Raw genomic sequence first — 72,089 nt, 5'->3', positions numbered from 1 at the left:
ATGCAGCACTGCGCGAGAGTCATTTAACGTTAATGTGTTTCACATTTGATTCACGTTTCCTTAGAGGTTTCATTATGATGTAACGCCATTTGATGTTTTATTTGTTTAAAAGTGAATGTTTATGTGTGCAGCTCGCCGCGTGTCGCCATGTTCGCGTGACGTCACAATACATCTTCAAATGGCGTTTTGCTGCACTTTTCTTTTTGTAAAAGTGGTAAATTATGACTTTCCGAGGTACGCAAATAGTGTTCAGTGCATGTGCTGTTCATTTACAAATATATCAGATGTAGTTGAAAACATCCCAGAACTTTCAGAAGAGGTTGTGGGTTGAGCTCTTTTGACTAGCTCATCTAAACAGCCACCTACTGTAACAACCAGAACACCATAGTTACCGCACAGCAAATCCCAGAAAACAGCTAAAATCTTCACATTCCCTCGAGTCTGTGTCCTTGACGCTTCAGGTGAGATTTTCGTGTGAGATTGTCTGTTGTCAAGTGTTGTAAACGGGACTCACGCTCATGGGCTACTCTATCACAGCTTTAGACTTAACATTAGATCATTATTTAGATTTCCTAACATTTCACCAATCATGTCATTTACCCGATATACTCTGTCGGCTGTTTCGAATCAGAACCAGCGATTAAAGAATGAATCACTCTTTTGAATCGGCTCTTTTCAGTGAATTGGCCAAGCAGATTAGCAGAAGGCTTTAAAACGAGTCGCGAATCAGTCTGAGTGAATCATTTAGCTCTTTAGCTCTGAATCATTTAGCTCATTTAGTCGTTTGGAGCAGCTCTCGATGAAGTGAATCTTTACTTACAGTCATTTTTAAATCAAACCAACAAATGTATCCTCAGCAATGAAGATAGTTAACTTTATAATCAAGCAGGGCATTAAGGTTAATATAGTTGACTTTAAGCTAACTTTTTTTTATTTAACTTGTTTATGAACGAATCTGCACTGCAAATAAAACAATTTTTAGAACTGAATACTTTCAAAACAGGTCAGTATTGAACGAATCTGTGACTAATCGTATTTTTAAAGCTTTTAGTTATTTTAAAGGATTTGGTTTCTCATCAAGTAGATCTATTTATTCTTGGAGATGAAAATTCTAGTTGTGAACACTAGAGAGCGATAGACTAACAGTTTGGCACATGTTTTTTTTTTATATATATATTTTTTGTTAGCATTTATTGTTATTATTATTATTACTCAAATTTATTGTTAACAACAGGGCAACAAGGCATCTTTATAATTGTTATGTATTGAGATTAAAGAACCATAATCTTTAAATCAGTTTAAAACCGTCTACCATTGGGTACAGTTGGCGTGTGATTTGCTTTGTTCATGTGGTATATACCAAATAAAAAAAATAAAAAAAACTCCATTAAAGCAGTATCACAGCCCATAAAAAAAAAAAAATTTAATTCAAAGATAAACGATGAAACTTGGGTCCAAAATAATTTTGTAAAAGTAGTACAGTAGTCCAAAAGAAAGTGTAAGATTGACTGCTGTTTAGAAAAAACAAATACCAAAAACAAATAAGGCAAATACCCTTCTTTATACTTAATAATAAAATAGGTGCATGGATAATATCAAACAAATTTCTTTGACTTTTTTTTAGGAATTACCCTGACACATATTATGAACAAAAAGAAATTGATAATCATGTTTGCACTAATTTGCACAGCATTAGGTTTTTTTTTTTTTAATAAAAGCTTTTTTATTTTATTTTATCCCTGATGAAAAAGCCAAAGATGTAATTGTAAAAAAACAACAACACACACACACATATAATATATAATAATATATACACACACACTTATCTCTAAGCATAATAATCACTTCTGCAATTTGTAGCATGCAGCATAAATACTACAACTTGTATTAAATTACGCATTAAAATTTTTACTGCATTGCATTTATTCTTAAAACAAATGACTTTATTTGTCTTCGATGGTGACAGACGATCATGACACATTCTTCACAAAACAGATAAGTGTGATATCAAGAATAGTGGAAACTTCTAGAGCTGGAAAAAATTTCTGCTGAAACTAACACGTCTTATCTGCAGGATCACTGCATTAGTATGCAAATTAACGACTGATAGAAATCAGCTATAGACAGATGCATACATCTTATATTTCACATACACATATAATATTTCATATTATTTCACATTCAGACAATAATCTTTTTTGTCAAACATCAGCATTCAAATATTATGCACTTTATTAAACAGTAAAACATTTTCACATAAAGAGGAATGCAAATTGTGGATGCACATGCTATTCTCCGAAAGTATTGACACCTGACATGTGCACTCTAACATACATTAAACACAGACGTCTGGTATAGACACATCTTCATGCACATGCTGTCTCTTTCCAGATATTAAACGAGGCCTTCTGTGAAATGACTGTGTTTTCATTACTATAAAAAGATAGCGATATCATACGTTTACTGCTAATATAAAAAATAGATTTTTTTGCTAAAATTTTCTCGGTGGTTTTAATTTGACTCTCAGTATGGCTTTTTAAATATGACTTTTGATATGAATGCACTGAGAGAATTGAGAATATAAGCTGCTGGAACAAATGAAGTGGCTTTGTACAATACATGTCCGTGTAAGATAAATGTCTATTACATGTAGATGAGTTATTTTTTATCTATTTCTAATACTTTCTCTCTGTGTGATTATGTTTTACCCTTTGACCTCTAGTTTAATTGAAACACACATTTACATGTAGGATCACAATAAGCATATAATTAAAAATGATCTAAATGACATTAATAGACATCTAAATTGCATACAATACAAATAAAAACATTTGAATAAAGTGGTTATATTGCTGTTCAGAGCTTACATGCACTTAAACGAACAGTTCACTCAAAAATTACATTTGCTTTTAATTTACTCACCCCCAGTCCATCCAAGATGTAGGTGACTTTTTGTATTCTTCAGTAGAACAGCAAAAGTTTTTAGCTGAAAATGTGCTCCTTGTTGATTCATAAAAGGAGCAGAAAATAAATACCTTTGGCTCCTGACGATATTTTGTGGTCTTATGAAGTGAAACGATCAGTGCGAGCAAGAAACTGAACATTATTTGCAGCATAACTACCTTTGTTATCCATAGATTGATGTAAATGGGGAAATCTGATCATTTTTCTGCAAACTGGTTCTCTCTGACGGTTCATTTCAATAAACTGGTTCACTATAGTTTGTTTACATAATCATGCATTGACACAACATACATGCAATTATATTATTAAAACCCAATAATGATGATGTCTAAAGCATATTAAGTGAATAAATTAGTCTTCATCAGCTCACATTGTTTTCATAAACCATATGAAACCATAAAAACTTTTATTAGGTTTCAGATGATTCAGTCTGACTTGGTGAACTGGTTCATGATTCAGTTCACTAAAAAGAACCGGTTCAAAAGAATGATTCACTCGCGAACCGGACATCACTCTGGACTGTTTGTTTCAAGTTCAGGTAATAATATTGTAATAATGTTCAGTTTTTTTGCACACACCGATCGTTTCACTTCATATGAGCTCTCAATATTGGTTATTTCTTTTGTCTAACCTGCATATGGTTTTTTTTTTAGACTTGCAATTGCTGGTAGCTGCTGACTTGCATTATATGAATCACCGAAGACAACAGTATCAGCTTAAAATCTTCTTTACCATTCTACTGAAGGAAAAAATGTCACCTTCATCTTGAATGATATCTGGGTGAGTAACTTAACAGCAAACATTTGTTTTTGGGTGAACCATCCCTTTAAAAGAAGACAAACCTAATTTTTTTAACCGAGCAGTAAGGGTTCTATATAATATTTTTATTATAATGTCACTATTAATATATTTATTAATAGTGACCCTGTTTACATGCACTTAAAAAGCAGTTTTTTTGCGGAAAGCACTTCTCTGAAACATCATATAAACCCAACCACACTTTTGCATGTTTAACAGCTTTGTTGCTATAGTTATCTTTCTAGCATTCGTGTAAAATCACTGTAATCACCGCCTCATTAAAGAGTTTAATCAGCTTTTCGTGCGACACGTGCATACATCGCCTCATCCTCTTGTTTGACTTCCTGAAAGAAGACACAAAGAGATACAAAAAGACAAATGCCCAGGAAATAATGAAAGAGTTTAACACAGTCAGTGAGCTTGATTCTTCAGAATCAGTTTGAGATGTCTGCAAGCATATCTAATGTTTCATATGGTAGTCTTCAGCATCCTAAGTTCAAAAAGAAACTTGTTTTATGAATTATGATGATTGCATATACATTTTCAGGGTCCTTTCCTGTCAGTGTTATACATGGGGTGTTTAATTCAGTTTTTATAGATTGTTTTATTAATACTATCCTGTAAAAATGTAAGCAGTTTTAGTCTCTGTTTCCTTATACAAGACAGCAGTGACAGCTCTGTCTTTTAGACTAAATGCACGTTTCAGGAAAACAGACTGAACTTTAGCATGGTGACTGTTAGAAGTGTTTTTACACTTATCTGAGATCTTGCACGCTATATGCATTTCTCTCAGTTTTTTTTCTTTTTTTCTTTTCTGTTTTGTCTTCAGATCTTATTCATAAATGTATCAGTCTTATTTATTTCTTAACTATATAAGCTCAATTCCACCTCCAAGGAAAAAATACAAAAAAATATATATATATAAAAAAAACTATATAAATAAAACAGTTTTGACCTTAGTTTTTTGTCATTGTAACATCTCATATTTGCATTTTATTTATTTATTTATTTTTATTTTACAAGTTTTTTTGTGGGTGTGTTTGTTATCTGAATTATAGTATGAAAAAGAAAGTGCTAATTTGCTAATGCTTTTATAAATATATATGTGTGAATCACAGGTGACTATAAATGATCTTACTGCTTTCTGTGCGCTGCTTTTGAAGAACTTTGGAACAGCGTAAGTGATCTCCTCTGTACGAGTCTGAACTGTTTAAAACAATAATAACAGAGGTATTAGTTCAACAAAACGTCTTGTTTTTCTTCATAAAAATGCTTTATTGTGTTGATATAATCTATGTTCACAGAAGTTGCATCAGTAGATGACACTTGCCTTCTTGATCAGTTTTTCTGTATTTCTTGCAGATGTAGAAGATCCCGACTGCAGCTAAAATCAACAGAGACCCAACAGAAGTCAGGACTGTCAGAGAGACCAAGTGTGAAGGATGACAAGAAGAGGATGAGACTGTTCCTGGAACCAAAGGAAGACATCAGTGTGAGTGAATGAGTCTGATGTATAACAAACACTATAAACATTATCAGCACAGTTGATAGACTGTTTCTGTTAGCTCCAAATACTGTGTGAACATGCATTAGCAATAAATCCTGTACTACAATTATGCCTTCCTAGCCACTAGTGTCACAGGCAGTTCTGATGCTGCTTTTGTTTTTTTTGTTTTTTGCCTGTAAAGTCCAGCATCAGAGCGGTCTTAAAAGTGGCCTATTATGAAGCTGCAAAAGACACAAGACGTGAGCACAAAGGTCAACGATGTCTGTGTAGTGCATGATTACATAGAAAAACATTAAAAAGTAGTGGAGTGGAGCACAAAAACGTGTCTGATCTGTAACAAACACTATATAAACCTCAGCACTATCACGAGAAGACGCTGAAGTAATTTAGTTATAGGGATTCATATTTCGAATGGAATTAGAGTGTTAGAAATGTCAAAGATGCTGAAAACATTAGAATCCTTTTTTTATTTTGCAGAATTAAGAATAATTCTCACTGTAAATACTAGGACAAGTTTGTAAGATATACAGTAACAGAGGGAGAGTAACACTACTCACCATTACAGACAGTAACATTGAATCTGTTTTTATCCTCTGATCTGCTGTTTTTGATGGTCACTTCATAAAGTCCAGAGTCTGTGGTTCTGGTGTTTGTGATGGTCAGAGATCCAGTCTGATGATCCAGCTGTAGTCTGTTTCTGAATCTCCCATCAGCACCATCAGATGGGTATGAGATTCCAGCATCTCGACTGATTTTAGCTATGAGTGACCTGTTCTGTCCAAACTGCCACAGAATCTGATCATCTTTCTGTATTTTACTGAGTCTAGTGTTTAGAGTGACAGATTCTCCTTCAGTCACTGACACTGACTTCACTTCATCTGGATTAGCAAACACACCTGAAGAACAAACACAAACAGATTCTCAGTCACACATAATATAATTCATATTTAATTCAATCAAGGTTTTAGTTTGTAGTAGTTTTTTTTTTAATGCTAATTTGGAACAAGAATCAAACATAGAATCAAAATATACAATCAGCAGCATGGCAAATAAATGGCCATGTGGAAAAACCAGACATCTGACTTCACTCATCTTAATATATTGTACATGTTAGGGGTTACAAAGGTAAATAGAACAGTGAGGAAAAAAACTGATCTGTACCAATGTCTGCCAAAAAACCCAAAAATGTTTCTTCCAAAAAACTTACCAACTAGATTGCAAAAGCAGAGCCACGAAAAAACAACAGTTTTTGTTTTAAACATCTGCAGGGTTTGAAATGGTATCACTCAGGGTGCTTAAAAAGATGATCTGCGAGCGTCGTGGACTGAAGTAAAGTCAGGAAGAAGAAAAAACTACTTCTGTCTTTGTGTCTCGGCTTGAGTTGAGCATGTAGAGTGTTGAACTGTAGTCCGGTTTCACAACAAAACTCTTTCATCACTGTGATTCACTACACAGACAGTATCATTATATATAGACTCAAACAGCTGGAAAGATACAATTTCAAAGGGATATTAAATGTAACAACTCAATATGTAAACATTTGTGTTTACGCACTAAATTCAGGAGAACTCTTCATAGTCTGCATATTTTTAATCTCTGATGACAGAGTCACTACCGGAACCTCTTGGCTGTTTATTTGCATAAAGTTAAGTATTTCTGAATTTTTCAGTGCTCTCAGACACTCACAACACTAGGCTCATTTGAGATGAGCAAAATCTGTGCATAAGTGATCACTGGAGATCCCCACAAAATGCATGTAAGAAATGCTGTGTTGACATATGTTGTGACATTTGACAAGGTTGAACTTGTCTGTTGCCCAAACTATTGGGCCAAAATTCTTTGTTTAGTTATCTTTTTAACTTTCTCTTTAATCTACTGACTGAAGTTTAGTTTGGGCCTGCCACTGCTACAGTAGGGATGTCCCTGATCCCAGTCATTGAATAATGTGGATCCGCTGATACCGAGACCCAATCTGATAGTTTTACTTTCCTAGTGCTTGGTGCACACTGCAAGTGCACGTTTAGAGGCGTGGTCTAATTCAATCTGGGGGAAGTTAGTGAATAGTTCACATTGTGACCAGCTTGCAGGTGCTCACAGTTTTTCAGACTTGAGTGAAACTCAGACCACTGAACTGCTGAAGAAAATGTTTCAAACTTTTGCTTTTTGCTGTTTGTGTTATTGCTGTCTGGTTGGTGAGTTATAGACAGGTTTCATGATTTATATTTACATGTTATTTTTGTGTGGATCTCTGATGAACTTCAGTTCCAACATCAGTAGATTAAAAAATTAGTTTGTTCCCCACACTGTTTTATTTTTATTTTCGTAACTCTTCTTAACACTAAACCAACCAAATTTTTTGTGTGACTGAAAAACTGTTTGTCTCTGTTCATCAGGTGTGTTTGCTAATCCAGATGAAGTGAAGTCAGTGTCAGTGACTGAAGGAGAATCTGTCACTCTAAACACTAGTCTCAGTAAAATACAGAAAGATGATCAGATTCTGTGGCAGTTTGGACAGAACAGGTCACTCATAGCTAAAATCAGTCGAGAGGCTGGAATCTCATACCCATCTGATGGTGCTGATGGGAGATTCAGAAACAGACTGCAGCTGGATCATCAGACTGGATCTCTGACCATCACAAACACCAGAACCACAGACTCTGGACTTTATGAAGTGACCATCAAAAACAGCAGAACAGAGGATAAAAACAGATTCAATGTTACTGTCTGTAAGGGTGAGTAGAGAGTTACAGCTCTATTATAGTGTTTCAATTGTGACGTGAAAAAAGTTAAACAGGATCTGGAAGGAATAGATAATACTTCCTGCTCATGAAGTAAAAATGCATTTTTACCTCTTGTAGTTTTGTTCTTTTTCTTCCACCACTTGGGGTCTCAAAGGGGTGGCAAATTTCCCGAAATTTTTCAAAACTTTGCCAAATGCCTTGGTATTTTCCAGAAGTTTCCAAAAACTGGAATGTTTCCAAAATTTCTGGAAGGTTTCAGAAATGTTTCACATTTTGCAAGCGTGAAACAGTTTCTAAATATAGCTACAAGCAGCAATTAAGGGGCCAAGAGCAATAGGGACAAAATGAGGAGCAAGCATGGCAGCGAGCATCAGACCAACTGCAATGAGTAATTAGAGACATTTTCATATCATTGTTGTCAAAATGGCTGAGAAAAATTCATAAATACAAAATATGAATTAACAGTTGATCACTTTTGACCAATAGGTGCTGGCAGTTTTACCATATTGATGTGGTGAGGTCAGTCAGTGTGAAGTGACGAAGACACACAAAGTTTGGTGTCAATATGTCAAAGCTTTGCAGAGATAAGTCTCAGATGCAGTTTAGCACCATGCCATCAAATTTGTGCAGTAAATGCAAATGGTTTTGATCTGAGCTAAATTTGATGAAAATTGTACCAACGGTCTTGGAAGAGTTTGAAAAAGTAAGATTTCAACCAATCAAAATGGTGGACAGACAGTTTGGCCGATTATGGCATATAGTAGCATTTTTTTTTTCTTATACTTCATAATAATTTTTGCAAATGCATTGGTGTATCATTACACAAGATTTTTACCGATACACTGATGCATTTGTAAAATATTAAATATAATAAAATATAGACTCAGTGTTAAGACAGCGTTTTAGTGCCACGTAAAAAAAAAAAAAAAGATTACGACATTAAAGTCTTAATATTTTGAGAATCAAGTTGAAATACTTTGAGAATATATTCTAAATATTACAAGAATAATGTCGAAATACTTCCCGAATAAAGTCGAAATACTTCGGGATTAGAGTCGAAATTACGAGAATAGAGTCAAAATACTTTGAGAATAAAGTCGAAATACTTTGAGAATAAAGCTGAAATATTTCAAGAATAAAGTCGAAATGTTTCAAGAATTTTAATTATAGAAATTCATGTTATGTAAATATAAATGTCCCCGATTGAGAACACCGGGAGAAGTTGCAGGCCTCCGGGATTGATTTGAATATTATTGCGTCCGAGCAGCCTGACATCTTACTGGGATGAGGAAGAGTCAATTTTAAAGACTCGCAGAAATGGATTTATATCAAGAATATGATATTTATTAACAGACTGAACAGGAACAACTTTTTTTTTAACATCAGCTCACACACCCAATCGACATTCCCTTCAGGGGGCGCTGTAGCTCTCTTATTTAATACACTACAGATATATGATATGTGGGACTATTAGCAGAAATCATACAATGTGTCATACTCACAGGGACAGTATGCTTGGGAATAATATTTCATATCTTCCATTGCAGTGGTTCCCAACATTTTTCAACTCATGGCCCACACAACCAAACACATATGTTTGCGCGGCCCACTGAAAACAAATTAACTGACCCCGCTATTGTTGGGTTAATAACTTAGAACTCAGAAGCTAGATTGTTAACTGTCTTTATTGAATGAACTGGCAATGGACTGAGAAAATAACTCGGGCTGGCACCGCTTGGCACAACTGCTGTTGTTCTGTAGCATACGCAGCAAAAATATCTAAGATAAATTGACGGTTTATTCTTAAACCAATCAGCGAGCTCGAATTGTGGAAGCATAGTTACAGTTTAATATTTATTTTTTGTTATTTAATTATATATCTATGAAGTGATGTTAGTTTGTTATGACTTAGACATTTTTAACAATATATTAACAATATAATTGTTTCTTTTAATAGTAATTGGCTGCCCACCTGCAATACCATTGCGGCCCACTAGTTGAAAACCACTGATCCATTGCATTCGTTAATTGTAGTGCACCAGCCATCCAATAGCAATAAGATTTGTGCCTTTGATAGACCTACTTTTAGTGTCAGCTTTCAAAATCCATTTTTTAGCGAAACACAATGTTTTTCAACCTCTTTAATGATCAGATCGCTGTATTTATTTGAAACAATTCATTAAATTAGTTTTCTTTGTAAAAATTCCAAATATGTGAAAATTTATTCTCGTAATATTTCGATTTTAATCTCATAATATTTAAACTTTATTCTCGAAATGTTTTGACTTTATTCTCGTAATATTTCAACTTTATTCTCAAAACATTTTGAGTTTATTCTCATAATATTTTGATTTTATTCTCGTAATATTTTGATTTTATTTTCAAAATATTACGGCTTTAATCTCGTAATTTTAGAGAGTTACATTTTTTTAACGTTGCACTAAAACGCTGTCATACTCAGCAACCTGCTCCGAATGTAGAGACCAATCTTGTGGTTTTTGACCAAACCATTCAAAAGTTAAACAAAAATAGCTATTTTCCATATCTCCTGACCACCGAATAAATGCATTTAATCAACACTGTTGTTTTAATAGAGAAATAGGCTATTGCGATTTGACATTTAAATTGGAATTACTTAGAATTTCACTGTTATAATATATATATATATATATATATTTTTTTTTTTTCATTTGTATAAGCAGTTTTCATAGTGTAGACAGATTGCATAAGTACTTGGTATTAATTTATATAATAAAAAGCCTATAATAAATCAGTACACTAGAAGAGGTAAAATACACCATGAGTCCACATTCTATTAATTTGTGATTACTGGTGAAAATGAAATACCTGAAATGCAAAAGTTAATTTCTCAATTGACAACCATCATTACGATTATAAATTTGAGCAAAAATCATTTTTCATTGACTAAAACTAGACTAAAATACTTCAGGTTGACTAAGACTAAACTAAAATTTTGAGAATTTTAGTCGAAAACTAAAAAGGATAAGGTTGAATAAATATAATAAAAGCTAACAAGGACATTTAACACATTAGTGTGCCACTAATGGTACAGATATTACACACATCTCCCCCTATAATAAATTAATGTACCATTCTGTTTCATTCTGTTATTCCCTTAGATTGCACATGCTGTTGCCATGATACTGAAGCTTTGACTCGATTGGTCATCTCTGCTGTGGTGGGCGTGGCTTCTGTTTTTATTGTGGTGTATGACATCACATCCAGAGAAGGTGAAAAGCAGAGAGGAAAGAACAAACATCATCATCATCATCATCAGGCCCCTGCAGATAAATCATATATTCTCACTTGAGTCCAACATTTGCCAGAATATTTTTTCATGTAAACAAAAACATTGATACTGAATGACCTTATAGATTACAGTTTAGTTATTTTATAACTGATAATAACAGTTTTCTCTCACCACTAAGTGTGTTTTTTTTTTTTTATACTAATTTCTTTAGATCAATAGCGCCACTCACTGGGTCAGTCTTTAATCAATGTTATAAATGTTAAGAGGCTTCTTAACTAAATGCATGTAAATAAGAAAGCTGTTTGATTACATTTAATAGCATGGGGGTACATTCGCCCTTTTGAATAATGTAGCTTTTCATTATGCACTATTTTGTTAAGTAGTGCATTATTGTTGTGTAGTAAGGTTTTCTTTCTCTGTGCTCCATTCAGCTTTCAAGCAGCTGCTGAAATTATCATGATTTCTATAAAGATTAAAAGCATTTGACCAGCCTTTCTGTGTATTTCTGTGTGTTTTGCTATGGTCACTGATAGAACAACTTAGGACTTGGCCAATGCATGTGATTACATTGGGTGGAAAGCATTTTCTTCCTTTTTTTTTCTTTTTTTTTTTTATTGGTACTGTTCATTAACGTGTTCAGCGTTATATTTGATTTTTATATTTGCGTTTACAATGTGAAACCCCACACCTGCACTGATCTGTACTTCACACAACTACCCCTAAAGGCCCTGTAAAAAAAAAAAATTATAATAAAAAGAACGCCACACTATAAAACACCATGCAAAATAACACAAACAATATTTCATATGATCAAGTTAAACCTAAATATCTAATCAACTAAAAAAAGAAACCTGTACAGTTTAGTTGGTCTAACTGTGTAAAACACTGGCTAAGTGTGTGATGCAGTCGTTCCTGACACAGTCTGACACTGATCCTGACACAAACAGAGCATTCACCACTGTAGAGAGCTCAGGCTACTGGATGGAGATTTGCTGTTGTTCAAAATAAAAATAAAGAAAGAAAACAACTTTGGACGTGTCTCCTTCAGCGTAATATAAATAATAAAGATAAATCAGCAGTAAATTTCCATCAGTGTAAATAAGTCTTTTTTCCTCTTCTTTTTTTCGGTCTAGCGCTGAGAAAAACGTGTCGATTAGAGGACTGTAATAACTCTACGGATCACAATTCAGTTCACCATATCATGAAGAGAGCAATTTTACTCTTTCTGTTCCCGGTATTCGTTATCGGTAAGTGTTTTTTTTTATTTTATTTTTTTTTGTATGGCTGCAGCCAGTGGCGCAACTTAAAAAGTGGATGGGACAATAGTGAGTGTTAATGAATGTTAGTGTAGCAGTTATGTATCGACATAGAACTGACTTTAACGTGGTAGTTTTATTTTTACATGTACTAGTATAAAATGTATCATAAGGCCTGGTATTATTCATGTTAGTGAATAAATACATGGACACACAATTATCCAAATTCGCACTCCTAAACAGTCTAGTGGAAGAATATACAGTAGCTCTCACATATTTGTCCCCTAATTAAAATCAGTGTTCATCGGTGATCATATCTTTCATTTGTGTGTATTTTATTTTGTGATTTAACTGCGATGGATTGAAGCGCTAGTGTTTGAAGAGACACAGAACGTTCTGTCACTTAACATTCAACAGGACTTAAAACAAAAAAACTTAGAATCCATTGACAAGCATATTTTATTATAAACTGTTTATAGTTATTTTCGATGCTTAAATGACATCTGGCCACTTCTCAAAACACATAAATAAAGTATGCCTTTCCCAGAATTCCACCAGCCCTGCATCTGTAACCAGCAGAATCCCAAACTCATCATTTTTATTGCGGAATGATAAGGTTTTTGCAAACATGTTGTTTGGCAAAATAAAAACAAGTGGTTTGCAATGCCGATGCATAGAGGTAATCAATAAAACTAAATAATAATAATTGGTAAGGAAACCTCCATTGGATCACTTGGGATGGACCAACCCCTGTATATGTTCCAATAACAATGACTGCATTACATTACATTCAAAATAAATGTTCCTTTTTTCCCCCATGTTTATGAATCTGGGCATAAAGAGACATTCATTCATGTCTTCATTAATGTAGACTGTAGTAATTCACAAGACATTTATTAGTGCCACTGATCAGTAGACAAGACACATAATTGAAATTGATTGATTGTTTTATAAGTTTTGTTTCTCTCTGACTGTTTCTGATTGTTTTTCAGGTGTGTTTGGTGAGTCAGTGTCAGTGAAGGAGGGAGATTCAATCACACTTCACACTGATGCTACTAAAATAAAGACAGACGATGAAGTTGAATGGAGGTTTAACTCCACTCGCATAGCTAGAGTGACTGGGAACAAAGCTATATATGATAATGATGTGAAGTTCAAGGACAGACTACAGCTGGACATTCAGACTGGAGATCTCAAGATCTCAAACTTCAGAATCACAGACACTGGACTTTATAAGTTTGAGATCAACAGCCCCAGAGTATCCTCAGAGAAGACATTCAGTCTCAGTGGTGAGTGTCTTTTAATTCAATAATTATTATGTTCATAATTATTTATCACTCTATAAAATGTTAATTATTTGCACGTAAAATGCTAATCAAAAAACAAATAAGCATTCAATAGTTTTTCAAAAACTCCTTAAAAGTTTAAATTCCTTAATCAGACTCAGTGGGCCAGACAAATAGACTACATGAAACCAAAGTATCTTGACAACCTGTGCAGTTTACTGTCCAAACTAAAATCTTAATTATAAACAGGAAAAAAAGATTGCATGCATAATGCCATACTTTTAACTACAAACTAAATATTAAAAGAAACAGTAACTTCATAAACAGACAGCAGAATGGACCAATAGAAAAAAGCTTAACAGATGAATGTATTGTGGTGAAGGAGATGCAATGTTCTCTGATAGGATATTGCATGGGTGTGCAGGAGTGTCAGCCTTTCTCCCTGATCAAAAGTTACCTTTCCTTCCTTTATACATTAAACATAAGCTGAATATCAGCACCAGAACTATAAAACTGAAGGCAGATGGGTGATGAACTGGAGGTGGAAAAGTGCATGAAAACAATCTCCTCATGTTTAAACAATAGTATAGATGTATTGCAGAATATTGACCCAATCTGCCAGTCAACCGCGACATGATCACAGCAGCACAAAAAAATATGATCTGGGTACACAAGAATGGCAAGGCTGCAGGGATCCTTCCTGAGATCCCACCTGAAGTACTCAAATCTGTTGACAGTCTCTGTTGACACCCTAACTGACCTGCTCAATGCTTGCTGGGAGGCCTCAGTATTCCCCAAGGAATAGAAAGGAGATATGATCATCAGGCTTCCTAAAAAAATCTCCCCAAGTGCAATAACTGGTGGGGTACACTGATATTGGTACCTAAAAAAAAGGTATTTCCATTTTCCTTCTAATCCATCAACAAGCGGATTTCTGAAGCAGGCAATCGTGCATTGAGGAGATTTTTGTTATGCGACAAATGGTGTAACAATCACTGGAATACCATCAATGGATCTCAATGAACTTAATTGACTGTCAGGGCTTTTGACTCTAAAAATGCTATGCAAGATATCCTGGGCTTACAGAATCTTGATTTGTTGACATTTTAGTAACCTATAACAAGGCTCTCGCTGCTGTGTACGGATGGAAGAAGGGGTAACAGATTTTTTTTCACAATTGAAACTGGTATAAAACAAGGTTGCATGCTTTCGCCGATGCTATTCCTCCTTGACATCATCTTCATCAGCCACAATTACATTGACCACTTGTACATTGGCATACCTGAACAGGTCGCAACCTCCTCCTTGCAGATTTTCACTTTGCAGATGATATCATTGTTTTTGGCCCGACCCAATCTGCCCTACGTTACAACGAACTACTGGTTTCGTCAGGTCAGAGGAGAACTGGCCCCCCAACTGAGCCTGGTTTCTCCCAAGGTTTTTTTCTCCATTCTGTCACCGATGGAGTTTCGGTTCCTTGCCGCTGTCGCCTCTGGCTCGCTTAGTTGGGGACACTTCGTCTACAGCGATATCGTTGACTTGATTGCAAATAAATGCACAGACACTATTTAACTGAACAGAGATGACATAACTGAATCCAATGATGAACTGCCTTTAACTATCATTTTTGCATTATTGACACTGTTTTCCTAATGAATGTTGTTCAGTTGCTTTGACGCAATGTATTTTGTTTAAAGCACTATATAAATAAAGGTGACTTTGACTTTGACTTTGACTACGTCATCTTACTACGGCCCTAGAAAATCAAGTGGCCAGTGCTGGATTCTGAATTAATGGACAAAAGACCAAACATCCAATTTTGGAACTCACCTCCCCTCTCCCTGCAGATTAAACTGTGGATCCTGGCCACGATTGTTTAAAATCATTTTAAAAACCATTGAATAAATTAAAATTATACTGCAGAAAGTGACATGATGTTTATTAGACAAGACAATATCTGTTAAATCTGTTTAGTGACAGTGTTATAAAAGTGATGACTGACAGAGGAACTGTTTGTGTTTGTTGTTCAGGTGTGAGAGATTCAGGAGTGAAGTCACTGTCAGTGCTGGTGGGAGATTCAGTCTATCTGCACTCTGGTGTCTCTGAAATACAGAGAGATGATGTGATACGATGGAGGTTTGAACATCTAAACACTCCTGTAGCTGAAATCAGTAGAAAGGTTGGAATCTTCAACACATCTGATGGACCTGATGGGAGATTCAGAGACAGACTACAGCTGGAATATTTGACTGGATCTCTGACCATCAAGAACATTGGAACCAATGACTCTGGAGTTTATGAAGTTGAGATTAGGAGTGGCAGCCGTGGATACACCACACACAAGTCATTCAATGTGACTGTTAGTGGTGAGTCCATCAATTTAATAATGAATTTAATAAGATCAGCACTGTGTGAAGCGTTAAGATGAAAATAAACATGTATGCTTAAAATTAACTGTTCAAGGCTTCGTTTAGCAACTCTTTCAAAGAAGATTAGTTCAAAATTAAAGATTTTGATTTGCAAATGAACTACTATTATTATTAACTAATAGGACCATTGTCACACTTTTTATGATGTAGTGACACTGCAGCTGTAATATTAAAGGTGATTTTTATAATTGAATATATACTGTATGGATTATCAGCTTATGTGTTATGAAGTGTTTGAAAGTGTATTACAGATGCTTCATTTCTCTGTGTTACTTATTCGCTTTCATGTTCAGTTTTATGGTGAACTCATGTTCACCTGCACTATTGATGAACACATTTCTCTTCTTGTCTTCGTCAATCATTTACAGGAAATGTCCTGTTAGACTTGAAATGTGCCTTTCAGAACAGTGAAGTGGTGATGTAGTAATTAAACAAATTAATTAAAATAAAAAAGTAAAATGAAACAACGAAGAGTGCTTTAATAAGCTTTAATAGACAATACTAAAAAATATTTATGCTATTAATTAATGGGTGAGTCACTGTTCCTCACTGTTCTTCATATGTTTGTTGTGACAGATGCAGTGAAGACAGTGTCAGTGATGGAGGGAGAAACTGTTACTCTACAAATTAATGTTACTGAAATACAGACAGATGATCTGATACTGTGGATGTTTGGAGACACTGTTCTAGCTGAAATCCATAAAACAGCCCAACGATTCTCCATGTATGATGGTCCTGATGGGAGATTCAGAGACAGACTGAAGATGGATCATCAGACTGGATCTCTAACCATCAACAACACCAAAACCATAGACTCTGGACTTTATGAACTGAAGATCATCAGCAGCAGACACATCATAAACAGGAGACTCACTGTTATTGTCACTGGTGAGTAGGGATGTGCCGGTACTAGTACCGGTACCAAACGGTTCCTGGGCAAATTCCAAATGTAAGTGATCATCCCTATCCCCTTGGAGCGGGGACTTTGGAGTGAGTAGGACATGTGCGTGACATTAAGTAGTCGTTAGGAATGCACTTTGCTAAAGGAGCAATATAATTTCCATTATCTTCAGCTGGGATGTTCCTGTGACAGCGCAGCATGTGTCCGTCAGCAGATGTCGCTGTTTTACTGTTATAAATGTTTTTTTTTTTTTTTGTTAGCATAACCATTGCAAATAAAAATACATTTTATATTTAAATATGTTTTAAAAATATGCTACACTGTAAAACCCGACAAGTTAACTTAACTCAAACCGTTTGAGTAAACAGCTTGCCTTGATTTAAACCATGTAAGTTTTAAAACTTTGCATTCAAGTAATTAAGTGATTAACTAAGTGCTGATTGTGAATTAGTGATGAACAGCTGCTGTTAACAAACAGAATCACTGAAGAAAAGAGAAACACTAGAACTACTACAACTGACTTCAGACACAGCCTTAGATCAAATCAACTGAAATAAAATACATGAAATCTCTCAAGATCTGATTAAACAACCCCACAAACAGCATCACCAGCTCCACTTATTAATAACCAGACTGACTTTATTTCTGTCAGACGTCTACAGAAGATCTTATTGAGAATGAACTAAGGTTTAGATGTTGATTTATTGTTTCATTTGAAGTAACCATGTTAGAGATCAGTGTTTGCTTTAGTTGGGCTCTTGACCCTTGACTTCTGTCTTAGTCTTTTCTCTGGCTGTTATAACCATGTGTTTCTAAAACACATTTGTTGTAATCCAAAAGCCCAGAAGAAATGCCATCAGGTGTTAACCTGTACCTAGGCGTAGGTTATTATACTTTATATTGGTGAAGATAATCATCAATTATTGAATTGTACTGAGTCTAATCTCTGATGAAATAGGTGTTGTAAAGTTTGATTGATTAGATAGTAAAAGTGATTCTAAGTGGAAGTGGTTCTGTGATAAACAGTTAATCTGAATGGCTTTTCGAACAGTTTGGACTTCTATGGTGTCTATTAGTCAGACACAGACATCAATAATCAGCATATGAACCTCAACAATGGTGACCATAAAAAAAAATGCTGCAGAGCATGCTGGGAGCCATGGATGAGTTTTGTACTACAATAGTACCCAGCATGCATTGCAGCATGTCACCATTGTAGAGGTTCATATTCTGATTATTGATCTCTGTGTTTGACCAATTGCAGGCATAGAAGAAAAATGTATGTGTACAAAATGTTTATGAAGTAATTTCTATATTGGTCATTTTTATATTAACTGAATCTTAGTGTCATTTTTACTAGGTCCACTTCTACTAATTGCACATTTATTTAATCAGATATAAACTCTGTACGGATCAATTATTGTGGTTAATAATGAATAACTATCATCACCAATATAAAGTATAATAACCTACACCTAGGTGCAGGTTAACACCTGATGGCATTTCTTCTGGGCTTCTGAATTACAACAAATGTGTTTTAGAAACACACGGTTATAACAGACAGAGAAAAGACTAAGACAGAAATCAAGGGTCAAGAGCCCAACTAAAGCAAACACTGATCTCTAACATGGTTACTTCAAATGAAACAATAAATCAACATCTAAACCTTAGTTCATTCTCAATAAGATCTTCTGTAGACGTCTGACAGAAATAAAGTCAGTCTGGTTATTAATAAGTGGAGCTGGTGATGCTGTTTGTGGGGTTGTTTAATCAGATCTTGAGAGATTTCATGTATTTTATTTCAGTTGATTTCATCTAAGGCTGTGTCTGAAGTCAGTTGTAGTAGTTCTTGTGTTTCTCTTTTCTTCAGTGATTCTGTTTGTTAACAGCAGCTGTTCATCACTAAACTCAATTATCACTCAATTAATCACTTAATCACTTAATTGCAATGTACATCTTCTTTCAGTGAACTCAACTGAATTAAGTTCAGAGTACTCATAACTGTTAGTTTTTTCAACTTAAACGGTTTAAGGCAATCGGTTTCCTCAAACGGTTTGAGTTAACATAACTTAAGGATATCTGTTTACTCAAACCGTTTGAGTTAAGTTTAATTGTCGGGTTTTAAAGTCAAGGCAATCGGTTTACTCAAACGGTTTGAGTTAAGTTAACATGTCGGGTTTTACAGTGTGGGCATTAATAATATTTAGTGCTAGCTGAAGTTGTTGATGACAGAAGAAAACTGTAACAAAATAGCACATAGAGGGATAGCTAAAATTACAATTCTGTCATTTACTTAATCTTGAGTTGTTCCAAACCTATATTCATTTATTTTTGCTGCTAAACATAAAGGAAGATATTCTCAAGAATGACACTAGCTCTTTATTGTACACTGTTAAATTCTGCACTTCCAATTTTAAGATGCACATAATGGATCAAATTCTGATGACTGTGATGAAGCTGAAGTTGAATTTAGTTCAAGGAGATCTTGATGAATGCTTTGAGGAGGACCACAAGTCTACATCATTCAGCGTGACCATTAAATATATTTTTTACACAAATACTTTTAAAATATCTTATATTACTTCTTTCTCCTTATATATGCAAATACACAATTAAAATGTCAAGGAGCAGTTTGTTTAGATTTTTCCCACACTGAAAATTATACAGTTTAGCAATGCTAGGTAAATAATGGTCAATTATATTTTAATTTAATTTTTTTATTTTTTAATTCATGGAACAAATGAAAAACATTCTGAATAGTACTGTGAATCGAATAATTTCATCCAAAATAAAAAAAAAATATAAATAAATAAATATTTAAAAAGTACACACATTTATTTAAATTACAACTTTTATTTTAGATGCAATTCTGCACTATATAGTAATCAGTTTATGGAAAATGACAAAAACATTTATAAATCATTACTATAAAACAGTAAGTGATTTCACGAAAAAGCAGAGATGAATCATTTACCAGTTACCTAAATCCTCAATGCAATCACTACAGGGACTCATGTCTGCTTTTAAAAACATGAATTCTCTTTCTGTTTCATGTACTAGCACTTGGCCGACTTTCCCGCTGGGCAGGTAACGTTAACGTTACTGATAAATGCCTCAGTGCTTTTATAATTCCGCATCATAGACTGGTCTACTCCAAGCGCCAAAATGAATTTTAAAAAGTTAATGAAGGCCACTTCTTCATTTTATCCTCGGGGCAGAGTCATGTGGCTACACACGCACTAGTATGCTTTTAAGGGGGAAGTATTAACAGAATTTAAAAAAACGAAATAACCGACATGGGAAAATTAAGTCGGATAGAGGTTCTGAATTTTGGTTTCGATTACTTTTCGATTAATCATCCAGCCTAAGTCCGTTTGCATTTTACATTATAGTAACCTATAAATATATACAGTCTGTGAGTGTCTCTCTATCATTACAGTATCAGGTCTTCACTCAGGTTATATACAGTAGTGCTGATGTTTATGTGTGTTATAATAGACTGAAGCTTTCATTTGTTCCTGCCTCGATAAAAATGCTGAATTCCACCAAAAATAATGCTCATATAACATATTAGAACCTTGTGTTTTGCATTATATGTATTTTGCCCAAGACAAATTTCCCTTCGGGGACAAATAAAGTTTCTCCTAATCCTTATCCTTATCCTTATAGATCAGACACACTTTCACACTAATGTCTGTTTCAGGTCCAGGTCTGTCTCCAGCTGCTGTAGCAGGGATTGTTGTTGGTGTTGTTGCTGTTGTTATTCTGCTGGCTGTACCTGTGGCTGTACATGTAGCTGCTGTTGTGAATAACCATCGATGCAGGATCGCTGAACTAGAAAGACAAAAGAGTAAGTATCACACACAGTTCAAATAATATGAAAAAATAAATAAAAGTCTGATGAGTGTTAAGATAATAACAGATAAAGGGCAGATACAGATCATCTGTGAGCTGTGTCTCTGTTTGTCTGTAGAAAACTCAAACTTAACACAGTTTCTGCAGATGTTATGATAGAGTTTGATCTCACATGCTTTTTTTGTGTGTGATGTGTCCACACTGTAAACCCTAATGTTGTCTTGACTTAAAAAATCAACTAATGTTGACTAAACATTACTTAAAATTTTGCGTTTTGGCCCTGCCACTTAAAAATATGAGTTAATTTAACTAATTTACCTTCAAAATGCATAAACTTAAGATTTCAAGTGTTGTGAGCTCAAAATCATGAGTAATCCTTTGGAAAAACTCAACGTCACTCTGTTCTTCCTTTAATGTGATTGGCCATGGGAGGAATTCTGCCTAGCAACAAGAGAACAAAAGCACTGATTGGTGGATTACAAAATTCGTCCTTTTGGTCTGTTTGGTTTGCTGAACTACATTTCAAGATGACGTTTTTTTTTAGTGTATTATGTTAGGTGAGTAAAGTTATGTAGATATAAAGTTGTTTTGCATGATTTCTACTAGTGAAATATGTTATCCTTGTGGTACGTGATTTTGATATGGTATGATTATTGAAACGACAACTTATAGTATTTGATGAAGTGGCCCAATCGTTTTCCTTTGAGAGAAAGAACATGGCAGCTAACGTTACTGCTTAACTCGTTAAACCAATACACTGGAAACCCTAATAAGTTGACTGAACTAAATTGATTGAGTAAACTCGTTGCCTCAATTTGAGTAATGGAGTCTCCCAAAACTTACATATTTAAGTTTATTTAACTTGACGCTTTTGTAGAAAACCCTAATAAGTTGACTGAACTAAATTGATTGAGTAAACTCGTTGTCTCAATTTAATTGAGTAATGGAGTTTCCCAAAACTTACATATTTAAGTTTATTTAACTTGACGGTTTTGTAGATTGTACTTAAATCACTCAGAGGTCTCAAACTCAGAGAATCAAACTTGGTGCTTATTTAATGTACTTAAACGATTATGTTCACTTAACTTGGTATTAATTTCAAGTGTACTTATATATTTAAGTTAACTCAACATGTAAATTTAACAGAAAATTATGTTCTTATTTTTGACCGCACACTTTTTGCACACTGAAGTAAAACAAATAACAGCATATTTAAACTTTGACCTTTTGACAAAATGTCACAATATTTATGAAAATACAGTAAACCCTATACTGCACTGTAAAAAAAAAAAGTTGTCAACTTAAAAAAATAAGGCAATTTATCGCTAGCGCTTTTTTGAGTAAACTTAACAAAAAATTACTATGTTTGCGTATTTTAACATCAACCTAATCCATTGGGCAAAGTTACGTACAGTGGACATCTTTTTATGTCTTTGCAGACGTTGAAAAGATGTCCACTGAGGAGGCAGAATGTTTTATGATGTCTTTTTTAAAATGTTTTTTATGTCTTCTGTACGTCCGATATAGACGTTCACAGATCCTCCTTACAAGGTTCTGTGACTTTATTTCTGTCAGACATCTAGAGAAGCTCTTATTGAGAATTAACAGAGGTTTAAATGTTGATACTTTATACATTTGAAGTCACCATTGTGGTGGAAAGTGTTTGGTTTAGTTGGGATCTTGGTCCAGTTACTTCTTGTGTAAGCTTGTCTTTTGCTGCTGTAACAGTCTATTTTAAAACACTGTTTTTGTGGCAAAGAAAGACAAACTTAAATGAGCTCAGGTGTCATCAGCTCTTTATTGGTGTTAGCTTGTCTCTTGCTGCTGTAAATTGTGTGTTGTAAAACACTGTTATTGTGGCAATAAGATTTGAGATCAGACATGCACATCTTGCTTGTAATGGTGAAAAGTTAAAATAAAATGTATTGCTGCAACTGTGGATTCACTTTTATGGATAGAAACCTAGTAGATAAAATAATGTACTTACTTTTTGAAAACAGATCACATCGTCACATACAGACATCAAGATTTTGGATATGCATCACATCAATGGTGACAATCAGAACAAAAAAGGCTGTAAAATAAGGATGAGTTTGTGCCATAGAGCTCTTTTGTTTGTCACCGTTGTTGTGATGCATATGCTAAATCTAGAAGTCTGTGTGTTTGAGTACTTGGTTCTTTTACTCAAATTATTTCAAATGCATTCATTTTGTCCATCTTCAAAATAAGTATTTTGCTCTTGGTGCCTGTTAAAAATATCAAACAAAACTTATTTTATGATCTCAAATACGTATTATGTGATGACTTTCTCATCAACAAAAAACATCTGATAACACCTGAGCTCATTTAAATTTGTCTTTTTTCACCACAAAAACAGCGTTTTAAAATACACCAACCCAGCAGCAACTGGACCAAGATCCCAACTAAACCAAACACTTTCCACCACAATGGTGACTTCAAATGAATCAAGTATCAACATTTAAACCTCTGAGTGATTTAGGTACAGTCTACAAAAGCGTCAAGTTAAATAAACTTAAATATGTACGTTTTAGGAGACTCCATTACTCAATTAAATTGAGGCAACGAGTTTACTCAATCAATTTAGTTCAGTCAACTTATTAGGGTTTTCAGTGCACTGTAAAACCCGACAAGTTAACTTAACTCAAATCGTTTGAGTAAACCGATTGTCTTGACTGTAAAACCCGATAAGTAAACTTAACTCAAACGGTTTGAGTAAACAGATATCCTTAAGTTATGTTAACTCAAACCATTTGAGGAAACCGATTGCCTTAAACCATTTAAGTTTTAAAACTAACAGTTATGAGTACTCTGAACTTAATTCAGTTGAGTTCACTGAAAGAAGATATACATTGCAATTAAGTCGTTAAGTGATTAACTGAGTGATAATTGTGAATTAGTGATGAACAGCTGCTGTTAACAAACAGAATCACTGAAGAAAAGAGAAACACAAGAACTACTACAACTGACTTCAGACACAGCCTTAGATGAAATCAACTGAAATAAAATACATGAAATCTCTCAAGATCTGATTAAACAACCCCACAAACAGCATCACCAGCTCCACTTATTAATAACCAGACTGACTTTATTTCTGTCAGACGTCTACAGAAGATCTTATTGAGAATGAACTAAGGTTTAGATGTTGATTTATTGTTTCATTTGAAGTCACCATGTTAGAGATCAGTGTTTGCTTTAGTTGGGCTCTTGACCCTTTACTTCTGTCTTAGTCTTTGCTCTGGCTGTTATAACCGTGTGTTTCTAAAACACATTTGTTGTAATTCAGAAGCCCAGAAGAAATGCTATCTGGTGTTAACCTGCACCTAGGTGTAGGTTATTATACTTTATATTGGTGATGATAATTATTCATTATTATTCACAATTATTGACCCGTACAGAGTCTAATCTCTGATGAAATTGGTGTTGTGTAATTAGTAGAAGTGGACCTAGTAAAAATGACACTTAGAGCCAGTGGTTCTGTGATATTCAGTTAATATAAAAATGACTTCATAAACATTTTGTACACATACATTTTTCTTCTATGCCAGTAGTTGGTCAAACACAGACATCAATAATCAGAATATGAACCTCTACAATGCTGACAAAAAACATGCTGCAATGCATGCTGGGTACTATTGTAGTACAAAACTCATCCATGGCTCCCAGCATGCTCTGCAGCATTTTTTTTTTATGGTCACCATTGTTGAGGTTCATATGCTGATTATTGATGTCTGTGTGTGACCAATTGACACCATAGAAGTCCAAACTGTTAGAAAAGTCTTTGTTTTAACTGATTATAACAGAACCACTGGCTCTTAGAATCACTTTTACTCAATCAAATTACACAACACCGATTTCATCAGAGATTAGACTCAGTACAGTTCAATAATTGATGATTATCATCACCTATATCAAGTATAATAACCTACATCTAGGTACAGGTTAACACCTGATGGCATTTCTTCTGGGCTTCTGAATTACAACAAATGTGTTTTAGAAACACATGGTTATAAAAGCCAGAGAAAACACAAAGACAGAAATCAAGGGTCAAGAGCCCAACTAAAGCAAACACTGATCTCAAACATGGTTACTTCAAATGAAACAATAAATCAACATCAAAACCTTAGTTCATTCTCAATAAGATCTTCTGTAGACGTCTGACAGAAATAAAGTCAGTCTGGTTATTAATAAGTGGAGCTGGTGATGCTGTTTGTGGGGTTGTTTAATCAGATCTTGAGAGATTTCATGTATTTTATTTCAGTTGATTTCATCTAAGGCTGTGTCTGAAGTCAGTTGTAGTAGTTCTTGTGTTTCTCTTTTCTTCAGTGATTCTGTTTGTTAACAGCAGCTGTTCATCACTAATTCTCAATCAGCACTTAATTAATCACTTGATTACTTGAATGCAAAGTTTTAAAACTTACATGGTTTAAATCAAGGCAATCTGTTTACTCAAACGGTTTGAGTTAAGTTTACTTGTCGGGTTTTACAGTGTAGTAATGATGATATTAAAGCAGAGGTGTCCAAACTCGTGGAGCACCGGTGTCCTGCAGAGTTTAGCTCCAGCTTCTCTCAACACACACACACACACACACACCTGTCTGAACGTTTCTAGTATTTCTAGTCAGACCTTGATTATCTGCTTCATGTGTTTGATTGACGTTTGTGGTGAACTCTGCAGGACACCAACGCTCCAGGACTGAGTTTAGACACTACTGTATTAGAGATATTCAATATTAAACCACATTACTGTAAAACTGTTCATCTCTAAACAGCATTACAGAAGAAACCCAGAAGTATTAGAGACAGCGCTGACCTTGTGCTTTGTAAAACTGAAGAACAAGCTGTGTGTGTTTCTGAACATACTCTGAAACAGAGAAGTCATAGTTTACTCAAAGCTAACCTAAAGAGAGAAACTTAGACATTAAACCAATAATAAATATTATTAAAGAAAGATAAATACATCATGAATTATCTGCCGGAGCTGCAACATAAACCTGGATGTACACTGTGTAAGAACAGCACAAGGATTGATTTGTGATTTGATAAAGTGACAGATTGATCTACTAATAATACAGAGAAACACACATTACAGTGTGAGCACAGACTAATATTAAAACACTTTCTCCGTCTCGTAAGATCTGATTTAATCACAATGACTGGCTTTCTGGACCGTCTGATAGTAAAATAGCTCACAGGTGTTTTATCAGTCCGTCTGTTCACAAGATATCAGGTTAAAGTGAGGGATTTTGAGCATGAAGAATGACAAAGATTGTGATATTAAATCTGAGTTTGATTTGAGACATGTATTAACAGCTAGATCGACGAGAAGAACTATTATATAATATAACACATATAGCTATAGGTTCTTGTGCACCTGTGAGAATGAAAGATTTACAATCAATTCAAATCTGTTTGCTTTCAGGAAGTGTTAAGCACAACTTTTCAGGCTTCTTCAGAGCTGTAAGATACGTATGATTTGGATTCATCCCTGTTGTTCATTCACACATCATGATAACATTAACATCATTAATACACATCTAAAGACAGAGTCGACCTTGTCTTCATCTCTTCTTGATGAAATGATTTTACTTTATGACTTTCTGATATTAACAACACAGCTGTTAATGTATTGTTCAAATAAAAGAGTAAATGTATCAGTTAACCAAAAGCTTCATTCTTTAAACTAATAGTTTATCTACAGCTTGATAAACTTCTTCCTCTGAGTTCATAACCTCAGCATTTCATGTTTGTTACTGTGGCTTCATTAATTCATTTATTAAACACCATTATTACAATACTGCATCAGTGATATATGATGAGTTCACACTGTTTGTTTTTCTCTTTTTTTCACTCTAGGTTTTCTCAAAGGAAGCGTGGAAGTCCTCCAGAGGAGAGTCCTATCTTTGATGAATGATTCAGTGATGAAGTTGTCCAAACTCGCTGAAACAGAAAAGCAGCAGTTTCTAGTCATTTATAATCACTTTATCAATACACACATGAAGAGTGTGAAGTTGATCCAGTTGAGCTTCTGTAAATAAAACTAATGAGTTTGTTTTGACATAAACAGAGAAACATGCTTTTATTCATGAAGTTGATGTAACAGTTTTCTGTTTGTGCTGATGCTGATGTTACACTGATCATATTACGCTCTTTTGAGTCAGTTTGACTGATTTACTGTAAACGCAGGATGTTACACTAAAATGACTTGATTGTTGTTGCACCTGCAAAATATTTCAGGACTAAACTAAGGTTAATTAATGTGTGTTCTTGTTTGTTTTTATCTGATACTATTGCTCATATTTGTGCTTTAAGTGTTTATAGCTTTGATATTTTTTGGATGACTTTTGTTAAAAAAAAAACCTTTTTATAATATAGTATTTTCAAATACTGTCTGTCCTCTAAGTCCTTCAGCTTTTGCTCGTTTATAAACCAGTTATAACAGGAAACACATCACAGTGATTTCAGATTTCCAGTGTTATAAAAAGAAATATTTGTGTGTGGTTAAGTCTGTTGTGTGTTTGGTAATGTATTCACTTTATGAGTCTGAGAGACTTTTCACTGATGTATAGAGTAAAAACTCTGATTATTTCAGTTATTGATGATGAAAAGATCACATCAGATGAATATAGAGAAGTGTGTTTGTTTAAACATCATATCTCCCGTGTTTTCATGAGTTGTACTGAACAGATCAAATATTTTATTGTGATCAGATGTGGATATAAATATCAGTCTAAAGCTTTAGACTATAGGAAGCCAGAAAGCAGGATTTCTGTAAATATACATTTAATTTCATTTGAAACAGTAATACAGTATAAAACATAGATGTGGTCAATTCATAAGTTGTAAATGTCACTGAAATTCTGTTGCTCATTTTGCATCAGACTTCCTCACCTATTATTATGTTTTTTTTATGTTTCTGTTTCTTTATTAATAGTTTCACATTATAGATTAGTAGGTTTTTAGACACACACAAATCAGATCCATCCAATAATAGAAATAACTCCCAGTGCTAAGCTGTTTCTCCACCCATCACACCACAGTTCTGTACTGATGAGCCACAGTAAACAGCAGCAAGACTCTGATCTTACCTGAACACAATCATAAGAATGAGTGTAAATAGAGGCAGAATTTAATTTTGGGGGTGAGCTATCCCTTTAAATTATGTATTCTGGTATAACGACTTGCAAACAGCGTTCATGCGCTCTTGCATTGAACCAAGTCAGTCTGTTCGACTCTGACACACACAGAAACAGTTGTGCAGATCATCACAAACACTGATCATCTTCAGAAACAGATTACTATATTGTACTGTAAAATTTGAACATTTTCAAATCTGGATAATTCTAAAATGGAGTCACATTAGAATTTAATTGAAATTAAATGCACTTTAAAAAGTGGGTACCTTACCGTGTTCAGGGCTTGGTTTCTGGGTCTTGACACTTCTGTCTAGATTGATTTCAGCACCATGATCCAAACATCCAGTCTTTGTGACTTTTGGCTTTCTTAACCCATTTGCTCTTTCTTATTGCCCTCCTGATTTCCTTTCCTATTTTCCACCTGTGATCTGTCTTGTGCTTGTTCATCATCATTTTTGACTGGTGAGAAAGTGTCCTGCATGACTGTCCTATATCTAAACTAAGAAAGAAAGAAAGAAAGAAACAATCTGCCTTACAATAAATCCTGTTGCTCACTCTGCATCAGTCTTCCTCACTGATCATTATGTTTTTTATGTTTCTCTTTCTGAAGAGTTACACATTATGGATTAGTAAGTTTTTAGACACACACAGATCAGATCCATCCAATAATAGACACAAACCTCTCGCTAGAATGAGTGTAAGTAGTGGCAGAATAAAATTTTGGGGGTGAGCTATCCCTTTAAATTATTTATTCTGCTATAACGACTTGCAAACGGCGTTCATCTCCCTTGCACTGAATCAAGTGAACTGTCTGTGTCTGTGTGTGTGTGTGTGTGTGTGTGTGTGTGTGTGTGTGTTTGTGAGGTGTGTGTGTGAGGTGTCTAGAGGTTGTAGTTTGTGTATGTCTGGTGTTTGTCGTTAGGTGGCGCTATGTATCTACATTGAAGTGTGCAGAAGATTCTGTCATTTCAGATCATCACTGCGCGTTTTTAAAATATGATAAAGACATGTAATTATCTGTGCAGATTTAATCAACACAGTCTCCAGTATATTGGTCTCTCTGTCGATCTTCAGTCGGTTTTTTACTGATTCTTTATGTCAGTCTGTTCGAAACAGTTTTGCAGATCATCACAAACACTGATCATCTTCAGAAACAGATTGTACTGAAGTTTGCAGCAGTACGAAGAACATTTTATTATACTACCTAATCTCATTGTTCACTGAAGGTAAGGTTTATTTATTTAAAAACGTTGTTTCACTTTGTGATATGATGGACCTGATGAAAGATTCAGAGACAGAGTGAATCTGGATCATCAGACTGGATCTCTGATCATCACAGACATCACAATCACAGACTCTGGACTTTAGACAGTAGAGATCAGCAGCAAACACACCATACACAAGTCATTCACTTTAGCTGCCAGCTGTGAGTTTACAAGCCTTTCAATGTAATAATGAGTTTATTTATTATACAAGGGTAGTCGTGGCCTAATGGTTGGAGCAGGGGTTGGCAACCTACGGCACGCGTGCCAACAGTGGCACGCAGAGGGATAATCGCTGGCACGCAAGCAATAAGGAAAACTGTATAATGACGTACAGTTTGATGTAATAACTTTTCATAGTCACACAGCCTGTTAGGAGCAACAAATACTATTAAAGTGTGAGAATTAACTTGCATGGATGCACGTGCAAACACTGCACATACTAGGTGCTTCAGATCAAAGCCTCGGTCTAACAGCACTCGTCAATGTCAAAATGACTGAGATGGCCAATCAGATCAAAGTAGGCGGGGTTTACTGTTCACAGAAGCAGAGCGCGAAGCGTCAGTTTAACGTTAAAGAGAGTGAGGTAAGATGAAGCTGCAAATCAATTAACATTAGTCAACTTTTAATAATACGTTTTACCATAGAAATGTTAAATGACCTAAAGCTATATCCAGTGATGAAAATTTTTCTGAAATATGGCCATTTTGAGAGAAAGAAAGTGGGGGGGGGGGGGGGGTAAATTGTCTCTCTGCAGACAATAAAGCGATTTTGCCCCTTTGTTCTTGAGAAATATAATGTAGCGATTCAGTATCGATTAATAAAAGTAGCGTGACAACACTCTGAATGCTACTTTTTGCACAGCACGATCTCAGATCTCTGTGTGCGAGTGGTGTGTGTTGTGTGTGTGTCTGTGTGTGCACGTTCATCAATTAAAGCAGTGCATTAACGTTGATTAAACGTTAAAAAAACGTTTTTTTTTTATCGTATAATAAAAAATTGTGTATGTACCGTTTAAATACAGAATTATATCGGTGTGTGTGTGGGGGGGGGGCTGTGTTGGCACAGTGGTTAACCATAAAAATAAAAAATGGCACGTCAATATTTAGATCAGTACTGTGTGAATAGTTTAGATTAACCATTATTAGCACTGAATTAAGGCTAAGAAACTGTTTGTGGTACTTTCAGTTTACGTTTTTTTCTCAGTCTCTCAAAACTTTTTACAGAAGCGATGTGATGATTTTATACACAAAATTTCATACATCATTTGGGAAATTAAATGAAAAGTGGTATTTTGAAAAATTTGGTTTAGTTCATCGGTTCCCTAACAACAATAAAAGTGTATGCTATAAAATATATAATAATAAAATTACTTAATTATAAAAATAATCTTATAATATATATATTTATACCTTTATTGCAAGCGTGACCCTGAGAGTATACTTTCACAGATTCTGCGCAGTGCTACCTACTGCTTAGTAGATATGGCCATCTTTGCTCATAACTTAAAAATATATATATATAAAAATTTGAGCCTGATCTCTTTAGTTGAACAATATCCAGTTTTATATCATGTTGGCCATTTTGAAATGTGTAGTAAAATTCTGTATTTTAAAAATGCAATGACAAATTCTTACTAGTAGCTTAGCTAGAGCAGCGGTTCTCAATTCCAGTCCTCGCGCCCCACTGCTCTGCATATTTTGCACGTTTCTCTTTGTTAACACACCTGATTCAGATAATCAGCTCGTTAGAAATGAACTCCGTGCATGAACTGTTTTTCAAATGTTCATTGCTCCCTACTCTCTGAACAGGGGAAATCTGTTGAAGTTTACCTCACATCGAAACATTCATTCACTGATTTGTGCTGTGCAGCGTCTTTAAACATGGACAACTGTGACATCATATAACTCTGTAAATCAATACAATTTAAATTCACGTCTTGCACACTTCAATGCACTTTGATTGGAACATATAGCTACGTTCACTTCGAACTGGAATCATGGCTGAATATCCTGTGATGACCACTTCGCAGGGCACTTATGTTCGAATAGAACAAATGTCTGAAGCTCTAAGAGAAACGTTCAAAATGTGCAGAGCAGTGGGGCGCGAGGACTGCAATTGAGAACCGCTGAGCTAGAGGACCAAAATGTTTATACAGGTGCATCTCAATAATTAGAATGTCATGGAAAAGTTCATTTATTTCAGTAATTCAACTCAAATTGTATTAAATAAATTCAGTGCACACAGACTGGAGTAGTTTAATTCTTCTTCTAAGACTCCAGTCTGTGTGCACTGAATTTATTTAATACAATTTGAGCTGAATTACTGAAATAAATGAACTTTTCCACGACATTCTAATTATAGAGATGCACCTGTTTTGTAGATTTGAGTAATGACTGAGCAGCTGTTTTGTGTTTGTTGTTATGACAGATAAAGTGAAGTCAGTGTCAGTGAGGAAGAGAGATTCTGTCACACTGATCTTACTGAAGTACATGAAGATGATGTGATACAATTTTCTATTTGTCATTGTATATCCTCCAGTGTAGTTTATTTCCAACATAATTTTGTGTAATTGCACCCACATGTAGAACTTCCTTCTGATTTTATTTATAAGTAGCCTATATTTGAATTTAAATCATTGCATCTGTTGTCATATTTACGGATTAAATCTCTAATATGCCACAGTATTTACATCGAATGTGTTTTCTTAACCTCTTGTGGATATGATGTCATGAACCAGAACAGCCACAGTAACCACGCCCACCGTAGCAGAGACGACCAATCAGAGCACATCTCCAGTATAAACACAGGACAGACGTGAACTGCTGGAAAAACATAAACATAAACCAAAGCTGCAGCACTGCGCGAGAGGGTCATTTACTATGATTCACATTTGATTCCGCAAACGTTTGCTGCGATGTTTTATTATGATGTAACGCCATTTGATGTTTTACTTGTTTAAAAGTGAATGTTTATGTGTGCAGCTCGCCGCGTGTCGCCATGTTCGCGTGACGTCACAACACACGCGCCTCTCTGGGACTCTGAGGTTATTAAACTTCCGCACAGAAGTTTTGTCTTCAAATGGCGTTTTGTTGGACTTTTCTTAGTAAAAGTTGTAAATTATGACTTTCTGGGGAACGCAAATAGTACATATTGCACACTTGTAGTAGCTATGCACGTGCTGTTCCTTTACAAATCTATCAGATTTATGCCCTACAGATGAAAACATCTCACAGACTTTACAGGAGAGTCTTGAATCATGTCATAGTTTTGGGATGAGCTCTTTTGACTAGAATACTACCAACTAACAACCATAACATCATATTAATCTTCACAATCCCTCACACATCTGAGTCCAGAGTTTGACACCATCAGGATCCTTCAAGGTGAGATTTCCTTCAGTTCTTTAATTGTGGAATTGGATATTTTTTCAAAGGCTTGATTTTCTTTGCGTTTGTAACGGTTCTTACGTAAAATCATTAGTAAAATTCATGTAAGAATAGATTTTTGGAAGATTAACGTTGCGAGGTTAATTAATATTAAATGAGTTTGGTTCATTTTTTTAAGATCTAAAGGCGAATTAAGATACATTTGGTATAGTCGCTTTAGAGTCCTCCTTTTTTCATTAATTTGGGCGATTTTGTTAAATCATTCTTTAATATGCAATCACATCATTTGCCCGGTATTTTCTGTCGACTCAGAATCAGAACCAGCGATTAGTGAATGAATCACTTTTCTGAGTCGGTTCAAAATGATTCACAATTCAGTTCGAATGAATCATCTGATGCACTGAATCGTTTGACAAAGTAAATCATTACCTACATTATAAATCAAAGCTACACATGTGTCCTCAGCGATGAAGATGGTCTTTATTAAATTAACTTTATTTTACTTCTATTTAATTTAATTTATATATTTAGGAACGTCTCTGTACTGCAGACAAATACATTTTTAGACCTGCATACTTTCAAAACACAACCTGAACACAACAGTAGTTAAAGGTTTTGTAACTATTCACATTTTTTAAAGCTTTTAAAGAACTGTTATAAAGGCATTGGTTTTCTACTCTACTGCAAGCTCTATTTATAATGCTCCATCTGTTAAAAGTAGAGCTATTCTTGTAGAGGAAGATTCTAGTTGTGAACACTAGAGAGCGCTAATGTGACAGTTTAAGCTCGTTATTTATTTATTTAATATTTTGAACAACAGTGGAATACAGCTTTACCGTTATTCTATATTGGGATTAAAGAACCATAAAGTATCTCTAAATCAGTGGAATCCAGTCTACCATTTGGTACAGATGGCATGTGTTTTGCTTTGTTTATATCGAATTCACCCCCCCCCCCCCCCCCCAAAAAAAAAAGATTCCATAAACACTATTGAATCAGATATCGTAACAAACTGAAAAACAAATCCATATATATATTATATATATATATATATATATATATATATATATATATATATATATATAATATTTTTTTTTTTTTTTTTTCATAACTGATGGAAGGGCCATATCCGAAAACCATATAATTAGTATATATAATAAAAAGTGGAAAATATTTTATATATATATATTCTAATAAAAATATTATTGCTTATAGCAATTTCCAAAAATATATGAAAACAAAATGATCATTCTCATATTTTTTTCCTCTACAGTTTAAATTATTACTGCATGAATACCACAACTTATATTAAATAATGATTTTAATTTTAACTGCAATGCATTTATTCTTAAAATTAATGACTTTATTTGTCTTCGATGGTGACAGACGATCATGACACATTCTTCACAAAACAGATAAGTGTGATATCAAGAATAGTGGAAACTTCTCAGAAACGACTTCTAGAGCAGGAAATAATTTCTGCTGAAACTAACACGTCTTATCTGCAGGATCACTGCATTAGTATGCAAATTAACGACTGATAGAAATCAGCTATAGACAGATGCATACATCTTATATTTCACATACACATATAACATTTTATATTATTTCACTTTCAGACAATAATCTTTTTTTCAAACATCAGCATTCAAATATTATGTACTTAATTAAACAGTAAAACAGTTTTGCATAAAGAGGAATGCAAATTGTGAATATACATGCTATTCTCAGAAACACACACTATTGACACCTCAAGACATGTGCACTCTAACATACATTAAACACAGACGTCTGGTATAGACACATCTTCATGCACATGCTGTCTGCAAAAAAAAAAAACACTTCTCTTTCCAGATATTAAACGAGGCCTTCTGTGAAAAGATTCTAATTCTGTAAAAAGACTAAAATATAATCTGTTCACTGCTAATATCAAAATTAAATGGCTACTGTCATTCTACAGAATTGATTGCCAAAGCTTTCTGCGTGATTTTAATTTGACCCTCAAACAACTTTTGATATGAATGCATTGAGAGAACTGAGAGAACAAATATTTTCTGTACAATATAAGTGCACGTACTGTATAATAAATGTCTGTTAGATGTAGAAGAGTTTTTGGGTTTTCTAGTATAGCTGAAACACAAGTTAACATACAGGATCACAATAAGAAGATCATTTTAAAAGTTGCTTAGAAAAAAATCTAAATTACATGAACCGTGCACACTTTAAAGTCACTGCTAATACATCGGCATTCCAGTGTGCATATAAACTCACTGCCTGTGATTAGAATATCATTAATGAGGAAACATCATCACAGAGAATTCAGTTAACGTCTGTGGACAACACTAGCATACACTGCATTATCCTCCTTTTTAACAATCTGAAAGAAAACAGAGATACAAAGAGACAAGTTGTCATAGAACCAGCAATATTCATATTAAGCAATGAATTAATAACCAAGCTCAAGACTAAATGCAGAAAAGAATTTGCACTACATTGTGTGTAACCTGAATCTCACTAGGAAGTAGTTAAACTAACACTAGCCAAACATTATTTCCAGGAAGGTTTGTTAAATATAAAGTGTTTATGCAGTGAATGTGATTCAAGCCCAACAGTTGCCACTATTAAATAATATGGAAACAAGATTAACTTATCACGAGTAACCAAATGATGTAATTTATAGAAAATAACAGTTTGGAAGTTGTTCTTTTCATTTTATTCTTTGGTGTTCATGGTAGCTGTATGAGACATATAAAGACCAACTATGCCAAGAGCCGTGATGGTCACTAAAGCACGACAGATATAAAAGATCTTACCTCTCTTTGTGCGTTTCTCTTGTCGAACATTGGATCAGTGTAAGTGATCTCTTCTGTATGAGTCTGGACTGTTTGAACAATAACACATGCATTAAAACAACAAATCTTTAATTTTTTTTTTTACTAAAATATGTCCTTATTAAATACTTTCTTAAAATACTTATTTTAATAGCATCAGTAGATAACACTTGCCTTCTTGATCAGTTTTTCTGTGTTTTTTGTAGACGTAGAAGATCCCGACTGCAGCTAAAATCAACAGAGATCCAGCAGCAGAGATCAACACTATCAGAGAGACTGAGCCTGGAAAATGAGAAGAAAACTGAAAGCTGAAGAGAGCCATTAGTGTGAGTGAATGTGTCTGTCTACAACATCATAATTATTATCAATGACCTGAAAAGTAAATTTGTGCAGGTGCAGATAATTGTTGTGGAGGGATCTGTTTTCATTTCTCTAGAAAATGTTCACAAACATGCATTCTTGGAGTTAGTAACTGTCAGGAAGGCCATTTCTTTTACTGACTTCCCAAAAAAGCTCAAGAATAATTTAAAGAGAAGGCTAATAATGCATACAATTGGTTCAGCTACATACAGAGACCGGTTTGTTTTGGCATAAGTGTATGGAGCGAGCTTTGGCTCATTCTTCATAAGGTTGGATGTCCAGAGAAATTCATTAATATCGTCCGTTCATTTCATGATGGCATGCTTGGTCAGGTTCTGGATGATGGCAAACTGTCTGACCCATTTGGCATCTCCACTGGCACCAAACAAGGCTGTGTGCTTGCCCCACTGTTATTCAGCATCTTCTTTTCCATGGTGCTGTCCGTGGCTTTTAAGAACTGCGACATGGGCATTCCAATCCAGTTCCGTACAGATGGCTGTCTTCAATCTACGCAGGCTCCAGGCTCATACAAAGACACATTCAGCAATTCTGCGTGACCTCCTATATGCAGATGATTGTGCACTGATGGCGCACACCCTTACCGAAGCTCAGTCACTATTCGATCGTTTTAGAACTGTAGCTTCTAGGTTTGGGCTTTCTGTCAGTCTAAAGAAGACAGAAGTCATGCTTCAAGCGGTGAACAAGTCAAACTCCAATCCACCGGTAATTACTGCAGGTAAGACAGTGCTGGCTGCCGTTGACAAATTCTGCTACCTCGGTAGCATTCTTGCAGCTGATACAACAGCGGACTCCGACATCAGTGCCCGCATCGCAAAAGCTAGTTTTGCCTTCGGTCGACTGTCCAAGAGAGTATGGGATGAGCACGAAGACGCAGAAAGCACAATGCCTTAACATCTAGAACAACATCTAGCCAGTTTGTGTGCGACACCTGTGGCCGGTCATGTGCGTCAAGAATCGGCCTCTATTCACATCGTAGGACGCACCAACAACTACAACTGTGACGAGATCTGTCGTGTCGACAGCTCAGACCAAGGATGGAGCGAGCTAACTGAACAACACACAGCCAAATACAATTCATTGGTTATGAAGGTTTCATAATGTCGAATTCTGACAAGTGTACTCCGTGCAGTGTCTTTACTATGTCATATGTAGAGGGCACCCAGTGTAATGAAGTGAACCTGATCCCATGGGGACAGAAATGGATGAAGATGAGTTAGCTGAGGTCCAAGGCAAAAGTGTGGATTTGGCAATTAAACTTGATAACCCCACTTCAAAAAAATAAAATAAATTACAGACCCGTGTCTCTACTCCCTCTCATAGCAAAATCACTTGAACTTGTTGTGTTCAACCAAGTGTCCTGCTTCCTTTCATAAAAAAATCTGCTGGCCAATAACCAATTTTGGATTTAAAAGTGGGCATTCAACTGAAACTGCCTTGCTGAAACACTACATAGTGCAAGAGCTGAGTCCAAATCTTCAGTTCTTTTCTGCTAGATCTATCTGCTGTGTTCGACACTGTAAATCATCAAATCCTTTGTCCACACTCTCATTGCTGAGCATCACAGGAACGCCACTCCACTGGTTTGAGTCTTACCCCACAGGTAGGTCCTTCAGGGTGACTTGGGGAGGAGATCACATCAACTGATCACTGGGGTTCCTCAAATACACTTCATCACTGAGACCATGCAGCTCTGCATCTCATTTCAACCAGAGGATTCAACGGTACCTGCACGCATCTCAGATTATCTGACAGATATCTTGATCATGCATGTTTGTACTACACTTCATGAAGATTCCTTCACAGAACAGTGTCCTAACAGAAAATGCATTACAACTTCTTGTCCTGGCCATTGTCATTTTCCTTGGCTGGACTATTGCAATGCTATTCTAGCTGGACTTACAACATGTGCAATCTTACCTCTGCAACTGATTCATAATGCAGCAGCACATTTTTTCTTTCATTGAACCCAAGAACACTTGTCACACTGCTTCTCATCTCTCTGCACTAGCTTCTAGTTGTGACTCGAATCAAGATCAAGACATTGTTGCTTTCCTACAGAACATCCATGGTCTATGCACCCTCCTACCTCAACTCTCTTCTTAGTGTCAACATCATCTTCAGAAGCTTACGTTCAGTAAACGGGAAGTGGCTCATGCATGGTCCCATCGCAGAGGGGCACAAAATCACTGTCAGGATGTTTTCTTTCACCATACCCTGTTGTTGGAATGACCTACCTAACTCCATCCGGACAGCCGAATTCCTCTCAATTTTCAAGACACAACTAAAAACTGATCTTTTCCATTGAAAAAAACAAAATGAAAAAAAAAAAAGCTTTGTGTATGGAGGTGATGTGGGCGTTTACTTGTTGTGCGTCTCACATGGATGATTGTAGTAAGAAAAGCAAAAGTAGCTTATGGGTGTGATCACATCGGAGAAATTGTACACTGTGCTGATTTCATACACTTTACTTTATCACAGAATATTTATCGATATGATTTACATAATTTAAATCTATACATTTTAAGCTTTCTATAGACATATTTCTCATGACTGTGTGTAAAGTATTTCCTGAGTTTATGCTCATTGTATCAGACAGTGTAGACAGAATGTGCACCCTGTTTTTTCTTTATTTTACAAAAGCACAAATTTATCAGTTGCTATAGTGAATGTAGACAAATAAAAGTAGACACTTAACAGTTTCAAACGATGTATAACTCTTTTCTGTGTGACCAAAATGGACAGAGTATTTTTACTGTCTTTCACACTGATCAGAAAAAAGTGAGCTGGTTGCGCTGGCGTGACTGCCGACCCCAGGGAGTTAACCCTCCAGGGTCTGAGGGGTTTTTTTGGGCCATTGAGAAGTTTTTACATGTCCTGGATTTTTTCACTTTTTTCAGTTTCTTCTAAACATATTAACGGATAAGTCTGATAACACTGTATTTGGCACAAACTTGGTTACAATAATATGTAATTACCATCTATGTACAAGTTTGTATTTTTGAGAAAACAATGTTGATGCATAGTCAGTGAAAAAATATTTTTTTTAATTGACTAAAATTAGGCCATAAAACCTATACTGAACATTTGTTCACTGGACTTTTTGAAACTGGATGTGGTAGACTAAAGTTTTTGCTACAAAATAAGGCGAAAATCATCCTGCTTGCTCATTCACAGAAAACAAAATATTGATTTAACTTCTTTAAGACAGCCATATGCAAGGACGTCACAATGAATACAATGGAAGTTGAATGAATATTAATGTGATTTCCACCTCAAAGTATCCTCCCCTAATGGGCTCATCACTGTGGAATGTGAATAAAAGATTTGAATTGCGTTCTTCTTCTGAGGTAAATACAAGGCTTATTCCTAACAGTTTTCTTCCAAAAACAAAAAGTAGCCTAGATGAACTTGAACCCTCAAGTTTTTTTATAGAGGTGATGTGCATTATTATATTTGCGTGGCTAACATAAGCCCCTTTCACACTGCACGTTGGTCCTGGGAAATTGCAGGGTCACCTTCTGTGTGAACACAAACAAGTCCCGGGATTGATTCCGGGATTGTTCCAGGTTGAGGACCTAGTAACATTGCCGGATTCAGAAATAATGCCGTAAAGAGTGTCATAGTGATGATGCACGTTATTGTGCAACTCTTTTACCAGGTGTTTTGAAAGCAGATCAACGTTTGCGACAATAAAATATGTGCAAACTGTAATGAAACAGAGATCCGTTAGCTCCTCACTGTCCGTGCTGAAGCTGAGATCATTCGCCAGCTTTAGTGAAAGTTAACATGCCTAGCGTTTTTGACTCCTACATTACACGTCATGCCCTGATGTCACGTGTCATTACGGGACCTTTACGGGTTGTATGTGAACGCACGCACATATTCTGGGTAATCACTGGCAGTGGGAAAGGAGCAAAATCTAGTGACCCGGGAACAATTGCCGGGACACATTACCCATGTATTTTCCGTAATCAAGTGATTTTCTTTTGTTGCTTGATTAAAATCAATGACTCGGACAATAGCAACTGGCTAAATTAGGCTGATATCCCGAATGCACAGCTGCTATGGATGCAATGTATTGATACACGTTCTCCCTACTGTTTACATTCACTTAAGACCACTGTTGGGAATGTTACTTTTTTTTTTTTTTAGCAGTTTTCAAAAGTCAGTTGAAATAAGTAGAACAGACAGGTGTTCGTACATTACTTTCGAGATTTATTGCACGTCAACAGACAGCAAGAGTTTTATCCTGCACTCTTTGTAAGAAAAGTGTTTTTGGCCACTAGCTTTGTAGATGCGTGTGTCACACATTACATGCACGTTCTTGCCTTTGACTACAATGAATTTGAAGTAGTGCTTATATCTCCACCTTGAAAATGCCAACTTTTCATCGGATTGCTCCTGACTCGCCATTTCTGTTGCTGCTGCGAATCTCTGTGTAGCTGTTGCGTGTGTGTGACTGTGTGTGTTTGGCGCCGCTGGCGCGTGTGTGTAAAAACACTGGCTCTGATTGGCTACCATGAAACACATGACTCTGCCTTAGCCAATCATAATCGCTTATCTCGTTATTAACCCACCTGCTCACTCGCTGTGTGAGCCAGGGGTGCGTTCGGATTGCATATTAAATCAATGCATAGTAACGCACCGCATTTAACAGTCAGTAACGTTAACGGCGTTGTAACGACGGGAAAAGTAATTAGTTAGATTACCCCGTTACTGAAAAAATAACGTCTTTACCTAACGCCGTTCTTTTAAACGCCGTTATTCCAAACACTGCTTAAGACATAATCAACTATGTTTAAGTGAATACTCGTAAAAACTTAAAATTCTACATAATTTTGTGTGTAATTCTCTCTTCAGGTGATGTGAAAGAGTACTCTGAATTTCGTCCCTCCCTAACGTTTTTATTCGTTGACGAAAATGTCAATAGATTTTTGTCAGTTTTTGTCATTCAAAAAGAGTTTTAATTCTTAATCGTTTCGTTGTCATAGGTGAAATAAAAATGAACACCAATACAAACAAGGTAAGTTAAAGAAACACAGCTGAACTCAAGAAATAATTATATCAGTAACTATGACAACAAAGGAAGAGCGGGAAATCAAACAAAGGAAAACATGAACAACAGAATACAGACAAAGTTATTGAAACCGAAGCTAACTGACACAAACAAATAAATGTTAATATCACTGCTTATATACCTGAACATGTGTGACAGAGTTTGCTGATGTCCAGATGTGTGGTCTGGTTTCTGATGGGATTGTTGATCACACAGCTGTAGCTGTTGTTATCCTGATATTCCACCTCCAGAGGTAGAGAGAGACTGATGCTGAGATCAGACACACTGATGCTGGACAATAAACTGTTTCCTTTGTACCAGGAGAGAGTCACATGACCCACATTCACCACTGAACACAACAGTGAGCAATTTGATAAAGGTGATGATGATGATGATGAACATTGGGAAGAGTCTCTGCTGAGGGCAGGAACTGGCAGAGAAGCTGAAACCATGACAAAAACAAATACAAATACAGTATAGATCAAATGTAGCTTCAAGCAGGAGTTATAAGGCCATCTATGAACTACATTACATATAGCACAATGCAAATAAAATGAAGGAAGATCTTTAGTCTCCATATGAGATTCAAATCCCCAACCTTGTGATTAGGAGCCAAGGGCTATCCACAGAGCCACACCTCACAACTTATGTAAATGGTTAAGCTGTTATTTATATTTGAGACAATAAAATGAGAGATGTACTGCTGTTGCTTTTGCCGTTATTTATATATATATTTTTTATAAATAAATAAAAAAGATCCCTGTTGCACAGTACAGACTTCAGGCTCAGGGCAAGGTGGTGATAAAACCTACTATGTTTAAATTTTATGCAGGTTCTGAAGAACCTACCCATTTCCAACTGTCAAAAACCAAATGTGTTTTTTTGTTTATCCAGTAATGAGTCTTGAAATTGCAAGTAATAACGGTAACCCAGGGTTTAGGAATGTACATTGTGACACATGCATCAAACTATGAATAACCAGAATTTAATAATGAACTAAAGATTACCCAGGATCCCATTTACTCAGGGTTTAGAATTACTTAGCGTGATTTTTAGAGTTACTGAAATTTGGATGAAGTTTGGATGACACGGAATGTCCCTATAGTAACTGAACAAGCACCCGACTAATCTAATTACAACAATACAGATGCTAGATCTGTGATATGTAATAGTGAGCTGTAATTGTCTACTCACCGTAGACTGTAACAGTGAATTTGTAATTCATCTCTGTTCTGCTGTTACTGATGGTCACTTCATAAAGTCCAGAGTCTGTGGTTCTGGTGTCTGTGATGTTCAGAGATCCAGTTTGATGATCCAGCTTCAGTCTGTCTGTGAATCTCCCATCAGGACCATCATGGATTTTCTTGGTCTCTGTATTGATTTTAGCTATGAGAGACCTGTTAGTTCCAAATTTCCATGCGATCTTGTCATCTGTCTGTATTTCAGTAAGACTAGAGTTTAGACTCACTGACTCTCCTTCCATCACTGACACTGACTTCACTGTGTCTGTTTCACCAAACACACCTGATGAACAAACACAAACAGATTCTCAATCACACATGTTAAAGATAAGTTGAATGACCCTTTAAAACAGCATAACATAAATGGCCAGGTAAAAAATAAATAAATGATAATAATTAAATCTATGTATCTTATCACACATCTTAATATAGTGAAATTTTTAATTTTGGTTTAGTATAAATCTTCATGTTTAATTTATTGATGGTTTAATTGAAGTTCATTAGAGTACTGCACAAATAACAGGCAACATCCATTTTCCACCGCTTATTTGGGACCAGAGTATTTTTTATAACATGCAACAATAAATCAAAAAAACATGTCAATAACTTACCAACCAGACACCAAAAGCACAAACAGCAAAAAGCCAACGTGTGAAACATTTTCTTCAACACTTCAGAGGTTTGAAAGAGATTCAATTATGTTTGAGAACCCGAGAGCGTCAGCAGTAAAGCTGCGTAGTGAAGAAGCTGCCGACAGTGCAAACTATTTGCTAACTTCCACCAGACTGAATTAGACCACAACCCCTCAAACACACTTCCTTTTACATTCACTGACACCAATTAATTACCATATTTGAAATGCTGGTTGAAAAAAAAATTATCTTAGACACACCTTAGTTAATTTATGTTATCTTATAATTTCATTTAAATCTGTTATATAAAAAATATATATTTTTTAAATCTTGTGATAGGGCTGGGTGATATGGCCCAAAAAATGCATCACAATAAAATTGTGTTAAAAATTCATGTCTGTTGATATCAAATTATAAATGCTGAATAGTTTTTACTTTTAAGGTTAAGGGCAGATATATTCTCTTAAGGGAAAGTTATAGAAACCAGACTTGTTTTTTTTTTTTTTTTCACAAATCTCAGGTACAATGTTCAAATAATTGTTAACAATACTATATATTTATATTTAACAGTCCAAGATTGTTTTGTTGAGGTCTTAAATTAATGAGACAGCCCAATGAAACGTAGAGAGAGAGAAAACACACACACACACACACACACACACACACACAAAACATCACTGTTGCAAGACTGGACTCCAGCCTCCACACTCTTCACACATGCTCACTCAGTCAAGACACAAAGACAGAAGCAGTTAATATATATATATATATATATATATATAATTGACTTAAGACCTCAATGGTCTCAGATCATCTTTTTAAAAACTGCTGGAAGATGATGTTTAAAGAAAGAACTTTTGTTGCTGTCTGGTTTGGCTTTACTTGTCTGGTTGGTAAGTTACATTTTTTGCTTCTGGTATAAGTTCAACTAAACACTATTTAAATCAGTCAGAGAATGTACCTTTGCATTTTATTTTAGATATTATGAGATGTAGTCTGGATTCAGGTTTTTTACTACTTATGTTTATCTCTTGAAATTAAAGCTATGATGCTAAACGTAACAGCTGTACTTTCAGTCAGATATTCCCATTTGAGGTATAAGGTTAATATTTTCCCAGTAAGATGTTAATGTTCTAATAAGCTTCAGTTCCAGATAGAAAAATTTTTTTCATAAGAATCTACTAAAATTCAGATATCATCGATCCTGTACATGTTTTTGTACCTGGCCATTTATTTTCCATGCTGTTGTTTCAATCTTTTGCCATTTCAAACTTTCCACATTTCAAATGTTTGTAATTATTTCAAAAGTACTTTAAACTTCAGTAAAAGCTTTATTAAACTACATTGTAATACGTACGTGTGACAGGATCTGTTTGTGTTTGTTCATCAGGTGTGTCTGGGGAAACGGACACAGTGAAGTCAGTGTCAGTGATGGAAGGAGATTCAGTCACTCTAAACTCTAGTTTTACAGAAATACAGACAGATGATAAGATAGTGTGGCATTTTGGGAATGAAAGATCTGTCATAGCTAAAATCAATAGAGAAACCAAAAAAATTGTTGTTTCTGATGTGAGAAGAAGTGACAGACTGCAGCTGGATCATCAGACTGGATCTCTGAACATCACGAACACCAGAACCACAGACTCTGGACTTTATGAAGTTTCCATCAGTAACAGTAGCACAGAGACTAAATACAGATTCAATGTTACAGTCTATGGTGAGTAGACAATTATGGATCACTCTCTTCTTATTGTTTTTCTTCTTAGGTACGTATACTGTAAGTACAGTCTTTACACAAAAACTTTTTATTTTTGCATATTGAGGAAAAATACATTGTTAAAAATATGATTTAAGTTTCAGACCTCAAAATGTCTTTCTCACTTGAAAAATAAATAAATAAATTGAAAGTATTAAATTTATTGCAAGGACTTTTTACATCTCTAGTACATTACAGAACTGTCTCCACAGTAACAAATCATTGCCTCGGTGACACAGGGGCCACTAATGCTTAACAGATTAAGTGACTGAACAGCAATTATTCCACGACACCAAAACCTTTTTAGGAGTTGTTCCAACAAGATATTTTTGTGCTCCATTTTCTATCAGTATAGATTGCTGTCTTGAGTGTGTTGTACCATATGGCTGTATTCAGCAGAATCAAAATGAAGTGTTTCATTCAGATGGTCAGCATCACAAAAGTTTTATAGTAATTGTTACAGATCAGACACATTTTTATTGATCTTTATTTCAGCTCGTCTGCCTGTTCCTGTCATAAGCAGTAACTCCTCAAACTGTTCATCACCATCAATGTCCAAATGTTCATTTTGGTGTTCAGTGGTGAATGTGGGTCATGTGACTCTCTCCTGGTACAAAGGAAACAGTTTATTGTCCAGCATCAGTGTGTCTGATCTCAGCATCAGTCTCTCTCTACCTCTGGAGGTGGAGTGTCTGGATGATTTCTACAGCTGTGTTGTGGCTTATTCATTCACCAACCAGACCACACATCTCAACAACACTCAACACTGTCGGAAATTTTCAATGAAAGGTAAATATTGTGCCATCTTTTCACTGCAAATGCTTTATCTGTAGTCGTATCTATACCATTAATATAATACTACAAGTTGGGGCTCACACCAAACAGAATCATCATTTTAACATTTAAATTTAACATTAATATTTAAACCTAACCGTTTAATATGATTATTTTGTTTTATAAGACTTTATATACAGAATTGAACACACTTTAACTTAAAACTGTCATAACACATGATAATTAACTCCCTGGGGTCGACAGTCACGCCAGCGCAACCAGCTCACTTTTTTTTCTGATCAGTGTGACAGACACTAAAAATACTCTGTCCATTTTGGTCACACTGATAAGTGTTATACATCATTTGAAACTGTTAAGTGTCTACTTTTATTTGTCTACACTCACAATAGAAACATAACTTTGTGCTTTTGTAAAATAAAGAAAAAACAGGGTGCACATTCTGTCTTCACTGTCTGATGCAAATGAGCCAAAACTCAGGAAATACTTTACACACAGCCATGAGAAATATGTCTAAAGCTTGAAATGTCTACTTTTAAATTATGTAAATCATATCAATAACTGTCTGTGATTTAAAGTAATGTGTATGAAATCAGCACAGTGTACAATTTTTAAGATTTGAGCTCGTTATCTGTAAGCTACCCATAAGCTACTTTTGCTTTTCATACTACAATCATCCATGTGAGACGCACAACAAGTAAACGCCCACATCACCTCCATACACAAAGCTATTTTTTTTCCATTTTGTTTTTTTTCAGTGGAAAAGATCAGTTTTTAGTTGTGTCTTGAAAATTGAGAGGAATTCGGCTGTCCGGATGGAGTTAGGTAGGTCATTCCACCAACAGGGTACGGTGAAAGAAAACATCCTGACAGTGATTTTGTGCCCCTCTGCGATGGGACCATGCATGAGCCACTTCCCGTTTACTGAACGTAAGCTTCTGAAGATGATGTTGACACTAAGAAGAGAGTTGAGGTAGGAGGGTGCATAGACCATGGATGTTCTGTAGGAAAGCAACAATGTCTTGATCTTGATTCGAGTCACAACTAGAAGCTAGTGCAGAGAGATGAGAAGCAGTGTGAAAGTGCTGCTGCATTATGAATCAGGATCGCACATGTTGTAAGTCCAGCCAGAAGAGCATTGCAATAGTGGTGATACGGATCCAGGGTGATATGGCCGGCAGTCATATCACCCTGGAGCCCAAGACCGGTTGCCCACTGAAGCTAAACAGGGCTGAGCTCCTGGGAAAACTAGGTTGCTGCTGGAAGAGGTGCTAGTGAGGCCAGCAGGGGGTGCTCACCCTATGGTCTGTGTGGGTCCTAGCGCCCCAGTGTAGTGATGGGGACACTATACTGTCAACGAGCACCGTGCTTCGGATGAGACGTTAAACCGAGGTCCTGACTCTCTGTGGTCATTAAAAATCCCAGGATGTCATTCGAAAAGAGTAGAGGTGTGACCTCGGCATATTGGCTAAATTCGCCCATTGGCCTCTGACCATCATGGCCTCCTAACAATCCCCATGTCTGCTGATTGGTTTCATCACTCTGTCTCCTCTCCACCAGTAAGCTGTGTGTGGTGGGCGTTCTGGCGCAATATGGCTGCTGTCGCATCATCCAGGTGGATGCTACACACTGGTGGTGGATGTGGAGATACCCCCCCTGTCTATGTAAAGCACTTTGAGTGCCTAGAAAAGTGCTATATAAAAGTAAGGAATTATTATTTTTATTATTATTATTATTATTATTATTATAGTCCTGTATTATAATATTACAATAGCCTGAACAAGAAGTTGTAATGCATTTTCTGTTAGGACTCTGTTCTGTGAAGGAATTTTCCTAAAGTGTAGTGCATGCATGATCAAGGTGTCTGTCAGGCAGTCTGAGATGCGTGCAGGTACCGTTGAATCCTCTGGTTGAAATGAGATGCAGAGCTGCATGTCATCAACAAAACAATGGTAGGGAAACCCACTTGCCTGAATCATGGGTCTCAGTGATGAAGTGTATTTGAGGAACCCCAGTGATCAGTTGATGTGATCTCCTCCCCAAGTCACCCTGAAGGACCTACCTGTGGGGTAAGACTCAAACCAGTGGAGTGGCGTTCCTGTGATGCTCAGCAATGAGAGTGTGGACAAAGGATTTGATGATTTACAGTGTCGAACACAGCAGATAGATCTAGCAGAATAGAACTGAAGATTTGGACTGATAACTACGCCGTAGTGTTTCAGTGTCTGACAGTAGGGCTTTTTCAGCTGAATGCCCACTTTTAAATCCAGATTGGTTATTGGCCAGCAGATTTTTCTATGAAAGGAAGCAGGACACTTGGTTGAACACAACGTGTTCAAGTGATTTCGATATGAAAGTGAGGAGAGACACAGGTCTGTAGTTTTCAACAAATGTCTAGTGTCAATTTTTTTTTTTAAGTGGGGTTACCCTAATCTGCTTGAATGGGATGGCAAAATGCCTGTGAGAAGAGATGTGTTAATGATGTGTGTGAGCGAAGGCACAAGAGAAATAACTTGTAAAAGACGTGGGGGATTAGGTCTAGAGGGCAGGTTGTAGGGTGCCTGAAGATGATAAGTTTAGAGACTTCTTCATCTGGAAAATGAGATTCAAAAAATTAACAGAAAAAGAAAAATAGACACTAAAAAAACACTCAAAAGAAAACACTGACCTGCTTCCTGTTAGTATGTTCTCTCATTAATTACTTAATCTCATGTTGTTCCATACTCAAGAGAATTTAAATGATCATGGAACACAAATAAAGATAGGTCTAATTGTAAAGAAATCAGAAGTTTCTGTTTCTTCATTGACAGCCTACACAAAATTATAACTACATTTCTCACTTAAATGTAGTTCTTTAATGGATGACCGTGGCCACTGATGGAATATTTTCTAGATGAGGTGCCACATCCAACAATATTAGCATACATCCCAGTATAATTCATTCCAGTATAACAAAAGGAGAATATTAACTTGAAACGTTTTAAATAAAGATTTTTTTTTTTTACCAAGTTTAAGATTAAAGGATAGTTCACCCAAAAATGAAAATTTTATTTATTTATTTATTTATTTCACTACTATGAAAGTTAATGGGAAGCACCAACTGTTTGATTACCGGCAATCTTCAAAATATCTTCTTTAATGGTCAACATAAGAAAGCAATTCATACAGGTTTGGAACAACACAAGGGTGATCAAATGATGACAGAAGTTTCATTTTTGTGTGAACTATCCCTTTAAGTTTGAGAATGATTCTCACAAAACTATATTTTCGTCAGGACCATTATCATCAAGGACAGTAGTGGAAATAAGCAAACAGTTTGGTTTGGAGGTATGATTCTGTTCTGGGTAAGAACTCCCTGTGCATGCTATTATGAATGAGAACAGGGAGAGCAGTGATAACCCCTATATTAATTTAATGTACATATTTTAGAAATAAGTAGCCTGATTCAAAGGACAATCAGAAGATCGAATCTTGACAGGATGAGAGGAGGAGCTGGGGATGGAGAAGGGTAAGTAACTATTGAGCATTGCGAAAGCTGCTCATACTGCAGGACCTTACATATGGATCCTGTGATAGTAGTTGTATAGAGGTGATGTGAGCTTGACTAACGTGACCTACCAGTATTAATGCTATACTTGATTTTTTTGCAAGAATTTTTCTAGATAAATAAAAACATTTTAATTTTCATAATTTATAATTTATGTACAAACAAGAGTAAAAACTTTGAAAATTGTCACATTTATTTAGAGCATTTTCAATAACGAAAAGTCAAGCTGCAATACCAAACATGACCACACAGAGATGCCAACAGACCACTACACCAGTCGCCTTAACCTGACTGCATATAAATATGTATTGATCCGTTCAAAATTATTACTGAGCAAAACAAAACAATAAATAAATAAAAACATTCTGAATTTGTCGAATTTGGGGATTTGAAGGTGGATCAATATGACCAGTGTACAGTTCCTCTGTCAGAATGAGTGTTGGGGCCCATTAGACATGTGCCGGTATAATGCAATATATCACGGTAATGAATATGTATGAAATTGTAATCATGGGCACTTCTAAATACTGTGGATAATTATATATTACAAATTATTATTAATTTGGAATGCATTGTAATAATATTCCCATCAACTGGTCAAATTGCACAACACCCCTGTATGCAGCTTGAAGCATGTGTGCTCTGTTGTAAACAAGCATGGGGAACACGTGAGAGACATGCTGAATGAAAGCACATTCACTCTCTGACAGCAGATGGCGCTAAACTGCAGAAAATGCTTCCCTTACCCTGCAAACCCCATAAATAAAGCAGCTGCTCTGCTTTCTAAAACATATTTAAATAATTTTGAATAGCCATTCAGATTTTTGTATTCACTATGATGTTCATTCTTAAGTATTTAGACTTAATAGGCTATTTATTTTCCAACTTGTTTTTTTTTTTCATTTTAATCTGGACTACAACATGCCCTAGATATTGTTTGAAAGTGTTTTGATTATTTATTGTTCATTCACACTTTACATTAGGGCTTCATTAGTTAATATTAGTTAATTCATTAGTTAACATAAATTGCCAATGAAAAATTATTCCAAACATTCATTAATATTTGGACAGTCCTTTACACTCTATGGAGACATTCATTGTAAAGTTTTGTAAAGAAAAGTGAAAGTGACATATAGATAATATTTAGTTTCTCACTGTTTGCACACATCCTTTGAATTGTCTAACAGTGTATTTAAGGTTTTTATTAAATGTTATTTTACAAATATTTTCCATCTTCCATCCAGTACTAGAATGCCAAAAGAAAATGCATGAAAGTTCCAGTTTCACTCTGGAATTTATTTAATGTCCTTTCATACTTTGGCCTGTGTTTAATATAGTTTTTTTTCAGGCAACAACTTAAGTCCCTTACTGCTTATAAGCAGACTTATACAGTTTAGCAGAATTTAAGCTGTATTAAGATTCACACCCCTGCAACTCCCTTAACTCCAGTGTCCATGTCTTGTCCAAATGTACTGTTTCATGTTATTTTTTTACTTCCTCAGATTGTACCTTCTGTTGTCATTTTCCTGAAGTTGTGTCCCGATTGGTCATCTCTGTTCTGGTGGGTGTGGCTGCTGCATTTATTGTGGTGTATGATATCTCATCCAGTTTGAAAAAAGGATAGATCATAACAGACATCATCATCATCATCATCAAATGCTCACAGATGAATCATGTATTCTGACTATTAGTGTATCCACCCTTTGCCAGAATATTTTTACATTCATACAACTGGCTCAGTTATCAGTTATATGTTGAATGACATTATAGATTAACATTCAGATCTTTTAATGATTAATCATTTTCCTTTTAATTATTTTTTTATTTAATTTCATAATATATATATATATATGTTGTTTTAAGAGTATAGGGTTATTTTACATTGGTTTTATTTCATCGCTTGGTGATTATTGGCTTGTTATCATTATCTTTTTATCCTTGTTGTTATTTGTATTGTTATTAGTGTTACTGTATTATTATAAGTTATGCATATATATGAATTACCAGCAAATATAATATAGATATTTTTTAGCTCATTAGCATCACCTGCTGGTTCAGTTTTAAGAGGGTGCATTAATCTGTGCATGTACATAGCAAACTGCTGAACTAAATTTAGTAGCAGGGTGGCAGTTTCATTGTTTTTAAAATAATGTAACTTTTCAGTATGTGCAGTTTTGTTAAGTAGTGAGGTTCTGTTGATGTTCTCTTTCTGTACCCAGCTCAGCTTTCACCCAACTTCTAAGATTATGATTTCCACAGAAATCAACAACATTTATTTATATATATATAAATGCTCAACTATTGTTTTTGTATATTTTCTGGGTGAAGAAGGGAATCTGATTTGGGGCTTCGGTGTCATCATGTACCTGTTCATCTCAATATATTAGAATGTTGAGGAAAAGTTAATTTATTTCTGTAATTCAACTCGAATTGTGAAACTCGTGTATTAAATAAATTCAATGCACACAGACTGAAGTAGTTAAAATCTTTGGTTCTTTTAATTGTGATGATTTTAGCTCACATTTAACAAAACATTTATGTATTTTAATACATGCTGCATTAAATGAATTCCAGGGCTCTGTATAGATCATTAGATTTAAACATCTGCAAAGTTTTCATTGGAAAGATAATTTTACAGAGTCATAAAAGTAACCACCTTGAAACGTTATTTTATGGTTGCAAAATAATAAATAAACAAATTAGGGAACATTCTGGGAACGTTATTAATGGTTGAAAATAAAATAACCTAAAACACTTTTGCATGTATATGACCCTGTATTAACTCCATAATATGTCATAACATTTCATTTATGAATGCAGCGTTAAGAATTGTAATTATATTATTCATTGTATAATAAACCATTGTTTAACAATGGTTAATTATAAAAATATATTTTATAATTTTCATTAAGGAGGAATAATAGACTAATTGTTATGCGCTATGATGCGCTATGAAATTATTTAGGGGCAAATTTATTGTAATATTAATTTAATAATAAAACTAACCTAATAATAGCAGGCCTAATAATGAGAGGAATGTATCAGGCCTTCATTAATTTTAAATGTCAAATTCTCTTAATATTGGTTAAATTTGATGTTTTTGACAATATTTCTGGCTATCATCGATACATGATCACCGTCTTTCGGCGAAAGCCAGCACGAGGAGGTTATTGTTCTCGTCCGCTACGCCTCTGGTCCCGGGACAGGCGCATATAGCCGTGTCAGACTGTGTGGCAGCTCCCCCTGCCACAGAAAGACTTTACTCCCTCTCTGTGAAGATCAGTGGGTGCAGCTCAAAAACGGACGAGCACTCAGAGAAGGAAGGACTTTATTTAATGCCCGGATCATCTATATTCACATCAATATGAAACGCGCCCTTTCAGTCAGTATTTTCTTATTCGCCATGGGTAAGCTTATTATTCTTATTATTACGCCTATTATAAGAGTGTAACAAGGCTAACTTTGGATTTAATGAAGACCTAATATTTTATTTAGTTATATTATGCTATTGGAGTGATGGATACACTCTAAATAAATAAAACAAATAAATAGACCTCACCATTTTGGTGTCAGCATGACATTAGAAAAATACATGTCAAATACATAACGTGTTAAATGAAAGTAAAGTATCTACGTTCATATTTCAAATAATTTTTGTGAAAATAAAACTGGCAAAATAGTATAGTTCCATCCCTGACACTTGACAAGTTTCCGTGTAAGGTTTCTGACATTCAAATGCTGAAGGAATTCCGATTCAGTTTGAGTTTTGGATGGTTACATGTGCGACGCAGAGAGAGTGAGGAAGCAGACCGTTATTAATATTGCTATTTAAATACACAGTCTCATAACTCGTAGGATATGGGAAATAGGCTACAGTTGCAAATGGACTTTGCATTTTAATTTGGAATATGGCAGTCACTGTGCGCTCGCGAAAGTGAAAACACAAACTGTAATGCAATATTTGTCCACATATGCAATAATACAATTTGAAATTCCTTTTGAAAATAGTCTGGAATATCCTTCCATAGAATTGAGATATCGTGTTGTCAAGAGACGAGAGATTTAGAGCCGACTAATTGGGCTGGACAGTAACATGTCTGTTCTGGACGCAACCAGCATGACGCAATGCTACAAAAGACAATAAACCCATTATCTACAGTGGATGCAGTGTGGCACTGTGTGTCACCTGGTGATAAAGTAGACCTACTGAAAAATTATACTTAAAGCTGCAGTTCATTATTTGTGTTCAACATTTACAATATTTCTATAATAAGCGAGTACATCAACCCATTTGCCAAACCATGTTTTTGTCTTATCCTGAATTACTACAGTGTCCTACACCTACGTTTTTATATACTGACTATTTTAGACTGGTTCTGGAACTGGAGAATCCCAGTACCTGCATGACTTGTCATAGACATAAACAGAAAGAAGTAGCTCCAGCTATAGTGTTCTTCCGGAGTGCATGTACAGTTCTCTCTCCACCCTCAATACCACGACTTAGGTGCCCTTGAGCAAGGCATCGAACCCCCAACTGCTCCCCGGGCGCCGCAGCATAAATGGCTGCCCACTGCTCTGGGTGTGTGCTCACAGTGTGTGTGTGTGTGTGTTCACTGCTCTGTGTGTGTGCACTTCGGATGGGTTAAATGCAGAGCACAAATTCTGAGTATGGGTCACCATACTTGGCTGAATGTCACTTTACTTCACTTCACTTCAAGACAAATGCAGTTTATTATCTGCTAGAGCCCCCAAAGTTACAGACTGCAGCTTTAAGTGAAGTAATATTATCAAAAATGAGAAAGGAGATTCTTGTTTCATTATACTGAATCATATTTTCATTGCAAAGTGAAATTGGTTAAAGAGGGAACAAAGGCAAAAAATAAAATAAAATAAAAACTTTTGTCTAATGCAGGGGCTCCCTGTAGCATGGGTGTACAATATGTGGGGGAGCCCCCTCCCCTCCAACTTTTAACACTCTTTCCCATGCATTTTTTCTCGGGCAAGTGTGTTCACATACACATTTTAAGGGACAATGTGAATAAATCTAGATTTATATAGCTGCAAGCAGCAGTTACGGGGCCAAGCACTCCCCCGCAAATTGAGGAGCATAGAATGGCATGAAGCATCACACCAAATGCAACACTGAGCAATTACAGCAATTTTAGGATGATTGTAATTTAAATGGCTGAAAAATCATAAATACAACCACTAGTAATATTATTTAATGGCTTACCACTTTTGACCAACAGGTGGCTCATTAATCAAATCATCTTGGTGTGTTATAAGACCGACTGCATAGATCCAGTGTACAGAAACAGATCTGTTTTTCACCCATCGTTTTATGTTTATTGAACACATAACCTACTGTGTTACAGTATATGCCCCGGAAGGGATTTTGACATAAATATGCATATATTTGACCATTCATGTGCAAAAAGACACAAAATTCATGATCACATGCTGTCTTAGAGAGTGTGCATGCTTCGCATGTATGTCACCACAAGAGCTCAATAATAAACCTTTCAATGAAAATTCCCATCAAACAGACAGACACACACACACACACACAAATCAAGCTGTCATTTCATGTACTCTTGGGGACCCCTCGGTGGCCACAGAGGCCCTAAGCCAGGGGTTGGCAACCTATGGCACGCGTGCCAACAGTGGCACGCAGAGGGATAATCGCTGGCACGCAAGCAATAAGGAAAACTGTATAATGACGTACAGTTTGATGTAATAACTTCTCATAGTCACACAGCCTGTTAGGAGCAACAAATACTATTAAAGTGTGAGAATTAACTTGTATGGATGCACGTGCAAACACTGCACATACTAGATGCTTCAGATCAAAGCCTCGGTGTAACAGCACTCGTCAATGTCAAAATCACTGAGATGGCCAATCAGATCAAAGTAGGCGGGGTTTACTGTTCACAGAAGCAGAGCGCGAAGCGTCAGTTTAACGTTAAAGAGAGTGAGGTAAGATGAAGCTGCAAATCAATTAACATTAGTCAACTTTTAATAATACGTTTTACCATAGAAATGTTAAATGACCTAAAGCTATATCCAGTGATGAAAAATTTTCTGAAATATGGCCATTTTGAGAGAAAGAAAGTGGGGGGGGGGGGTAAATTGTCTCTCTGCAGACAATAAAGCGATTTTGCCCCTTTGTTGTTGAGAAATATAATGTAGCGATTCAGTATCGATTAATAAAAGTAGCGTGACAACACTCTGAATGCTACTTTTTGCACAGCACGATCTCAGATCTCTGTGTGCGAGTGGTGTGTGTTGTGTGTGTGTGTCTGTGTGTGCACGTCTATCAATTAAAGCAGTGCATTAACGTTGATTAAACGTTAAAAAAACGTTTTTTTTATCGTATAATAAAAAATTGTGTATGTACCGTTTAAATACAGAATTATATCGGGGTGTGTGTGGGGGGGGCTGTGTTGGCACAGTGGTTAACCATAAAAATAAAAAATGGCACGTCATGCCGAAAAGGTTGCTGATCCCTGCCCTAAGCAGTCGTTTAATTTAATTAATTAATTAATTTGTAATTTTTACTCAACCAACTAGTTAGAATACATTTGATGGAAAATGAAAGGATTTAATGTTCAGAACAGAGCTAATATACATTATAGCAAATGTCTGCATGAAAATCGCTCTCGGTTACTAACGTAAACTCGGTTCTCTCTAGATGAGACAACGAGTGTTGCGTTAGCTAGCTTACGCTACGGGAAAATCCCTTTTTCTCTAAAATACTGAAGCCAAAAAATTATCCTTAATTTTGCATTAATTTAAAGAGCATTGTTGCCCATGTAGACCTAGTTGAAACAGCTCACACGCCTATTCATCGCTCTGCAGCAACTGCTGTAACCTATCGAAGGACTGCTCGTGACGTAGGCACTAATGAGGGCACGGGCACCCGTGCACATCATGTCCTGCCAAAAGGGGCGTGGCTTATGTCTATGTAAGCTGAGTCCAGATAGGTTACTCTTCGGTTTTTCATTGATGAAGCAAAAAACACAATATAGCACAAGCATGGCAGGGTTACGCAACACTCGTTCCCTCATCTAGAGAGAACCGAGGTTACGTTAGTAACCAAGAGCGTTCTCTTAAGAGAGTCCTCTCATGTTGCATAATATAGCTTATGCTATGGAAAGCCCACTGTAAAACACTGTGCGTGTGTAGTAACATTCACACATATATTCCCCAGGGCATGTGCCCGAGGTATACAAAATATTGGGTAAATCCAGACCAACAACGTGGGTCTGTGATGATGGTCTAGGTCAATGACATCATCACTAGAGTGCCAACCTAAATTTTATTATATTTTGTGTGTTGACAATGTGTATGTTGATAGATGGTACCAAGATCATTTGTTCAATGTGTTAAGGTTATGAAGGATACAAGAGTCAGTGGTTGTTTTGAATTATTTATTTATTTTGTAAGTTTACATTTTTACAGCACGTGTTAGATCTTGCATGTCTAATCCAGTGTTTGGAGGTGGGTTCTGGTAGTGTGCATATCCGGAACGTGCCATTTTACAAAATGGAGGGAGACATGAGTGCTATGAAGTGTTAATGTTTGAGTGTTTGTTATGCATGTTATGTATGTTTGTATTATGGTTACTTCATGTAAAAAATGAGTTTATGAGAATGTATATTAGTTATGTAGCTACTAAGGCTTTGCTGTGAAAGTCTGTATTGTGTGTTTTTGAGAAAGGTTCCTCCCCGTGAATATGGTTTGATCCACCAGTGTTTGGGCGGGAAATTTGTGTATTTAAACAATGGTCTGATCAGAGTAAAGGAGGTTGCATCCTGTGAATTCTGGGCCAATGTAAGAACTTGTCTGAGGTGAGACATGCTGATTGTTATGTGGATGTACCACTAGGCATTGTTTAGTGCCAGTTTTTGCTGCTCACAGCATTTTGTTTTTTATTTTTTTAGCACCAGAATATGTTGCATTAAGTGTTTTTTTGTTTGTTTTTTTTTGTTTCTTTGTTTATTTTTGTGCACCACATGGACTGCTTCTTGAAAATGCAGCTTCTAAAATAAATCACAACTGGCATTTTGAAAATCACTCCTGTGTACTGAGCCTTCCTAACTTCTCCCAGGCCTTTCGGCTTTTCTCTACATGACAGGGTCCGAGAATATAATATGACCATCTAAGGACAAATGTGCTTATCACAGTATGACAGCCAGATCTGTTAGGTTTAGGTCCGTGCTATCAGCACCCTCATAAACAACTGTTTGCACGACACACAGTTCCGACAAATCAGTGTATATACACCTATACTAACAATAGCTTAGCCTGCAGGGCAGGAACTTCCAGGTTATAGAACCTAATGAATGTAGACGGGGAGGGCCAGCCTGCTGCCATACAAAATTCCTGGAGTGAAACACCACTAGACCATGCCCATGAGGAGGCCATGCCTCTTGTGGAATGAGCTCTGATGCCCAGCAGGCAGCAAAGGCCCTTTTACTCATAAGCCAGAGCGATAGCATCAACTATCTATCTGGAAGGCTCTGTTTCAACGTGACTTGCCCCTTGGTATGGCCACCAAAATCCACCAAGATCTTGGAAGAGCTGACAGTGAAATGACTTGTGCCTTGAACGGAGTGGAGAATGCTCGGTTTGAGAATGACTTTAGAGTCATTAGGTCCAAACCCGATACACGCAGAACTCACAGAGAGTGCATGCAGGTCGCCCACTTACTTGACCGTGGCGAGAGCCACAAGGATAGCAGTCTTAAATGAAAGATAGTGCAGATCCACAGACTGCAGCAATTCAAAAGGGGGGCCCTGCATAGCGTACAGGATCGTGGAGAGGTCTCAGACCAGAACCAGAGGGGGGCCGGGGAGGGTTTAATCTCCTGACAAATGCTGCTATGGGAGCCACGTACACTTTGAGCATGGAAGGGGACCTACCCTTCCCCAACAGCTCCTGAAGGAAGGAGAGGATCTCCACAACACTACAGCATTCTGGGTCTATGTCTCGACTTGAGCACCAGCAGGAAAACACTGACCACTTTGAGGTGTAAAGCCTTCTAGTAGAAGTCGCTTTCGCCTGTGCAATAGTGTTCAACACTCCCTCTGGGAGGTCCGCAGGTACCCGTTGATGGCCCAGACGTGTAGGGCCCATAGGTCAGGACGCGGGCACCTCCTCACTCAAATCGGCCATGGGGTCCCTCTCTTTGGTGAAAAATACTTGACAGTGCGCGTTCTCTGGTGACGCAAAGAGATCGACTTCCACTCTGCCAAAGGTGTCCCAGCGAGGCATTCCGCCAGGGTGTGGAGGCTCCGTGATCTGAGACCCCCCTTGCGGTTTAAGTAAGAAACCACTGCCATGTTGTCCATATGGACTAAGACATTGTGTCCCTTTAAGCAGGGGAGGAAATATCCCCATTCCCGACTGCTTAGATCTCCAGAAAGTTTATGTGTAAGCGCCCTTCCTGGGCTGCCCACAGGCCGAATACCGGCCTGCCCTCGTAAAGGGCGCCCTACCCTGAGTTGGAGGTGTCTGTTGAGATTAGCACTGTCAAGGCCGTAGCCATAAGGCCCAGCATCCTCTGAAAATACTTTAGAGGAAAAATAATCGATACAGAGTCCCAATCTATCCCCAGAAATGAGATTTTCTGACTGGGAGACAGCGAGCTCTTGATCCAATTCATTTGGAGACCCAAATCCTTTAAATGGCCGAGGCGCCAAAGATAGACCGAATGGACGGTGTACTGATAGCTCTGGCCCTCGAAGGTGAATCGCAAGAAAGGCCTGTGATGGGGCGTTATTGGAATATGAAAATAGGCATATTTCAGATCCACTGAGATAAACCAGTCTCTCGGACGTATCTGCGTGAGAATCTGTCTGGTCATGAGCATTTTGAACGACCTCTGCATTAGGGCTTTTGTCAACTGTCTGAGATCTAGGATGGGTCTGAGACCGCCATCCTTCTTTGGGACGAGGAAATATCTGCTGTAGAAACCTGCATCGCTCTGAATCAGCAGAACGGTTTCTATAGCACCCATTCTAAGCAGTTTAGCAATCTCGGAACGAAGTAGATGAGCTACTTCCTCTTTCACTGTGGTTTTGACCCTGGCTCGAAAGCACGAGGGTCTGCGATCAAACTGCAGTGAAAAGCCTTGTTTTATAGTGTTTATTACAAAATCCAACACACCCAAAATCATTTCCCATGCTTTTATGCTTAAAACTAGAGGAAGTATGGTATATGGGTTCTGGCCGATGTGTGTGTGCTGCGCATAGCATACAGTGTTTGCTTGTGGGTGCGCACTCAAGGAGACGTGCGCACTCTCTGCACACAGACCACATCTCGTGTCTACAGATGGGTTATTGGACACAGAATGCATCTTGCATTTATTGATGGGGCTCTAAGAGAGTGGGTGTCACAGAGCAACCCGTGTTTGTGAGTAGGGGTGAACACTGCACAGCGGGCACATTTCCTACATTTAAAACACACGGCATGAGTTGGTTTCATTGATATTGGCAGTGAATGAGTGTGTGACACTGAATGGGCAGTGCTTATGTGTAGGGGTGAGCACTGGGGTGTGGGCAAATTTCCTATGTTTGCAACACCTTCGGCATGAGCCGGAAAAAGAGACATAATGCTCTTTTTGATAATTATTTGTGTGGCCGTGAAAACGACCTTTGGGTACAGGCGAGCGGGTTGTGTAACGGGCTTGTTGGCTGTAAAATACACTTCTCCAGTCACCTCTGCTGAGGGATCTGAGAGAGCGTTATCTTTGATGGTGGTCCGGCCAAAGCGAGACTCGACCATCTTAGTCTTCCTAGTGTGGTCAGGAAGACTTTGAGGGCTCAGGTTTCAGCTTCTGCCTGGATCCCCGAGGGAAAGGCAGTCTGTGGTAGCTAGAAGAGCATGAGCACTGTTAAAAATCCCTATGCTGTGTTCAGGCTGGGGGGCTGCTTTTTAGAGAGACTCGTCGTGGAACTAGAACGCTTCGGCAAGACATGTCGCATGGCCTGCGAAGTCTTCTGCACCTCTGAGTACCTCTCCGCAAAGCCCTTGACCGCCGGACCGAAAAGACCGGCAGTAGACACCAGCGCGTCAAGGAATGTGGCTCTGTAGGACTCCTTTATGTCAGACAGCGTCAACCACAAATGTCTCTCAGTCACCGTAAAGGACGCCATACTCCTGCCAATAGCCTGAGCAGTGGACTTGGTGGCTCGTAGAGCTAAGTCCGTAGTGCTTCTGAGGTCTGTAAAAAGGTTCGGGCCCGCCTCATCCATTTTGCGGAGAAGGTTGGCCTGATGCACTTGTAGCACTGCCATTGTATGAAGCACTGATGCGGCTTGGCCAATGGCGGTGTAAGCGCGACCGATCAAAGCCGAAATTGTTCTGCAGTCTTTTGAAGACAACGATGGCTTAGAGCGCCATCCAGTGGAAGGTGTGTTGCTACTAGCTCCTTGACGGCAGGAATGGAGAGGTAGCCTTTGTCCTTTCGCTCCATCCACGTGAGAGATCATGAAAGAGACAGTAGGCTGCAGCCTAACAGAAAATGGCGCCTTCCAGCTTTTAGTAAGCTCCTCGTGGAGTTCTGGCAGGAAGGGAGCAGGCCTCACGTGTGACGTTGAGCGTTGCCCGGGCAGGAAACAGCCATCCAGCCTGCTGGACGTGGGTTCCTCAGGCAGAGAGGAACAATAGCACTATTATAATGATTTTTAAATTATTTTAATAATGTGGAGTAAACTTGGAAAACAGCCTAATAATGCTTTTCATTGATTTTTTTTTATTTTTCATGGGCAAAATGCAATCAATGATTTTTTTAAATTAAGCATTCAGATTGAAGCGAGGAATCATGACAGCCCTAACCTCCCAAAATGATGGGGTGTGAAAGAACATCGAAGCTGGTCTTGCACTATTGATCGTTTCAATCACCCTCGGAGGCAGATAGATAGATAGATAGATAGATAGATAGATAGATAGATAGATAGATAGATAGATAGATAGATAGATAGATAGATAGATAGATAGATAGATAGATAGATAGATAGATATGAGTCTTATGAGTGTTATGAGTCACATCTCTCACTATTTCTCTCTGTTCTTCAGGTGTGTTTGCAGATATAGATAAAATGCAGTCAGTGTCAGTGATGGAGGGAGATTCTGTCACTCTATACACTGATGTTACTGAATTACAGAAAGATGATGAGATAGAATGGAGGTTTAAAGGAATTCTCATTGCTACAATCAGTCGTGACCCCAGTGGTAAATCAGGATTGGTTAATACTGATGGGGAATTAAAAGAAAGACTGCAGCTGGAAAATCAGACTGGAGAACTTGAGATAAGAAACATCAGAAACACAGACTCTGGACAGTGGAAAATAAACATCCTCAGCACCGGAACATCTGTATCAAAGATATTCAACATCAGTGGTGAGTGCCTCACCTTTTTTTAATGGGTTTTTTTTTATTACCACTTTATCACTCTCTGAAAAAGAAATGTAAATTTGAATTCTCCAATTATATTTAATAATTTTTTTGTTACAGATGCAAAATGTTACTGTTTAAAGTGTATTTTATACACAGAATTTCAGTTTAGTATGCGTCATGAGAAATGTTTTTTATTTTATTTTCTTTTGGTTGATTCTTATTTACATACTTGTGCCATCCAAGTGTTGTATAATATGTGATATCATACCAAGTCAATGTTTTAACATATTTACTTACAGTTATTATTAATAGCATTATTTTTGCAATGGTACCAAAACTGGTACAGAGAACCTTGTGATTTGGTACTACTGGTACCCACTACTACTGTTTTATGTTATTTATTATTTGAAGGACAAGTGCCACTAATATTATGTTTTTTCTAATGTTAAGAGGATTAAATAAAGAAGTATTATTTAAGTGTTATTGTTTTATTTTATTCTTATTTTTTTCAGAGGCATCCACTTTGGTATTATTGAGTTTGTGTACTTTCAATTCAATTCAAGTTTATTTGTATAGCGCTTTTTACAATACAAATCGTTACAAAGCAACTTTACAGAAAATTATGTTTCTACAATATTTAGTAATAGCTTATAAGTGGTAACTGTCAGTTTGTGCACGTATGACAGGATTTGTACAAAAATTTATACAAGACGTAGTCAGCCAGATGATGAACATTATTCATATTATTAATAATTATTGTATGATGCAGTCACACTTGTAGCAATATTTGTTAGTTCTGTTTGTTGATTCAGGGTTAGCATCATCTGAGGTCCTCTGAGGGATCAGCATCATCTCTTCTCAGGTGTTCTGGATCCAGACTGGAGCTTGTGTAAATCCCGTAGCAAAACATAGAAACAAATAGAGACATCATTAGCATAGCTGCTGATCCAACAAAGTAAAATTTATTAGTTTAACCCAAGCTAAAGAATAAAAATGCGCATTTGATCAGATATAACTACACTCACAATTTAAGATACATTATTCGAATGCTTGGCGAAAGAGATGTGTTTTTAATCTAGATTTAAACAGAGAGAGTGTGTCTGAACCCCGAACATTATCAGGAAGGCTATTCCAGAGTTTGGGAGCCAAATGTGAGAAAGCTCTACCTCCTTTAGTGGACTTTGCTATCCTAGGAACTACCAAAAGTCCAGCGTTTTTTGACCTTAGGGTGCGTGATGGGTTGTAGCGTGGTAGAAGGCTAGTTAGGTACGCAGGAGCTAAACCATTTAGGGCCTTACTACCACTAATACTACTTTTAGTGGTATTAGTACTGACTAGATTTTTTGGTGTTGTTACATCCTTTGACTGTAAATAAATAAACAATCACAGAGTCTATTTTATACAATTATTTGATAAAACTGACAAATGCTTCGCAGTGCATTTTTTTTTTGGCTGTAATTTACAAACTGTTGTTAAAAAAACTTCCTTGTTTACAGCAGTTTCAGTCTCTTTCAATATAAAAAATCTTTACTGGTGTCCCTCAGTTTTCTTAACAAACGTGTTTATTTAAACTAGTGGTGGGCATAGATTTTTTTTTTATCTAGATTAATCTCACTGTAATCTTTTAATATAGATTAATATAGATTAATCTAAATTAAAATGGCTCATTCGAATTCTGCCGAAGGCATTCAGAATAATTTATGCTACCCAAATAAAATAATGACTAAAAGTAAGTCTTTGAGAAGGGGTTTCTCAAGCCAGGTGGTGCATTAGACCAGGGGCTCATCTCCCATTTCCAAAATGCATCACAAAGTGCTTGAGAAAGCTGTAAACTAATTTCACATTGCACAAGGTGCAAACAACCTTATGCCTGTTACACACATATTTAATCTGCAGTGCGTATGCGTTGCATATTCTTTCACGCACCCATGTTAACGGATTCCAGTTGCGGTCCAGGAGCATTGTGCCTGCAGCAGATAGCACATAACGCACACGGACTGCATGTGCACTGCAGACGGAGTATGTGTGAAACTTATAGTCTGTGACTGAAGAGGTGATGAGAGACAGGTGACTGCTATTGGTGGGTGCTGATGAGTCCGGGCAAAAGATTATGGGAAATGGAGTCAGGGGTATACTGACAAGAGTCTGTTATGCAGTGCCTTGCATGGCCGGGGCACTCCAGCTAGCAATTTTAAGCATAATGCCAAACCTTTATATATAAAAAAGCCCTATATATTCTCCTCAATGCATGTTTAAGAAATAGTTTCTAGGCTGTACATTATGATAGTTAGTATACCTGTTTACCATATTTTAGTTTAGTTTATAAGCTGTCAGATGAGTCCATTATGATATCAGACCTCTCCAACTCAAAATTTTCTAGTGACTTTTTACATCAAAATTTTTCAATGGAATGTTTGTGAATTGAATTTTGATTCAACAGAACGGTCTGTTAATATTGTCTCAATGAGCCAATTCAAATAATTAGTTTACCAAACAGTGTTGTTGGCACAAATACATATTTTACAGTTTAGCAATTACAATCTAGCAATTGTATATGCCCCACTGTCTAGTCAAAAACCATTGAATATATTAAATTCATACTGTAGAAAGTTGCATGATGTTTATTATACTAAACTCAATGATCTCTGTTAAATATGTTTAGTGAAAAATGTTTTAAAAGTGATCACTGACAGAGACACTGTTTGTGTTTGTTCTCCAGTTGTGTCTGTAGATGGATTGAAGTCACTGTCAGTGCTGGAGGGAGATTCAGTCACCCTCAACAACAATGTTAATGAAATACAGAGAGATGATGTGATACGATGGAGGTTTGAACATCTAAACACTCCTGTAGCTGAAATCAATAGAAAGGAAGGAATCTTCAAAACATATGATGGTCCTGATGAACGATTCAGAGACAGACTGAAGCTGGACTGTTTTACTGGATTTCTGACCATCAGGGAGATTGGAACCAGTCACTCTGGAGTTTATGAAGCTGACATCATCAGGACCAGCATCAAACACACCATACACAAGACATTTAATGTGACTGTCAGCGGTGAGTCCATCAATGCAATAATGAATTTAATTTGACCAGCACTGTGTGAAGAGTTTAGATGGAAATAAACATGTATGCATTAAATTAACTGTTAAAGTCTACAGTATATTTGTGGTGTTGTTGGTTTAGTAAAAAAAAAAAAAAAAAAAGGAATAATTTCAAAATGAGCTACTATTTTTTATTAAGGTCAGTTGTCGCACCATATGATTGTATGATGTAGTGACACTACAGCTGAACATGAGACATTAAAGGTGTTTGGCACTATCTCCTGCTGTCTGTCACTGTAGATGCTTCTCATGCTACTCTCATTTCTGATGGATGTTCCTGGATTCAACACTGATGATTTATTGGTAGTTTTATAGTTTGTGCTGGTATATTAATAGTGTTCAGTGTCTGTATGACAGATGCTTAATTTCTCTGTTCATTATTCACTGTTCAGTTTTATAATGAGCTCAAATGTTCACCTGTATCAGTTGTTCTGATGAACACATTTCTCTTCTTCTCTTTGTCCGTCCTTTGATGGAAATCTACTGTTAGACTTGAAATATGCCTTTATGACCAGTTAAGTGTTCCTGTAGAATTTAGACTTTAATTAAACTTTTGTAGACTTCCTGAGATTTGTGAAGTGGCAAGTGTTAAAAAATCTTCCTGTATGTATTTAATTCATGTCCGTGTAGCTGTTTTTTATTCTTCATGTGTTTGTTGATGTGACAGATGCAGGGAAGACAGTGTCAGTGATTGAGGGAGAAACTGTTACTCTACTGACTGTTACTGAACTACAGAAAGACGATCTAATACAGTGGATGTTTGGGGAGATTGTCATAGCTGAAATCAATAACGCAGATCAACGATTCTCCATATATGATGGTCTTGATGGGAGATTCAGAGACAGACTGAAGCTGGATCATCAGACTGGATCTCTGACCATCAACAACACCAAAACCATAGACTCTGGACTTTATGAACTGAAGATCATCAGCAGCAGACACATCATAAACAGGAGACTCACTGTTATTGTCACTGGTGAGTAGATCAAATCTGTCAGTGTAAAATTGATCTGATTTAAATCACAGCTCTAAGAACGTTTTTAAATTTACTCTTCATTAAACATAACAATTGTATCAAACTATTTTAGTTTGTTGGTGTCTCAGAGAGGTTTGGTGAAAAATACTGCATGATATCCATTCATTTATGATCCAAACTGCTTATTAAACTTAATTTAAATTGAAGTATCAGTTTTGATAGTCATGCCACGTCATGATTGCAGTAAAACCTGAAAACGGTGTTACAAAAAGGAGATTTGCACTAAACATTTTGTTACCTATCACTCATTTAAACAAAATCTGTTTGCATGTGTGTGGAAGTATGCTTAGTGTTAATAAGCATGTGTTTCTAACATAACTGTATTTTCAGCTTCAGAAACTTATCAGAACATTATTAGAAGGATACAACAAACACTGTAACATGATTGATATACAGAGGGAGATTCTTAATAAATCATACAGACAAGCAGATGTGTCACACGTTAGGCGTTTTCTTTATAACGTTTCCTATGTAAGAAAAAAAACCATAATTAAACAAGCTGCATTCTTATTCTGGGCTCATCTGTTTGACTGTACATAGTAGGTCTACTTGATTAAAGATGCATTTACAAAGTTTGGTCTTTTAAAAACACTGTCTTAATGCATTCAATGCTAATCAATTTTGCTCATTTAGAATTGTTATATTATTATAATATCGCTATTACAAACATTTTCCATAATAGAAAAAAAAACATTACAATGATATTAAGGCTTTACCTCACTGATAATGCCTCAGTCAGGTCAAATAAATGTTTAATTAGTAGCTTTTCACACTAACGTCTGATACAAAACACTCAAAACAATATCAGTTTCAAAATATTTAGGAAAAAAGTCTCCTGAGAGAGAAAGAATCAGTAGCGGAGGATGTCTTTAGCCATTATAGTACAACGATCAAGGGATTTCACCAAAAACACATGTGCATTAAACATCCACTACATAACGGATCTGATTCAGTACGTGCTTCAGCTTCAGCGAGGATCTCTTAGGAATCATTACATAGACAGAACAGGTATTTCAACAATGTGTACAGTAATACTGTATGCTTACTGTGATGCTTTATATTACAGTTGTCCTCTTGCATTTTACATTATAGTAATCTATATACAGTCTGTGGCTGTCTCTCTCTATCATTACAGCATCAGGTCTTCACTCAGGTTATATAGTGCTGATGTTTATATAGTGTGTGTGTTATAGATCAGACACACTTTCACACTAATGTCTGTTTCAGGTCCAGGTCTGTCTCCAGCTGCTGTAGCAGGGATTGTTGTTGGTGTTGTTGCTGTTGTTATTCTGCTGGCTGTACCTGTGGCTGTACATGTAGCTGCTGTTGTGAATAACCATCGCCGCATGATCGCTGAACTAGAAAGACAAAAGAGTAAGTATCACACACAGTTCATATAATATGAAAAAATAAATAAAAGTCTGATGAGTGTTAAGATAATAACAGATAAAGGGCAGATACAGATCATCTGTGAGCTGTGTCTCTGTTTGTCTGTAGAAAACTCAAACTTAACACAGTTTCTGCAGATGTTATGATAGAGTTTGATCTCACATGCTTTTTTGTGTGTGACGTGTCTTTATAGTAATGATGATATTAAAGCAGAGGTGTCCAAACTCAGTCGTGGAGCGCCGGTGTCCTGCAGAGTTTAGCTCCAGCTTCTCTCAACACACACACACACACACACACCTGTCTGAACGTTTCTAGTATTTCTAGTCAGACCTTGATTATCTGCTTCAGGTGTTTGATTGACGTTTGTGGTGAACTCTGCAGGACACCGACGCTCCAGGACTGAGTTTAGACACTACTGTATTAGAGATATTCAATATTAAACCACATTACTGTAAAACTGTTCATCTCTAAACAGCGTTACAGAAGAAACCCAGAAGTATTAGAGACAGCGCTGACCTTGTGCTTTGTAAAACTGAAGAACAAGCTGTGTGTGTTTCTGAACATACTCTGAAACAGAGAAGTCATAGTTTACTCAAAGCTAACCTAAAGAGAGAAACTTAGACATTAAACCAATAATAAATATTATTAAAGAAAGATAAATACATCATGAATTATCTGCCGGAGCTGCAACATAAACCTGGATGTACACTGTGTAAGAACAGCACAAGGATTGATTTGTGATTTGATAAAGTGACAGATTGATCTACTAATAATACAGAGAAACACACATTACAGTGTGAGCACAGACTAATATTAAAACACTTTCTCCGTCTCGTAAGATCTGATTTAATCACAATGACTGGCTTTCTGGACCGTCTGATAGTAAAATAGCTCACAGGTGTTTTATCAGTCCGTCTGTTCACAAGATATCAGGTTAAAGTGAGGGATTTTGAGCATGAAATAATGACAAAGATTGTGATATTAAATCTGAGTTTGATTTGAGACGTGTATTAACAGCTACATCGACGAGAAGAACTATTATATAATATAACACATATAGCTATAGGTTCTTGTGCACCTGTGAGAATGAAAGATTTACAATCAATTCAAATCTGTTTGCTTTCAGGAAGTGTTAAGCATACCTCTTCAGCCTTCTTCAGAGCTGTAAGATACGTATGATTTGGATTCATCCCTGTTGTTCATTCACACTTCATGATAACATTAACATCATTAATACACATCTAAAGACAGAGTCGACCTTGTCTTCATCTCTTCTTGATGAAATGATTTTACTTTATGACTTTCTGATATTAACAACACAGCTGTTAATGTATTGTTCAAATAAAAGAGTAAATGTATCAGTTAACCAAAAGCTTCATTCTTTAAACTAATAGTTTATCTACAGCTTGATAAACTTCTTCCTCTGAGTTCATAACCTCAGCATTTCATGTTTGTTACTGTGGCTTCATTAATTCATTTATTAAACACCATTATTACAATACTGCATCAGTGATATATGATGAGTTCACACTGTTTGTTTTTCTCTTTTTTTCCCTCTAGGTTTTCTCAAAGGAAGCGTGGAAGTCCTCCAGAGGAGAGTCCTATCTTTGATGAATGATTCAGTGATGAAGTTGTCCAAACTCGCTGAAACAGAAAAGCAGTTTCTAGTCATTTATAATCACTTTATCAATACACACATGAAGAGTGTGAAGTTGATCCAGTTGAGCTTCTGTAAATAAAACTAATGAGTTTGTTTTGACATAAACAGAGAAACATGCTTTTATTCATGAAGTTGATGTAACAGTTTTCTGTTGCTGATGCTGATGTTACACTGATCATATTACGCTCTTTTGAGTCAGTTTGACTGATTTACTGTAAACGCAGGATGTTACACTAAAATGACTTGATTGTTGTTGCACCTGCAAAATATTTCAGGACTAAACTAAGGTTAATTAATGTGTGTTCTTGTTTGTTTTTATCTGATACTATTGCTCATATTTGTGCTTTAAGTGTTTATAGCTTTGATATTTTTTGGATGACTTTTGTTAAAAAAAAAACCTTTTTATAATATAGTATTTTCAAATACTGTCTGTCCTCTAAGTCCTTCAGCTTTTGCTCGTTTATAAACCAGTTATAACAGGAAACACATCACAGTGATTTCAGATTTCCAGTGTTATAAAAAGAAATATTTGTGTGTGGTTAAGTCTGTTGTGTGTTTGGTAATGTATTCACTTTATGAGTCTGAGAGACTTTTCACTGATGTATAGAGTAAAAACTCTGATTATTTCAGTTATTGATGATGAAAAGATCACATCAGATGAATATAGAGAAGTGTGTTTGTTTAAACATCATATCTCCCGTGTTTTCATGAGTTGTACTGAACAGATCAAATATTTTATTGTGATCAGATGTGGATATAAATATCAGTCTAAAGATTCAGACTATAGGAAGCCAGAAAGAAGGATTTATGTAAATGTGAATGTATTTCTTTTGAAACAGTAATACAGTATAAAACACAGATGTGGTCAATTCATTTTTAAATAAACCAGTTGTCTTAACCCATTTGCTCTTTCTTGTTACCCTCCTGATTTCCTTTCCTATTTATTTTCCAGCTGTGATCTGTCTTGTGCTTGTTCATCATTGTTTCTGACTGGTGAGGAAGTCTTTTACAAGCGTCCTGACCTGCCATTATAACTGTCCTATATCTGAAGACTTACAATAAATCCTGTTGCTCATTCTGCATCAGTCTTCCTCACTGATCATTATGTTTTTTATGTTTCTCTTTCTCTCTGAAGAGTTTCACATTGTGGATTAGTTAGATTTAAGACACACAGATGAGATCCATCCAATAATAGACACAAACTTCTCGCTAGAATGAGTGTAAATAGAGGCAGAATTAAATTTTGGGGGTAAGCTATCCCTTTAAATGATGTATTCTGCTATAACGACTTCAGATTGTACTGAAGTTTGCAGCAGTATAAAGAACATTTTATTATAATTTCTAATCTCATTGTTCACTGAAGGTAAGGTTTATTTCTTTAAAAACTTTGTTTCACTTTGTAAAATCTGGACATGCTCATTTGTTTTCTCTTCCAGCTGTTTGTAAATATATATATATATAATATTTTATTTATTTTACACACTGGTCTCTCTGAAATACAGAAAGATGATGTGATACAGTGGAGACATGGAGACACTTGTGTAGCTGAAATCAATAAAACAGAAAAACAGCTGTCTACATGTGATGGTGATGCTGCAGGATTCAGAGACAGACTGAAGCTGGATCATCAGACTGGATCTCTGACCATCATGAACATCACAATCACAGACTCTGGACTTTATGAAGTGAAGATCAGCAGCAGCAGACGCACCATAAACCAGAGATTCAGTGTTGCTGTCATCGGTGAGTAGATCAAACAAACAACAGATGCTGACAGACTTTGTACATGAAAATTGAAATTGATATAAAAAATGTTTATGAACTGGATCACCTAACCTGCCTTTAAGCTATGAAGATTACCTGACATTATAAATCATGTCTGAATCTCTAAGAACTCTTTCATTCTAAACACTGATACTGAAATACAGAGAGATGATGAGATACTGTGGAAGTTTGGAGATGACGTGTTGACTCTAGATGGAGAAACATTTCCGTGAATGATAACGGAGACCTCATCATCGCTAACATCCAGAGTGATCAGTTTGAAAAGCGCTTTGAAGAAATTACAGTATAATGTTAAGGGTGTGTAGACTAGATTTTTATTATTATTATTATTATTTATTGTCAATTACCTATAGTATAAATATCATATGCTTAACACTGTTACAAATAAAGGACATGGTATTTTTTTAATCATTTGCTAAGGTGGATTTCCAGTTGTTTATCAAACCCAAGTTTCATTAAAGTAGGACTCTTATTCTGTGTTTTATTCCTGTGTTTCCTCACAGATGCAAAAGTAAATGTCCTTCATTAATACCAGACAGGAAATTAAGTGAACTGAAACAGAACAGAAGTATTTTATAGTGACTATAACAATGTACACATAAATAACACATAATGATGTTAATTGCTGTAAAATGGATTACAGGAAATTACTGCAAAGCAAATTACAGTTAACTGCTGTACACTGTAAAAAAAAAAAAAGAAAAAAAAAGTAGTAGTATAAAAAGTGCAGTGTTCATGCTGCGGCAGCCAGGAGCAGTTGGTGGTTCAGTGCCTTGCTCAAGGGCACCTCAGTCGTGTTATTGCCGACCCAAGTTTCGAACCCACAACCCTAGGGTTAGGAGTCAAACTCTCTAACCACTAGGCCACAACTTTATGTCGTTCAAATAGTCTAAATAAATACAAGACCATAACACGGGTCAAATAACTTTTTTTATTATTGAAAGTTTGTGTCCAAAGCACAGTGTATGTGAAATACAGTAGTTTGTAGTATTTTTTTACAGTAACATTGAATATAACTTGTAGTTTATTTGTAATTTTACTAAAGTACAGTATTTACCTGGCAAAAAAGTTGCCAATAAAATCCTGTAAATACCCCTAAATACAATATGATGTTGTAATAATTTAACAATGAAACTGCTTTAAAGAATAATTTTAACAGTAAACTATAAAATATGTATATAAATGCATTATCATGAGCTCTATCTTAATACATTTACAAATGAATAAAGTCAATGATGTTGCAAATAAGTATTTATTGAAACTGGCAGAAAGACATTGCAAGGCTTTTACTGGTAAAATCAAAATGTCAGTCTTTCAACAGTTTAAATCTTATCATAAAAATAACATAGCATCACAAATAACTACAAATACATGTTAAAAAAATAAGCCATACTCAGAGTAGAACATTAACTTTCTATAAAAATGAAGGTCAATCAACAGAATTTGTATAATTTTTGTAAAAAAAAAATGTTTTAAAGAAAATTATTAAAATAAAATGCTGGAATCAACATTAAATCACAAATTCTGTTGTTTCAGCTTATGTTCTATTAAATTAAGAATATTCCTGCAAAAGACAATTTAATAAATACATACTGAAAGTCCATCAACTTTCTGAGATGAGCAACACATGAGGGTTGTTCCTCTTCTCTGAGACTTTTCCACTTGT

At 36.1% G+C, this 72,089-nt stretch overlaps 1 protein-coding gene and 1 long non-coding RNA gene across 2 annotated transcripts in view; one reads left to right on the top strand and one right to left on the bottom strand.

Annotated features, from left to right (window-relative positions):
- LOC132160370 (uncharacterized) overlaps nucleotides 1-763 on the bottom strand; it is a 1,613-nt gene extending 850 nt beyond the window's left edge. Inside the window, exon 1 of the long non-coding RNA XR_009437993.1 lies at nucleotides 1-763. This exon is cut by the window's left edge and continues 140 nt beyond it. This is a non-coding gene — a long non-coding RNA (uncharacterized LOC132160370).
- Nucleotides 764-12,203: 11,440 nt separating this feature from the next.
- Nucleotides 12,204-67,124, top strand: LOC132159314 (carcinoembryonic antigen-related cell adhesion molecule 1-like). The gene is made up of 6 exons (XM_059568831.1): nucleotides 12,204-12,528; nucleotides 13,530-13,826; nucleotides 15,854-16,189; nucleotides 65,221-65,529; nucleotides 66,817-66,963; nucleotides 67,087-67,124. Exons 1-6 carry the CDS (start codon nucleotides 12,483-12,485, stop codon nucleotides 67,122-67,124), a joined length of 1,173 nt encoding a protein of 390 aa, XP_059424814.1. The 5' UTR covers nucleotides 12,204-12,482.
- Nucleotides 67,125-72,089: the final 4,965 nt, after the last annotated feature.

The sequence above is a fragment of the Carassius carassius genome, chromosome 16, assembly GCF_963082965.1.
Source record: "Carassius carassius chromosome 16, fCarCar2.1, whole genome shotgun sequence".
Classification (NCBI taxonomy): domain Eukaryota; kingdom Metazoa; phylum Chordata; class Actinopteri; order Cypriniformes; family Cyprinidae; genus Carassius; species Carassius carassius.
The sequence above is the reverse complement of the archived record's forward strand: the minus strand, read 5'-3'. Positions and strand labels throughout refer to the sequence as shown.

Coding starts and splice junctions, on each gene's coding strand:
- LOC132159314 (XM_059568831.1), top strand. CDS start 12,483: ATGAAGAGAGCAATTTTACTCTTTCTGTTCCCGGTATTCGTTATCG. Junction 12,529..13,529: donor GTTCCCGGTATTCGTTATCG/GTAAGTGTTTTT, acceptor ATTGTTTTTCAG/GTGTGTTTGGTGAGTCAGTG. Junction 65,530..66,816: donor ACTCACTGTTATTGTCACTG/GTGAGTAGATCA, acceptor TGTCTGTTTCAG/GTCCAGGTCTGTCTCCAGCT.